Here is a 70,935-nt window from a genome sequence, read left to right on the forward strand (position 1 = left end):
TCAATGCTGGGGAAGGCAACCCCACACGGGCCAGAAAACCCTATTTGCAAATAAAACCTCTGGATTCTGTCCCCTCCTGCTGTCCACGCCTCTCCTCTGTTCCTGCCACATCCTGGCGGGGTCCCTGGGCAGCAGCTGAGGCCTGCAGGACATTTCCCATGGATGAGGAGCCCGCTGCCTCCTTCCAGAGCGCTTCTGGGGTTCAGAACGTCACTCCTGGTGCTTGTGCAGAGCAGAGCCCATGGGGCAGCACCTCTGACAGCTTTTGCAGCAGCAGCAGCCATCGCTGAGTGCATTGCAAGCGATTAATTTTCTAAAAAAAATAAAAATAAACCTAGTGAGTGCAATGTGCTAACAAGTTAAAAATAATAATAGGTGTCTGTGAGCATGCTGCTCCTGTCGGAATCCTTCACGGGGATTCAGCTGCTAAGAACAACTTACACAGTTTGCCATGTTCCCATGTGTTAAACAACAACCAAATCACTACAGGCAAAGTCTCAGCTGTCAAGCATGAAGAGTGTAGGGGCTGCTTGGGGGAGTATTTCTCTCCTATGTTATATCTGCATATTGGATAATTTAAAAGATAAATTAAATGAGGCAAGGGGAGAGTGGGAAGCATGTTACAGACTCTTCAAAACACCATCCCCAAAAGTTTACAGGGAAAATTCCATTTGACTGGTCCTTCTGTGCTTTATATAGAGCTCTGACAGAAGAACTTTTCCAAGGGGAATGCACTTGCAGCTCTTTCAGAAAGGCTGAACTTTGCTCACCTACCCAGACAGAATTTCTCTCTGGGCAGGTCTCAGACACAAAGGGAGGAACTGGAAGTGTTGGAAGCAGCATCCATGACTGCTGACTCTTCCACACAAACAGCATTTGAGTGTTTTCCATGAGAGCTTTTCCTTTCAAACTGCCTCTAATCAATCTTGACTCACAGGAACGAGGCAAGCGATGCCATCTTTCTTTCTTCACACAAAAATAAAGACTGGAAAAGTTACTTAGGTTTTTAGCAGAAGTAAGTTGATTTGTTTGACTTTGCTTTATTTCCAAGAACTCAGTATTCAGCCCTAAGTCTTAGCCCTGTGTTTAAAAAAAAAAAAAAAAAAAAAAAAGAGCTCAGTGTTTCATTTTTAGCAAGCAGTTTTGCAAGCAAAGGGTGCTGAGAACAAGACAGTCGTGACAATTAGGAGAGGAGGAGAGGGCACCTTACCTGCATTTCTCCAAATGCAGACTTTTCCCAAGGGAAGGTAATACTGTTTTGCCATTTTGAAAGTTTGTCTCTGTGTATGGAGTGCACAAACAATAAATACAAAACACAAAGGATTACTTCTAAGATTTCAAGTAGACAATAGGCACAATTTCAAGTAGATACACAGGCAATAGTGTAAGCAGTGCTGTGCTGTGCCCTGTGATTTAGGCAGGCTTTTGGGTGTGGTGGAGGTTTTACTGTCTCTGAAGATATTGATTCATGAACTGAATATTCTCTTTGTGGACCTTAGTGCAACACTCTTAAAGCTCATGAAGCATCACAGAACTCTGTCAAATCAATATTTCATGTTTTATTAATCCCCTACTTAGCCAGTTCCCTGATTGGTTAAATGTAGTGTCTGGAAACCTCCTAATCGTATTTTACCTGAAAAGGCTCAAAATGCTAATTTAGTCTGATGGATAAACACATGCTTAGAAAATTATTGGGGGAAAATGTAAATACTGGGGGAAAAAAGTAAAAAAATTATAAGGGATGAGCAGAACCAAAACACTGTGGGGAAAAGCTGTACAAGTACACGTCCGTGCTGCTAACTAGTTATGATATTTTGTGCAAAGGATGGTATTCATGTCATAATTAATTCTCTCAGAATGTGCCTAGCTCTGCATATCTACAGCAATGGAACCTTCTGTTACTCTATTAATGGACATTAATTAATGATTGTTAATGGACATTAATTGCTGATGGTCACACGATACAGCTTCAGTCTCTTCCCCAGCTCACCAAAATGAGTGTTACATAGGGAGTAAACTGTGTCAGAACTGAAATCAGTGAGCGTCTAAAATATCCCACCCTGTGCTTCTAGCACATGCTCTGCTTCTAGGAGGTGATTGTAGACAGTCTGATTTATTCTTATTTTTACAGGACCTTTCTGTATGTACATAAAATGTGTAAATAGTAATAATGTATTATTGACATTGATGCAACACAGAAGCTAAGAAACCAAGTACACAAAAATCTGCAAAATCCAACTGTTGCAGAAGTATTACATAATACACTACAGCACAAAAGGGGTTTAATTTCACTTTCAGTGTGGCATCACCCATAGAGTTCCATCTGGAATTTCTCACAGAGGAAACAAAACACATCAGTGGTAGATGTGGTCGGCCCAATGAACTGTGCTGGAGATGAGGCAGGTTCCAGAAAGCTCCTCTGGGCCCATATAAAGGTGTCAGCTTCCCTGGATCAGCTGCTCTGCAGACAGAGCTCCCCCAGGCAGGGCTGCAGGGCATCTCCGGGGGCATTCCCACAGGAACCAGCTCCAGCTCCAGGCACTGAGCTCCCCCTGCCTCTGCCCCACTGAAACCCTCTTCAGGGCTCCTACAAGCACAGATCAGGATACTTCTTCTCCTTGTCTTAAATTAGCTCCTGAAGTTGAGGCATTTTAAGAACTCAGCTGCCAGAAACTCTCAACTTTCTTTGGGTTTGTTTTGAGGATTTTTTTAATCCCTGTGCAAATTTTCAGCATTTGTGGAATTTTGCATTAAATTTTAACAAAGTAAAGGCATAGAAGACAAATCATAAGATCAGTAAATCTTCCCTTTACTTATTTCTGAGTTGAAGATTTAGACCTTAATACATTTTCCAGCAATTTTAAAAATAATATTCCTATTTAAAAAAAAAAAAAGGCGAGGAAGGGAAGGACTTCAAGTTTTTTTACCTTTGGTCACTTCAGTTATTGTCTCTGTAGAACCATCTGTACATTATCTTGTCTGATTAAAGCCACAACATAAAACTTAGATTAAATTAATTTGCTTTTAGTACTTACATTAAGTTCCAATAAAGTTTGACTGCACATTCTCCATTCTAACATGTTCTGAATGTGCTTATCTGCACAACTGAAATCCATGTTTTTCTCCACAACTATGTATAAAATAGATTTACAACAAAAACTGACATGTTTCAGAGGAATTGCAAAATCATTTTCAGGGCAGGATTGATACTAATTATGATTTATTTTGATTTAGTTTACATTTGCTAAACTTGCTCTTAAACCAAAACAAAAAAAAAAAAAAAGGTGAGGAAGGGAAGGACTTCAAGTTTTTTTACCTTTGGTCACTTCAGTTATTGTCTCTGTAGAACCATCTGTACATTATCTTGTCTGATTAAAGCCACAACATAAAACTTAGATTAAATTAATTTGCTTTTAGTACTTACATTAAGTTCCAATAAAGTTTGACTGCACATTCTCCATTCTAACATGTTCTGAATGTGCTTATCTGCACAACTGAAATCCATGGTTTTCTCCACAACTATGTATAAAATAGATTTACAATAAAAACTGACATGTTTCAGAGGAATTGCAAAATCATTTTCAGGGCAGGATTGATACTAATTATGATTTATTTTGATTTAGTTTACATTTGCTAAACTTGCTCTTAAACCAAAACAAAAAAAAAAAAAAAAAAAAAAGAAAGTGCAGTTGGTATAAGTACAGTTATTGGTATATGGCAGCTATATTGAAAATCAAACTAAGCCAAAATATTTTGAACAGGACTATTCTCTTTCCTGCCCTATCTACCATTTGTTTCACATTCAAGACTTCCATAAGCTTTAAGTGGGAGTTCTGGATGGGTCAGCTCTGTAAGACTCAAATTCATAGGGAAAAGTGACACGTAGAAAGGAGCTAAAAACCAATTCACCTTGAAAACTTTAACAGTGTTGTACAATTTGCCAAGGTGTTCAATGTATTTCAAAGGTATCCCATAATAGCCAGCAGTTCTCTACAAAGGTCACTGTAAAATCATATCCTGTATTACTCCATATTTCTGAAATAGTTCCTTGTCTGCCAGCTGTTCAAGTGAACTTTGCCAATGCAAGCAAAGTTTCCAGGGTTATCACTCTGCCCCTTCAACTGCATTATCTACAGAGCCATAAACCTGAGTGGAAAAAAAAGATCTGGGAAGGTTTATAAAAGATTCCCTGAGCAGAGCTTGTGTCCAGCCTCTCCTCCTGACGGAAGCTGGGTTCAGGCTCCCGCCACCATGCCTGACTACAATGGGACCTGGGAAATGGTGACCAATGACAACTTTGAAGGCTACATGGTTGCTTTAGGTAAATGACAAAATATTAATTATATCAAGAGAAAAGGGTTCAATTCTAAGCCAAATCGTCCTAAAAATTAATGTACATTGTGGCATAAGGTTTTCTGCCAATCACGTTACAAATCAAGTCATTGTTTTCAAAATTGCAATGATCACAATATAAAAGCAAATGAAGACGTGTAGCCAAAGATGTTATTCTTTATTTAGATGAATGAAATAACAGATACAGGTGAGGGGGAAAAGCCTCAAGCCAACAGGTTTTCAGATCTAAAAGATCTTTTTTACTCCTGGTATATTCTTACTGTAGTGCAGCCACAAGTTGGTTAAAGAGCAATAAGATGTTCTATAGCAGTAAATTAACAATAATGCCATTATTTAATTAGTGCTTTGAACTAATCATGGTACAGAGATGAAAAATTTGATGCTTTAACTGATTTTCTACTAGTTTTACCAAAGAATCTTAATCCTAATTGATTGGTCTGTTCAGATTGAATTAGAAGAAATACATAAATGCATAAAAATAAACTCTCATCATTCTTCATCAACAATTGAAAGCAGTTGCAATTTTCTCAAAGCTTTAACTCTCTTAAGAGAGAAAGGCAAGTTTCACTATTCATGGTTTTTAGCTTTTGCATTTGTGGAAAAAAAAACTCAATGACTTCAGGGACATCTGTAAGTAATATGCATATACACTTGTGAGGGACAAAACGAGAGAGTGCTTGAAAATGAGAATGATTAGGACAATGTCTTGAATTTCAGGAGAAAGATACACATTAATTGAAGTGATTTTTGTGCATATGTGCATATATAAACTATAACTTATATCTACACAATCAGCTTTAGTAATTTTAAATTGCCAGTGGATAAGCAAAAACAACCCAACACCAAAACCACTGCAAAGATGCATATGCTGTAGGTGATTCTCAGAAATAAATGGTAGGGAAAGGGTTAAAAGATATTCTTCGTCTCTTTTTCTCTCCATTTTACATTTTGTTGCTATTTTAAGTATTAATGTGCTCAGATTCAAAGCACATAGGTTTTGATGGGTGGTTTTAATTCATCTGTCCTTTTAATTAATACATACACATTTCTATACTTTAATTAAAGATTATGTTTGCCCTCTAAGTTAGAAAGTTTGATTTTATCATAAACATGTTAAAAAGTATTTAAATATACTATAATAGAACTACATATCATTTTTATTGCTTGTATTGTTCAAAATGCAGTTATGAAAACCATGCTTTAATAAAACCTCCCTGATTTTTCTCCAGGAGCTACAAGACCAATGTATTAGTCAGAAATAGCATTTCTTTAGAGGTCTAGACATTTTTCCCCTCAGAGAGAACTAAATTTTATGTTGCCTGGCTATAAATCAGCCCCGGAATAGCTTTAATCCACCACAGCAGATAAAATATACCCAAGAAGACTTGAATATAAATACTGAACAAGACCATTATCCCCATGTTTAAAAGTCACATTTTTTTCAAGCCTATCCTCTTACTCAACTCGATTAGTACTTCCCAAGTAGGATAATGAATCCAGCAGAAGGAAAGGGCCCCGTTAGTGAGTGGCAGTGCTGGGCTGGCAGTGATTAACACCCGCGTGAAGCCGCCAGAGGAGGGCCAGCAAACCAAACCCATCTTTCGGTCTCTTGCAGAAGCATGGGAGGCGATCTCATTCGCATACAGCACCACAATAAGATCCCCTGGCAGCTGGTCAGAAATGTTTAGTGCAGACAGGGATGCTGCTGGCACTGGGGCAGCCTGCGATGGTGTCAGGGATGTTCTTCCTGTGGTGACAGCAGCGCTTCCAGAGCCAAGCAGCTGTGTGCACCTCCTTGTGAACAAATAAGGGTGTCAAGGACATCAGCACTGCAGCAAATGTTGACAGAATATGCAACAGAAACTGTCAAATGCTCTGCACAAATGCCCTTCTTTGACTTTTCACTTTGAATGTGAATTTCTCCTTTTGAACTGCAATTTATTTGCGTGCCTGCTATCGAACAATAATGGATTTCGCTTTTTATTTCATTGCTTCTTTTTTCATTAATATAAGTTTCATTCTTTTAAGCTAATTAATTAGCCTCTTGTATACTCCCAGACTATAGGTTCATCATAAAAGTAATATGCCCAGGTCCTCTCGATTACATACCCAGTCTAACATGTTAAATCTCTGATAAGGAATGTTATTCTAAGATCCTTCTTTAGTGAGGCAAAAAAGACACTGTCAGGCTTAATAGCCCCTCTTGTTTCACATTCTCAAAAAAATTCAGGTGATTAAACACACCAGCATCTATTCACTCCTGGTTGTATGTTGTATGCTCACAACATTCCCACGGATATCCCGTTAATAAATAAATGTATTATCGGTGGAAGAGCCTCAAGTTGAAAGTGTACTTGTAAACACAAGATGATTTTTCTTTGAAATGATCTTTTTCTCTGAAAAATGTTGCACGTAAAAACACCATTTGTGGAACTATGTTTGACTCTATTTTTTAATGTGTAAATATAAATGTCGTGGGGCTTTATTTTCGTTAGCAAATACTGGAATTTTCACTCTCTTTTCTGGTTTTTGACAGGTATTGATTTTGCAACTCGTAAGATTGCAAAACACTTGAAACAAACAAAGGAGATTGTTCAAAATGGAGACAATTTTAAAACCAAAACACTCAGTACTTTCAGAAACTATGATTTGGATTACACTGTGGGGGTGGAGTTTGAGGAGCACACCAAAGGACTGGATAACCGATCAGTAAAGGTAAAACCTGGGGCTGGTGTTCATACCACAGGCAGCACCAGGAGCCTGCAGCTCCCAAAATCAGCTGAATACATTAAGTAAAACCCCAATATTTTACAGACATCAGAGGATTTTTATGAAGCAGAAGTAATTTGCATCCCGAGACAGTTTTCTTTCCTGCTACAGGCATTTATTAGAAATGCAAATCAGGATGGCTACTGAGATGCACGAGGACAATTGTTAATTAGGTTTTTCTAGTAGGGGATTTTTCCAGCTTTTCTGATACACTTTATGTATCTAGAAAGTAGCAAAATTGTATTTTTACCTATGCATCTTCCTTAAGGAAACAGGGGGTTGACCCCTGTGAATTTAGGACTGCATCAATAGAACTTTTCACTTTGGGATGGCTGGGTTTGCACTGATCAGTCTCAGCTGGGCAGTTTAACAGTTGGGCATTGTCAAAAACAAACCTGCACTCAGCTTTTACTCTTAGGGGAGGTTTGGGAAGGGGCAAGGAAAAGGTGTGAGCCAAAGGCTGGAGCATGGCAGGGCAGGAGGGCAGGGAGGCAGCAATGTGTGCTTTACTGCCCTGGGGTAATTGGAGGAGGCTGAGCTCAGAACTGCCCCAGGAAGCCGTGCCCATTTGTTCAGACACCTCTCAGGGGATTTGTGGGCAGCACCTGTGTTAAGGCCATGTTGTAGCCCCTGCCCTACCCTCCTGAGGCAGTCTCAGTTCCTGGGGGATTCAAACAAGGCTCTCTCAGAGAAGTCAGGGAAGAAACCAATACACACGAGCACCGATTCACTCCCTGAATTCAGCTTCATGTTTCTGTATCAATGCTGCCTCTGTTTTACTTTCTTCTCACCCTAAAAGCTTAAGCAACACTTTCAGATGTAGAAAGGCCAGTAGATCTTACATTTCCATTGGCTGTCCCTGTCGGAGCCTTGCTAATCCAGCATCCCCTCCTCCCTTGGTCATCATTCACTGAATCTCCATTACCAGCTCTGCTGATTTCCACACCTCTATCTCCACACCTCTCTTCTGTCACTCAGCTCCCAGCTGCCAAACTCTGAGAAGCTGAGATCAAAACTCTCTGTCAACAAGACCTGTTTGTTTTGGCAATTGCCATAGGAAAAGTGGCAGCATAAAGGACGTATTTACATTTGAACTCACATCATCCTTTACTGGAGGGGCACAAATTTAGCAGAAGACATGGTTTGTTCACCATGGATCACTTTTGATTCTCAAACTAACTTTGTGCAGTGTAACTCCTACGATTTCTTCCAAATTATTTCTCATTCACAGCCCTGCAAGCTGTCAAAGAGTAAGACCCATTTTTTTCACCATCCTGAACATCCCTATATCGAAATTTTCTTTCTGTCTCCTTCTCCAGTGGGCACTGAGTGGAACTAATTCCTGTAACAAAGTCTATGCTTAAAAACACTGCTCCCACATCTCTTCAGATCAGTTGAAGGCATTGCTAAGGATCTAAGGATTCCTTAGTTTCATCACTCCTTAAATCCATCAATTAGTGCTCCTCTAGTGCTCATCACCACTACAAAAGCCTTGCTCTGCAAAGAGGGAGGGAGGGAGGGAGGGAGGAAGGAAGGAAGGAAGGAAGGAAGGAAGGAAGGAATTGTTTATTTATAACCCTACCTGATTTAATTACTTTTGCCTAATATTAATTTCTAAACAAATCATGTTATTTGTTTCTAGAGGGGATAAGGAAAAAGAACACATGTCATGCCATTACTTTCTGAATTGCTCTAAAAGTATTTTCTGGTCATTTTATTAACAAAACAATGCCTCAAATACATTAAAGTTAGATGAAGGTAATAAAACTGGTAGGCAACATTTAAATGTAAAGAGGGCATGGATAATTGAAAGAGCATGTAGCTTGAAAATTCCGTAAATAAGAAAGAAATTAACTGAAATGGAATGAGTTTTGTCTCATTATTAATGGAAGGCTCCCTCATAAGAGAAATAAATCATCCAGTGCTGGACTAGAAAATGAATTAAGCTCCCAATACACTTGGAGCTTTATAATAACTGAGCTTTCATGGACTGTAACTGGCGCCTAATAAAGAGTTGTGTGATACATGGTTAAATATGCCCCTAAAGAACAGTGGTTCAAATGCAGAACAACTCCAGCAGAGTTGCTTTGAATGTGCCCTGGCACATCTGTATACAGATAATTCAGCCTGTAAAGAGAACTTTTCCTTGCTGAGGGTTATCCTGCCCCTGGACAAGAATGAGCATACCCAGGACCTTTTCTGCTGCTGCTAGACTGAATTATGCCAGAGCAGGAGATGGTTGAGCATGGAAGGGATCTCCTGAGAGCACCAGGTCCAACCTGTCTGCTCAGGCAGGGCCAGCCACTTTGTCCACCTTATGATCACATCTCTTTAAATTTCCTACTAATTGTTTTAATACTGCAGGAACTGACTTGTGAAGAGTGTGCCATCAGACGTTTCAGAAAGTACATTAAAATATACAAACAAATTTTTTTGTATGAGATGATAGTAATGTACTGTTCCTCTTGTTACTTTATTCAGAGCTGGAAAAGGTGTCAGCACTGCACTTTGCAGTACAAGCCTTCAAGTCTTCACTCATGAAACCCTATAACTTTTTTCATTAATGGCTCTAAACAGCGAGGAAAAAATGCACTTTGCATATATTGCACCAGTAGCTGTAAATCCACTCAACAGTTCACCAGTTAGTGTGAACACTTGTTACTCGTGTATGTGAAGAAACACATGGAAATAACAACAAAGCACTGCAAAAGCTTCCCTCTGTCACACTGTTGTCATCCTGAATGCATTTGGGTTTTGTTTAAATGCTTTGGGGTTTTTTGGTTTTTTTTATGAGGAAGTTGGAGAATGATAGGAAGAAACTGTAATTCTGTATTCACATTGTTTGAACTTATTTTTATATGTTCATAAACTTCTGGTTAATGTAACTGAGTTAATTGTCTGCTTCATGCAGTCCCTGGTGACCTGGGATGGTGACAAACTGGTCTGTGTTCAGAAAGGTGAGAAGAACAACAGGGGCTGGAAGCACTGGATTGAAGGAGACATCCTGCATCTGGTAAGGGCTGCTCCACAGATCCGCAGCACATCACTGAGGCTGCAGCACAGGCTCAGGTTTTCCATTTCAAAGGATTTGGGGTTTTTTCTAGTTAGAAAGGTCTTTAGACAGTTCTGATCTCTGAACTCAAAGGAAATTTCTCCTCTGTTTCAACTCAGGAATGCTCAATTTTTGTCCACCTGCTACCAATTAAGTCATAACCCTGCAGTGGTTTTTTTGCTCCAGTCCATTTCCCTCCAGCTCTCAACCCTTCCTGTTACCTTGCACCTCTAACATAAATATTCTTGTTCTTATACAATCACTGGTAAGAAAAAAAAAAAAAAAAAAAAAAAAAAAAAAAAAAAAAAAAAAAAAAAAAAAAAAAAAAACCACCAAAAACAAAAACCCCAATCAGATTACAAGATAGATGTTATTGGTTTTTTTCTGAACAAAGCAATACGAAATTTTAGCACATTGTGCCGTAATACAGATCAGAAACTCCTGGATATTTAAGAGGATCCCACAAAAAAAACCTATACTGCAGTTATTTTTTCTTAGTTCAATAATAAATTCAAACACCTAAAGTAGCAAGCTGTAGCCTGAAGACAGATGTGGTGAATCCAAGAGAGGCCAGAAAAGCCTGAGCAGGAAATCAGCAATCAGTGATGTGCAGAAAGATTTCAAACTAACAGTATTGTAGAATCACAGAATCATTAATGTTGGAACAGACTTCCAAGATCACAAAGTCCCAACTTTGACTGAACAACACCATGTCCATTAACCCACATCACAAAGTGCCACATCTACTCATTTTTGGAACATTTCCCATCATGATAATGATTGCAGAGTTTCCTGGGAAAGCAATCAGAAAATGGGCATGATAATTCTGGGTGGCACAGTAGGTGGATGGAGAGAGATTCTTAAGAAAAGCCCACTGTTCTCTCCTAAGCTTTGCTGAGAGCTATCTGCTCCTTCACAGGTTTGCTTTACTGGTGTGGGCAGTCACAGTGGGGCACATCTTCTGCCTGAAAGGGCAAAGACAGGAATTCAAAACCAAAAAGGGCCACCCAACTAAAATCACCTGTCCAGTGCACCTCTCCAGCTGTCTGAACACACATCCAAAAGCTGACCTAAAATGTTCTACGTGCTGGCACCAAGATTTGCACTGAGGCTGGTGGAAATAAAGCCAAGCAGATCCTTACAGCAGTCTTCAGAAAGCATCCTGCAGAACTGGCCCTTTGCTGGCCACCTTTTTCAGTCCCTTCAAAGCCCTGTGTGGCACAGGAATGCTGGCTGATGGCACCAGCCAAACTGGCTGCACTGCAATGTGCCAGCCTTTAAGGGGCCATTGCAGCCCTGGGCAGCAATGCTGCATTGTTCTGGCCCCTAAGAAGCAGCTGGGCACACCTCTGAAGCAAATCAGCTTTTGAAAGCATTCCTCTTTTTTTGTTTATTTCCTTGTTTCAGTGCATCTCATGAATTCTGAGGCAACATGAATTATAAACTATTACAGTATACTGTTTTAATAACAGAACATGAAAAAGTCTTGAATTAAAGCAAAATTTTAATGCACTGTTCATGTTTATTCTTCTTAGAATTCAATTCATGTTTCAAAAACTAATTACTGCAACATGAATTAGTTTGGTTACATATAATGCACTTTTCTTACTGTTCTCTATTTCATAAGAATAAGTTTTTAATGCAGTGGCTCAGCTGTAGCAATTTCTGGTGGGATCTGATATATATGTGAAAAAAACTTCTACCACTATATACTTACTAATTGTTTTAATACTGCAGGAACTGACATGTGAAGACCAGGTGTGCCATCAGACATTTAAGAAGAAGAACTAAAATGGAGCAGAAAGCCTCCCAGATTTTCATCAAAATGTTATGCTGTTATGTTTTGTCTAAAAAGAAGAATGAAGCCAGATTTTCATTCCTTTGACACTTCTATGTGAAGATATTATGTGCCTGTTTATGGAAACAAACACATTTTACAGAAATAACATCAAACAGTTATAAACTTCATAAATTCCTTTGCCTTTCGGTCTAGAGTTAAATAAAAGTAATTGTCTTTCAAATTATGTTTCCCTCCATCTTTATAATGATTTCCAGAGGAATGTCCATTAGCAACAAGGCTGAAAATTAACAGTCACAATTATTTCAGTCACAGTCTATGTCTCCACAGTGCTGGATTATCATAATGTCTCTGGGTGACTGAGTAACACTGGATATTCACTGGACTGTTTCTATTTAATTTAGTGCTGGATCACTAAGTGCACAGTTTCAGGCAACAGAATGCCTCACTGAGCACAATACATGTCCTTCCACATCAGGACTGTTCCCTTGGATTTGGCCCAGGTCTAAAGCTGCTGCTGGTTATCACCGGATCAATATCTCACGGCCTTTGTGAAGTGCTGCAGCTCCTCAGTACAATCCTAACATGGATCAATGACAATGCTGTAACTTCCAGTTAGAACTGGCAGCCTAATAACCATCCCAGTGGAGAAATCTGCTGTTTGAAGCAAACCCTGCATTGAAGAGTTGCTCCATGGTGTGAAAACTAAGGCACACTTAGGACTGTGAGAGGGAAACTGCAGTGTATACACAGTCTGCATGTACCCTGTGCAGAAAGAGTGCCCAGCATGCTGCAATCTTCACCTTGTACCACCTTTCAGAGACTGTAAAAAGAAAAATCTTTTCCATGCAATTCTTCTCAGTTTTATTCAGGGTTTTTCAAAAGAATTCATGTTCTTTGCTAAAGGCAAGTTTAAGTTAACCGTGGATGATGAACACTACTTCAGCAGATAGAAACTTTTATTATTCAACAAAATGTGTGCACATCTTCCCCAGAAGAGCTTGTATGCCCAAAAGCTCATCTGCTTTTTCCAATGACATGAATTATTCTAATAAAATACACTGTCTTTCCTACAACCTTGCCTTTCAGATATAAAAACTTTCACATCAGCTTTAGCACTGTTAAGTTCTCTCTTGTCCAGAAGCCCCCATCCTCTGTATAGTATGGGAGGAGTGAAAATCCACTGAACAGATCAGTGGATCAGTAGAAGTACAGAAAATATGTGAAAAAGCTTTGGCAGAAATGGAGGAGCATATGCTTTCTCCTCATCTCCACCTGCTCCTCAGCCCACTCACTGTCAATAGCTCAGGATAGGGAAGGAGGGAGTCCTTCAGCTGACAACTAGGTTACATCTGCAAAAATCTGATTAATGTACCACCAATACTTCTATGCCATGGCCATTATCCTGGTTCCAGCTGGGTTTGAGCTAATTTTCATTTTAGTAGCTAGTACAGAGCTGTGTTTTGGATTTAGCAAGAGAATAATGCTGACATCACACTGATGGTTTAGTTGTTGCTAACTAGTGCTTCCTCTAAATCAAGGACTCCAGTTTCCCTGTTTTGCCTGTGAGGAGGTGCCCAACAGGCTGGGAGGGAGCAGAACCAGGACAGCTGACCCAAACTGGCCAGAGGGATATTCCACACCTTAGAATATCATGCTGAGCATATAAAGCTGCAAGAAGGAAGGGAGAAACTGCTGTGTTTGGGATGGCATTGCCCAGTAATTCCTTGGTCTTCCCAAGGAGCTGTTACACAAGATGGACCCCACTGTCCTGGACACGGCTGAACACCCACCTGGGAAGTGGAGAATGAACTCCTTGTTCTGCTTTGCTTGTGCAGGCAGCTTTTTCTTCACCCATTAAACTGTCATTAGCCAGCCCTGGAGTTTTTTCAGGGATTGCACTATGCTGCTTAGTTGCTGGCTGGAAATAAATCACAACAGGCATAGAAGTGCATATGTCAGGATATTTTTATGAATTGGACTTTGCTTCTCCTGATAAAAGTTGACTTGGTATCAAACTTCCTCTGTACATTGCCTGGGCAATGCTTTCGTGTTAGCTTGCACAGAAGAAACTGCACTTGGAGTTAGTAAACTCCTTATTTTTTTCTGATTCAGCCCTGACCTGGACATTTCAGTAGAAATTTATTTAATTCACCGTTCTAAGTCCCTGCTAGTTACAAGGATAAAAAATTACCACAGCTCATTAAGCTTTCAAAATATTATCAGAATGTAATCACTAGGAAACAAAATGTGCATGTTTTAATCAGTGACATTTCTCCTGGTTTGTTCTTGCCAGGAGTAACCCTGTTTGTAAATTCACACCAAATCATAAATCCAAAGAAAACCTTTCATATATCACAAGGAACTACCATCAATTCACTAATGATGAGTCTGAAGAGGGAAAACAAACATTCTTCAACTGGTTTCTTATTATGCTCACTAATTCTGTCTAATGGTTATGGTTCAGAAGTAAAGGAAGCAGGCAATTGAGCACAAGTAGACTTTGATTAGGAGGAAACTGGATCTGACCCTATTTTTTTTGCCTAGCTCGAAAATGAAAATTTCAGAATTTTTAACAAGAAGTGAGGAAATATGCAAGATTTCTACTATCCAAAACAAGATTTTATTTTTGCACAGACTGATACACAAGAACTTACAACTGCACGCACAGCACTGGAGACAGAGGAGATACTCTTTCTGTTGCATTATAATTCCTTTCAAAGTTATCCTTGTTTGTATCATATTTGTGATGTTGGGCTGGTCTCTAAGCTGTTCAGAGTCCCTTATCTCCTTGTCAGCAGATTAAATACTTGTGCTGGAGGAACAGACCTTGCTGGTAAATCAAAGAATGTTCATTCACATTTTTTCAGCCCTGTGGCACACAGTGCTGTCTCAGATGTTTTGAAGGATTACCATTTGCATGGATTCTTTTCCTCACAGAGAATATTGCTCAAATACAGCCCCAGGAAGGGAATTTATCAGCAACCTCCTGATCCAATGTAGTGGGTTGACCCTGGATGGATTCTTGGAACCCACCAGAGCCTCTCTCACTCCCCTCTGCAGCTGCACAGGGGAGAGAAAAAACAACAAAGGGTTCATGGGCTGAGATAAAGACTGGGAGAGAGATCCCTCACCAGACACCATCATGGGCAAAACAGGCTCTAATTAGAGATATTAATTGACTTTATTGCTAACAAAACAGAGCAGGACAATGATAAGCAAAACTTCTTCAAGATCTTCAAAACACCTTCCTCCCACCCCTCCCTGCTCTACCTGCTGCCCCCAATGGTGCAAGGAGACAGAGATGAGCTGCAGGTGGATCTCTATGGGCTGTGGGTGGATCTCCATGAGCTGCAGGTGGATCCCTGCCTTCCTCATGCCCTCCATGGGCTGCAGGTGGATCTCCATGGGCTATGGGTGGATCCCTGCCTCTCCCATGCCTCCATGGGCTGCAGGTGGATCCCTGCCTCTCCCATGCTTTAATGGGCTGCGGGTGGATCTCCACGGGCTGTGGGTGGATCTCCATGGGCTGTGGGTGGATCTCCATGGGCTGCAGGTGGATCTCCATGGGCTGTGGGTGGATCTCTGAGAGCTGCAGGTGGATCCCTGCCTCTCCCATGCTTTCATGGGCTGCAGGTGGATCTCCACGGGCTGCAGGTGGATCTCCATGGGCTGTGGGTGGATCCAGCAGCTGCTCACAGAAGCCACCCCTGGAGCTCCACCCTGCTAAAGCTTGGCCATGCAAACCCAATAAATCCAGAATAGAAAAGTCTGAGCAATTCAAAATCACTTCCTCATAAGTGCAGTACTGGGGAAAGAATCAGTACCATTACCTGTCACTGGGCTTTTCAAATGACAATGACAAAGCTGTGTGGAAAAAATGTTTATGGTGGAATTTCTAAAAAACCTCTGCATTGAGCCAACTGGCTCTGCATTGAGCCAATTTCTCTTCCAGAAAGTTAAGCGTTTTATTGCCAACTGCTAAAAGAAGAGAGCAACACTGCAGGCAGAGGCTGTAGAATAATGTTGTCAATGTTCCTGGCAGTTGTATTCTGTGGCAAAGCCCTACAGTGCTGCCTTCCTCTGCAGCTCCGGACGGTCACAGACATGCACAGAATGCCTTCTGAATTTGCCATAGATATCCTGGATGCTCTGCTGCTGTGCTGCTTGTGAAAGATATTCCACTGCCATCTGGCAAGAAGTCTTAAGTTTTTAAATCAGCATTTACTTCAAGATCTGATGGAGACAAAATTAAACAAAAAAATGTTGCTTAGTAAGATTTATTTGTATTCTTTTAAGCAAGGGTATATATTTTTCTTTAGTGGGGAGAGATTGATAGAAATTATTTCTTTAGCAAGTTTTTATTCCACTAGAAGACATTATTTTCTTTAATTTGTGACTGATTTAAAGGTCAGAGGTTGCAGATACTTTAATTTCAGCTTGCTGATTACTTTCTGTGCAGATTGTGAGGATTAGAGGAAATCATTTTATGAAAATGAGATTTAAAATAATACTAATGAGACAAGCTTTTCAATAGCTGCAAAAATTTTGTCAGTTATTCTCTAAATAGCACATTTGCTTTAATTATATCTCACACTGCACTGCTTCAGTCACCATTAAATAGAAATGGGAATGCAATAGATGACAGTAGATATTCCAGAGTTCTTCAGGGTGGAGGAATCCTTGGAAAGATGAGGAGCTTTGTCTTATGTGAGAGCAAACATGGCTTCACTTGGAGAAAGACTATAAACATGGAAGGAATAGGGGCACACTCTCCTCCAGGCTCCAGGAGAGGAAAAGATCGACAGGACAAGAAGGAGCAGTGTTGTGTTGTGCTTTTCACGCTCTTAGTTATGCTAAGTTGTATATTGTAAGTTGGTTTGTTCCATTCGCCCCTGTGGTTGTGTAATGGTTCTACCCAGGTTGTCTCCTCCCCAGCAATCCTTGTCAGTCTCCCTGTCCCCTCCCCTGTCAGCCCAGTTGACATTGTATCCTTTGTTTTGTCCCACCCGGTGCCCTGTCCCTCACTCGCTACCCATCCTCTCCATCCAGAAGCTTCTCTCCTGGGCATCAAGTGATTGGTTTAGGGGCTGGGGCCCCTCCCCATGTCACTCCCCATTGGTCCCACAGCAGTGTCCTTCTTTCCTTTTCCACTCCCTCTGCTCCTCCATTGGTTGGAGGGCAGGCTCCACCCCTATTGCCCCCCCGCCTTTATAAGTCACTCTAAATCCTTGCCCACTGTCTTTGGCGTTTGGATCCCCTGGACTTTTTGTCTCCCTGCTCCTCCCAATAAACCCTGTTTCACCAGAATTCGGAGTCTACTTTCTTCACTCCCGTCGCAGAGTCCTTCAAGGCATTCGTGCCTAAGGCTCTGTCCTTGCAAGCCCCGGTGAGGAGAGTGCTCCCTCCCCTCGCTGTGGCTCTCGTGCCAAAGAGCTAGCCTGGGGCAGCCCTCAGGGAGGGCTTTTGAATGCACATGGCTGCAGAGCAGTCTGGAACTGCGGCATGGAAACTGCAGCTGGCCATCAGAACAGTGCTCTGCTCTCCAAAGAGCTGAAGGGCTGGAAGAGACCAGCAGGTGAGCCTGGAGAGTCTCTGTGGTCCCACCACAGAATCCACTTTCTTCCATCAGCAAACCTATCAGTGTGCCTGCAGCAACATTTGGCAAAAAGACTGGCAAGAAGATCCCACAGATACTACAATTCTGACTGCTTTTATGGGGGAAAAGGGTCAAATAGAGTCCCTGCAGCAAGACAAAAGCTACCTACTGTATGGCAAGACCCAGAAACAGGAACACTGGAAGTTCTCTTTACCTGTTTTCATGCTACTGTACTTCAGATTTCTGCTGGGTTTCGTTTAGGTTAATCTTTCAAAGAAAGGCTTCCTGAATATCTGATAAACCCTTCACAAAGGCTTTTCCTCTAAACTTAGTTATGACTTCAGAATTAAATCATGTCATGGAAGTTAAATGGGATGGCTCCCTGCGAAAGCTGCAACAGGCATACTTTGAGCTGCTCTTTAATGTGCAGTGCCCTTGCTGCTTTTGTCACTGCACCCAAAGTTAATTGTTTCCCTGTAAGTTCTTAATTGTGACTCCTGTTTCCTCTGTTTCATTCACTTTTGGATATACACATGTCCTGTATTCATGGAGATATATATGTAATATGCATACATACATACAATTACATATATATGTAATTATGCATCTTTACACACACATGTCTTTATATCCAGGGATATTCATGGAGATATATATATGTAATATGCATACATATATACAATTACATATATATGTAATTATGCATCTTTACACACACATGTCTTTATATCCAGGGGTAGAAGGGTTCATAGGTGCCCACGATATTTGTTTGCCTCCACCCCCACATCATTTGAACCAGTTGCGCAAGGTAGACTGGTCAAATCTGACTGTAAAATATAAAGTCTCTAAATGTAATATTTCTATAATATTATGTCAAAATTAATAGCCTGATAGAATGCTTCCAGTAAAAGAAAGGGTACAGGGCCTCATGTTTATCAAGTCTCAGAAAATAATTTAGGATAAATGCCTGTATCCATGGAAAACCTTCAGCTGGATGCCAATTAACTCAACCATGAGATAAAATCCCCTAGAAACTGAGCTTTGGTGGTTCTGCTGCTCACAACAGTACTTGTTTCATTGTCTACTTTACAATATTTAATATTTTTTCTACTTACAAAATGGTATGATTTGTCTTTTTCTGGCTGTCTTTCTAGGACCTGACTTGTTTTCTCAAAATTTGCTCATCTTTCCCTACACACATGTAGGGAAAAAGAACTTTAATAACGAAAGTTTTCTGTTGAAGTGCCATAAAGCCAAAGATTGCTTAAATTTCCCAATGATCAGACTAAAGCAGTGCTCTTCCAACAGGGCAGCAGTCCTAAAGGCCAACTGAAGAGTTTAGTGTGCCTTTTCTGCACACTGCCTGAACATCCTCCCACTCCATGGTCGTGCTTTCCAGCTTGAGCAGAGAAAAGTTATTGAGCTTTGGCACAAAAGTGAGTCACAGTTGTAATAAAAATCACTTGGTGTAACAAGTGAGACAACAGTAGGTTCTTAAAATATATAATTTTATCTTTTCTTGATATGGTTTTAGTTAATTTTCGGCTTTTGAAATAATTATAAGGGTGTCAAACTAGATATTGGAGCTTGTTTTGCAAGTAGTTCTACTTAAGTCACAGCACTTGCAGGGAGTCATTTATTCAGTTCAGCCAGATCAGATCCTGACCAGGCCTCTACTGAAAGCAGACTGTAGACTCTGAAGCTGCAGAATTTAAGGCATTCAAAGTATCAGGGTCAGAAAAATGTTTATTGCTATTCACTGCTGTTGATACAATAAATTAATGCAGTGAAGTTCCTGAATGTTTAGAGACAGGGTTTTAAGTTAAAATATTTTTCTTTTGTTTAGATATTGAAGGAAGCAGCTAAAAATAAAGGCATGTGACATATGGCATTTTTTTCTGTCATTTAAAAAAAAAGTGAGAATTTACATTTATTTGCATACAGCATATGTATCATATTTCTTTAATAACAATGTACAATTTAATTTAAATTAGACTTTCATTTTCTAAACACTTTTGAGAAGCCAAAAGCAGTCAAATAGTCAGGAAAAACACCTGGAGGATGAGTTTTGCTGGTTAGAGGATTAAGGCAGAGTTGAATTGCTCCCTTTGTGAAATAACAGCCTTGGCTCTCCGAAAACACAGATTGCTGTTTGCTGCTAATGGGTGCCTTGTGTAGCATTACAGCAAATTGCTTTCCTTGATGGCATAAACTGAATATACAGCAAACACGAGCACTTAGTTAAAATGTTAGCACAGCCAGAGTCGCTGAATGAAAATAACTGTTTTCCACAGCAAGGCCCTGGATGATCAGAACGGAAGGATTTCTGGTTTAGGGGACGTGTGACATCCAAAACAATAAGCAGCTCCAGGTTTTCTGTGGCCCCACTGATTGCACAGGGGTTCTGCAGCAGAGCAAAGGACAGAGGCTGGGACTAAGGGACAGTGGCAGGAGGAGCTGAACCCTTGGCCACATCAGTGTGGTTCCAGTGGAAGCCCAGGCAGCTCCAGCCTTTGCCTGAGCTTGGCTTTCTAGGTTTTTATAACTGCCTCCTTCACAAGGATAAATCTCTAGGTGCTGTTAATACAGTTTTTGTCATCTGTTTCAAATAAGAAAGTCAATCCTTCATGAAGTCACCCAAAAAAAAAAACCCCAAACCTGTTTTGCTTACTGTGTATCTCAATATAAACAAATATTGGCAAGGTCATGCATGAAAACACCATAACAGCTTCTCAGATCTTAGGTTTTATTTATAAAGTATGTGACAGAACTCTGTTCCTGTCCTACTGCAAATAATTTAAATAAAAAGAGACCCAGAACATATTTGGAATCTTCCAGTGAAAAATTGAACACATTTTGGCACCTTGGAATGGGTTGAATAAGTCCCAAATAGCTCACCTCATGCTGCAAATTTGTTCCCTAATGGAATTGACACGGATTAAAATTCTTTTCTAGAATAAATCAGATTTATGTCATATTCTGGGCTTGCAATTTATTCCAAATATTTGCAGTCCTCTGCCTTAATGGCCAGCAATAGAACAACCAAGAGTTCTCAGTCCATCACTCCGGATAGAATTCTGCAGCCAAGTGTGTTCCCAGTCTCACACCCAGCAGCCAGTTTCCCCTTAAATAAGTAGTTTTCTTAAATATTAGGTCAATGCTAGAGCATTTGAGGGACATGTTTATTTTTCTGGATTCCACTTGGACTTAAGGACCAAAATATGAAAATATTTCTATCAATTGATCTCACTTTGTTAAAAGGTTATAATTCATTCTTCTTCCCTGACCACTTCATAGGTTTTGGAAATGAAACCATTAAACCATTACTATCCTATCCTTCCCTGCCAGCTGCCTCAGCAGTAATTAATCTCCACTGACTGAGGAACATAAAGGTGCTTTTATCACCATTTTCCTCCTGCATTATAATGATTATATAGCAAAAAAAAAAAAAAAAAAACAGGGGCTGGGGGGGGGGGGGGGGAGGGGGATGGAAAGCACCAGATAATATCTTTTGGTAGGAGAAAATTTCATGTGAGAACTTCTATATCCAGTTCAATGTCAGGTCTTCTTATCTGGCAGTATTTAGAGAGCAAAAGAAATAAATCTTGGTTTCTGTAGTTCCCTATAAAGTGGAGATTGTAACTTTTAGAAGTTACTTGGAGCCACAGAAGAATTTGCAGCATCTACTCTGGAGATAAATGCTTTAACTTAGTGATATTTGGTTTTTTAAGAGCACTTGTATGAGTAGTACAATAAGCACTCTTTTCTGTACTGTTACCTTCAGCATAGAAAAATTTCCTCAAATTTCTGGTCTACACTGCAGAGGGTTATTGCCAGAAAACTCCTTTATTCAAAAACTCCTTTTGTCACAAATCTATAAACACAAACATGATGACAGCCAACAAAGCCCAGTTTTTGTCTTGTGCAAATCAAATCTACTTGCCCAAACAGCAGAATTCTCTCAGCCAACACACAATCACTAAAGATCCTGCTGGCAGAATGACATAGCCTCCAGTGTTATTTTATAAACATTTCCAGCATCTATTTGCATCCAGAGTCAATCTTCTGAATCCCATCTCAGAGGAGCCCTCAAACAACTCCGGCACTGATTTCTTCTACATTGAATGCAACAATAGTCATCATTTGTCATGGAATAGTTCACATCAAAAATCAGACAGCATTTTCATTCAAGTAATTTTGTAACTAATTTTGAAAAGTTTCAAAGAGTGGATGGCACCTCTTCCCGTTACAAACCCATCCAACAAGCCTTGATTTTGTCAGCAAAACAGACAAGTGTGCACAGGACAGAGCAAAATCTAAAATCTGTTATATTTGGGGTTTTTGTGATAGGTGCAGTGCAGCCCCTGGACACAGGAGAAGGTATCACAAAGGAAAAAAGCCTTGTCGGCTGATTTGATGCCAGGAACTGTTCCCATGCCATTGTCTGCCCACATGTATTTACACTGAAGAACTGCTGAACCAAAACTGAGGGAATTCACCTTTTTTCACTGGAAGACTGGAGTTAAAAGGAATCAGTGAAAATTTAAATAATTTTCACTACTTCAGCAAAAGACAGTAAAAACTATCTTTTAGAAATACGTGATACATATTTTTTTCCCAGACAGATTTTCTACAAAACCAGTTTTGGGATTTTGTGTCAAGACATCAGAGAAGAAAAAGAAATGGAGATGAACAGAATCAAGGCGCCATCGAGTGGTGAATCTTGCACTCACACTGCCCTCTCCCCTCAAACCAAAAATAGTCATTTTTGTCATACCTCTGTGGAAAATTGAATAACATCCTTGTCGTTTATTCTCAAGAACAGAACTGTTAAGATAATTTTTGTACTCATAACCCGTCACAACTTTCCAAGTACTTTTACTTTGAAGAGATGAAATTCCAACAACATACTGGCTACATGTTGTTAAAACTCCTCAGTTTTAATTTGGAAAGCCATATAAGAAATAATCCATCTCTATTTTTGATGGAAGAATTGCTAAAGGATATAAAAGTATGTGTGGGTGATGGTTATTATCACTGCTTGGAGGGAGGGGGAAGCTGACTGTATTACAGAATGGCAAGAACAGCAGCACAAGTGTTGAACCAGAAACCTCTAGCATTAAAAGCCTTTTTAGTCTAAACCTTTTTAGTCTAAACCGAGATTCTTTGCTGATCCTCACTCATCAACAGATTTTATACTTCATCTTTGGGAATTAATTTGTCCAGAAGATCTGAATGCTGCAAATCCTATGTCAGGTTCCATTTATGTATTATACTGAGCAAAAATTGAAAAAGAGGTATTCAAAGATAAAAAAATTCATTGCTATAGTCTGAGTTTAGAAATTCAAACAATGGACAGAGATTGTTGAGATAACTTGCAGTCTTCAGACTACACAAAGAAGGTACACACCAGACACTAATGTTGTTGGATTTTTTATATATGACTGTATCTCTGAAAAAATTAATGATTCAGGTTCTACTAGAAATGGGAAAACAAAGAAACAGTGCTTGTACATATAAATATATTGTTTTATTTGCCTCTGGCAGTATGTTATTTATGTATGATTATTGTAAAAAGAGCAAGGATAAAATTTAATATAGCTTTCATCACGGCCTGCTCTCCTACATAAACAACTTGTTACTGGGTTATTGTGAAGAAAAATCTTCCAATACAAAGACACGCATTCAGTGCTGCAGAAATGCCACAGAACCCTGTGTGCTGCTGGTTTTCTGAACACAATGCAAACTCGTACAACATGTAACTATGCAGCTCCAATCATAAATGTAGAGGGCTTTGACCTTTCCTAGAAAAACACCTACATATTACACTGCTGTAAATTAATTTTAAAATAATAATAGGTTTGGGTTTTTTTTTTAATTCCAAACCTGTTGACAAAGCCACCTTCCATTTGACAGGCATATCTTGAGAGAATAGTGTTGGAATATGGGCACATGTGGGGTTTCTAGAAGGTTCTTCTGACACCCTGTGTAAATTACCAAGACATAGCAGCAGGGTTTGGTGTTCTGTGCCTAGCACACCACAAGGCAGAGCTGCCTTTGAGCCCTTGGGGAAACGACTGCTATCAAATGATAAAGACAAAGGACTTTGTGCCTTGGGATCTTAGTGACAACAGTGACATCTGTGCTTGAAACCCTATCCTCTTTTCTTTGTTTGCTGATGAAATGCACATGTGGAAAGTATTGTCTGATATCACTGCACTGCCACAAAAGCAGTTTTACCATCGTTGTTGCTCCTTTGAGGCAGACACCATGTAGGCTGTTGGACAGGATATCGAGATCCTCGGATTCTGGATTGTTCTGGACATTGCACAGACACTGCAGTAGGAGCTGAAGCCTCACTTCTGCATCTGGAAAATGCAAAACTGCCAGATCAAGAGAAAACAACCGACTTTCTTCCATAACAAGCTACAGTCAATTATCAAAGTCTGGCCACGAACCTTTCACGTTGACTCAGTGTCCATAGTGCTGCTGTTAAATTTCCTTTTATTACCACTTTTTATCTGGATAAAAAAAAATATCTCTATGTCAATTTTGTCTAACTTCAATAGAAAACAAACACAGTGTTCTCAGTTTTCCAGGGTGCTGGCAACCCATGCTATTCAATAAACAATTTCTGCCAGCTTATGGAAAACCTGATGCTGAATCCTTTCCCAAGAATGCTCCAACTCTGCAGTCAGCAGCGATAAGTTAAAAATATATAAAGCAAATAAAAATGGAAATCACAGAATCTCTTTGTCCTGAAATCAATGTCATTACAGAAATTTTTAAGTAGCTACTGGACTGATACTCCCCAGACAAGAGGAAGTCATTTTAGGATTTCTAGTTCATGTTATCTCAAGACTATATTCAGGGCAAACTAAACTGCTCACTGAATCAGATCTTAGGAACAGTTTGGCAGATTTGAAGATGAGCATCGAAAATGGAATAAGTTTATCTGAAGCCTCAAAACTCAGTAAAAGAACATTAGCACCAACATTCAACTACAGCGGAAGGCATTGTAAATCTGATAAAGAAAGAAATTACAAGCTCCAACCTTGGAATACCTGGGAGGATATAAACTGCTGCCTTCTGAAGCACTTCTGTGGTTTAAGGCCTGCCCTATTGCCACCAATCTTAATGGAAATGGAATCATGCCAGAATTGGAACTGTGGCCTCCAGGAAATAAAACAAGAAGCAAGTGTTAATAAATCAGGAGTGCTAACAGGTCAATCAGGATGGTTCTTGCTAAGTGATTACATGAATGACATAAAGATAGCACTTATCTAATGAATCAAATGGGCCCAAAGAAGCTGTAGCACAAGAGGTCAAGAACTGGAGTCTTTACATTATGTACAACACTTCAGTCTCTCTCACTGACAACCTTTTTTTTTCTCAGAGACGACTGTTTAAAGACATCTCTCCTTGTTATTAGCATGTGGGTATCACATACTACAGTGCTACCACAATTACTACTTTTGATTTTCTCTTTAAATTAAATCCATATCAGATGCTGCTGAAAGTATGCTGATTATCCTGTTGCTGATTTTAAAGAAGGTGGTATTTGTGTTCACTTAAAACCCCTTAAAAACAGTAAACCTTTCTACTGAAATTTGAAGACAGTCTGAAATAGGTTATCTTGTTGAGACAAAGACTCCCAGTACAAAAAATCCAAACCCATGTGGCTGAGGTTTGGCAGAATTGTGAGTTGAAAAGGCAGGTCTGTAATGAAAGTGTCAGGCAATACTATTTAGATGACACAAAATACAAAACTTCCAGTCTCTCCTTTACTGACTGCAGTAGCTCATTCCTCTGCATGCAGCACATACCTGATTGCATTTGAAGGAACAGCCATTTTTGGAAACAATCATTTTATGCATCATCAGGCTGCTACAGGCAGGTTGCAGGTTTTGGAGGGATTATATTTGTTCTAATCTGAACTCTAGCCTTTTGGCAGTTTTTATTTCTTTACTGGCATTTAAATTCCTCATTATTCTAGTCAGGTTAATGTTTGGGGCGTGGGTCAGGATTGTATCCAAGGCTGGGATGTTTCCTAGAGAGCAAGAGACAGGCTGGGCAGCTCACACTAAAGGAGACAAAGTGCATTCCCCACCACAGCTGTCCCTGAGCCACCAGAGAGTGAAATGCTGTCCTAACAAGGGAGGCTTTAATGCAGATTTACAGCAGGGTTTGTCTCACAGCTCTGCCACCTCCACGTTAATAACACCTTTCCTTTAAACCCACCACGTTCCATCAATCTTCACTGGCTGCCAAGTTAAGGCTGCAACGAGTTTGCTTCAGTTCACTGCACTGCAGGTATTAACTCCTGGCAATCAGATGCACAGCACATTAATTCCACACGAAATAAACACTTCACAGTCCTGTAGAGCTGACCTGAAGGGGTGAGTGCCTCTGTTTCTCCTAAAAGCAAGGACCTTATGAGAACAGTACAGCACTTCAGGTTACAGGGTAGCTCACTTAGGGAGTTGGTAAACCATCAACAACAGCTCAGCCAAGCCCTGAGACCTTGGGGAGCTGAGCCCCAGGTGAAATTCAGAGATCCCAGGAGGGGCCACAGAACCCTGTGAGGAGAACCAGCAGTGCCTGGAGAAAGAACTTGTGTCCTGGGTACATGAATCAGGGCAACGAAACCCTGGACCCCAGGACTGAGCTGCCTACTGCAGCAAGCAGCAGCACACACATTTATTGCATATAAATATTACATGTAATACATATGCATTACATTATATTTATTATATCTAATATTAATAATAAATTACATTTATTATTTCTTTTTAGATATGGCTCTACCTGACAGCACTCCAGAGCTGAATAGGAATTTTCACACATACGGGATGTGCCACATAGATTTGACTCTTGTTTCCAGATCTCTAGTCTTTACTTGAGAGAAAAAGAAAGTGGACTGGTAATTTATTGTTAAAACAGCAGTTAGAATTCATTTGGTACAGTAAAAATAAACAATCAGTGCTTGTGATTGGTATCCCAAACTGTTTTCATCTCTCTGAAATAATGATACTGTACCTTTTTTTAAACCTTAAAATGCTATCTCCTACTTCCAAAATAATTTTTTATTGCCGAATAAATTCAAAACCTGCCAGTAATTTTATAGCCAAAATAATTAAGCTGAGATCTCAGACAAGTAAGGTTGAGTGGATTGGCTCTCCTGAGAGACAATTATTTGGCTAATAACAAAGGTCCTTTTTAATGCTTTGCTTTTTAATGCTTTTTAAGAGATTTTAAAGTAGCTTTGCACCTATAGGAAATGTGTCCTGCAACACCCTATTAGCAGTTCCTCTGTTACACACTTGTGGACACACCTATATCCACACTTACAGAAATGCTGGCTGTGCTCCTAACAAAAAGGCACTTGTGGAATGGCCCTTCCCACTGCACTGAAAATGTTCTGTACAGCTTTATTCTGGTTTTTGAAGGAAGCCAGGCCTGTGGCTGCACAGGCCTGTGGCTTCTCATCTGCAGTCATCTCATCATTTCCCTGCATCATCCTCTCCCCTTTCCCTGTCTGTGGTCTATAGGATATCTGGTAGCTACAGTAGACAGGCAAACTCAGGTTTGTGCCCTTCCTCCAGAGTAAGGAAAATGTCAGATTTCTTCCAAGCCTGGGAGGAAAGAGCCAAATACCCAGCCCAGGTGTGCTGCTCCAGGTAAGCTGCAGCAGGTGCTACTGCAGAGCCAGGCAGGCAGAGGTGAGAAAGGGGCACTGGGGAACTTCAGGGCAATGCCCACAAGGAACAGAGTTACCTCTCTGTCACTGCTCTGCAGTAAAACATTGTTGGGGTTTTTTACCTGAAAAATATCTTTCAGTAAACAAGCATAGGAATAGCTGTTGAGTTACACAAAAACCCTGAAGCAGAGAGTGTGTTCTCATGTAATCCCTGTACTGAAAGGTTTCTCAGGGACACACCACAGGTCCAGCTGGTTTGTATGCAGCCCCTGATGAAACAGTGGTCAGTGCAGGATACACAGAAAACCACAGAAAAAGCACACCAATACATAGTATATTCCCTCTGTATACCCATTTAATTTCCACAACCGATCATGGTTTGGACTCAGAACTCATACCCAGCTGGTAAACTTGCCTCTTACAGATTGTGAGGGATATTTCTTATTTGGAATTTAATTGTTTTTTTTCATTTCTTCTTTCCTCCTGTAAGGTCAGTCTTGGCTTATACCCTGTGCTTTTTCTCTCTCCCTTAGCTTTTCTATGAATACAACTTCCCAGGAGAAGCTAACAGCAGAATAATTTCTTCCTTTCTCTGCTGCTATTTTCTTGATTAACAAGCTCTACTCCTTCATCTTTCCCTTACCTTGCTGACCATCTCTGATTGCCCTGTAATAATCTCATCTCTCTCCGGACAGGACTTCATTGAGTTTTTCAAGGAAAAACACACACTGTGTGCTGTATATCCCCCATCACCTACATTCTCTATTATGGTCACTTTCCTCTACATCTCTTCTTTCAGTGTTCCACCTCAGCCATCTAAAAATCCTGAACTACACTCAAAATTTTACTCAAATTGTTCCTTTTAGGCGGGGTTATCCAGATTCTGCGTCCTCAGATTCTGTACTTTTAAGTGTTATTCATTACACTGTAGAATCATCACTGTAATAAATTCAAAGTGGAAAGCAAGACTTAAAGGAAGCTGAAAGTCTAAACTCATCCATAGCAGTTGACAATATTGTGCCCCTTTTCTTGCTTCAGGCATTTCTCTTCTCAGACTTGTGGGGTTTTTTTAAGGTTTAATTATCTGTCATTTCTCCCTCGGAGTGAAAATGACAAGAATTGCAGTAACTGTTCTGCTCTCTCTGGCTTTTGTTTGTTTATGTCCTTCAGACTGTAAACACTCCAGGCCGGTGTAATCCTTCTTGCAGTGTTGTGGGATAGAGGACACAGGGCTCCTAATCCCCAGCTGAACACTAGTACCCAAAGGAGAATTTTCCTTAACTGGATCCCAATTAATGTAAGATCCTCTGTGTTATTCCTCTCCTTTATACAACAAAATGTGGGGGATGCAATTTTTAGAGATGGAACTTCAGTCTGGGAGTAGGGGTAGGAGAAATTCCCTCAAGAGTGGTTCCTCGTGGTCTGGTGCTTCCCAAACCCTCACATTCCCCACGTTTCTGTTACATGCTGTTTGGAGTTGCAGCAATTTTAGCTGGCAAAATGATAGAGAAAAGTGTCACACTGGCCGTGTCGGGTCGGCAGCACTGACCAGGCTCGGTGTTTGCCTCTGAGGGACACGGGCACGCTGTGCTCCCCGGCAGGTCGCCCCGCAGCGCGGTCACCGTGCTCCGGTCCCCCGGCAGTGTCAGCACACCGAGACTGCCCTGAGGGGACAGGAGCGGGCACAGCCCGCACTCCTGGAGATCCTCACCGCGCCTCCTCACTGAGGGGACCCTGAGGAGACACCGTTTGGGGCATCACAGCACAGAAAACACATTCAGCTATTCGGGAGTGTCCAGAGGAGGCCACGAGCAGGCGAGGCGGGGGTGCCGTGTGGGTGGTTTGGGACACTTGCTCTGTTCAGCCTGCAGGAAACCCGGGGAGAGCTCACAGCAACCTCCAGCATGCTCATGAGGGGAAGCGAGGGGCCAGTGGCGATCTCTGCTCTGTGGTGTCAGCGACAGGACCTGAAGGAACGGCAGAGAGCTGGGTCAGGAGAGGCTGAGGCTGGAGATCAGGAAACAGCTGTTCTCACGGAGGTTGGGCACTGAACAGGCTCCGCAGGGCGGTGGGCACAGCACCGAGCCTGACAGGGCTCAGAAGGTGTTCGATAAACGCTGTCAGACACACGGAGTGCCGCTCGGGCTGCGGTGCGAGGACCCGCGCTGGGTCCCGTCCCGCCCGTGGATCGCCGGCCCCGCGCCTGAGCCAGCGCGCGCCGACTACAACTCCCACCCTGCCCCGCGCCGCGTGCCCCGGCGCCGCCGACTACACGTCCCGGCATCCCACGGGAGAGCCTCGATCTCGCGAGACTGAGGGGAGCCCTGGCGGCGCTGTCGCGAGAGCGGCGGGTCCGGAAGCTCCACGTCGGAGATCGGAGCGAGCCCGGGCGGCGGCGCCGGAGCGGGGCCGGGGCACACCGGGGCACACCGGGCGGCACCTCGGCACAGCGGGGCCATGGTGAGCGACAGGCAGGGTCCCGGGGGCGCCTCGTCCCCGCTACGGGAGGGTGACCATCCCAGCCGGCCCCGGCAAGGCAGCGCAGCCCCGCGATCGGCGGACCGAGCGCATGAGGGGCCGGGGCCGCAGCGCGGTGCTGCCCGTGGTGTTCTCAGCCCCAGCGAGCGGCTGTCCCGGGGCTCTCAGCCCTCGGAGGGGCCCTTCCCGGCCCTCGGGAGCTGCGGTCCCAGCGGCTCCCGGGATAGGCGCGGAGCCAAGCGGAGCTGTGCTTGCCTTCGTGGTGTTTGCAGCAGAAGTGAGCCCAAACTCCTCTCCACACCCCATGTCATAGCTTGGTTCAGGTACTAGCTGATAACCAGGTGGTTCTTTTCCTTGCGGTGTCTAACGTAGGGAACTGTAGTTTATTAGTACATGCACTGTTCTTTGGTCAGCCATTATCCACTGGGTTCTCTGAGATAACAGCAGTGTTAAATGATCGCCAGTGAGTGTCTAAAGGAATCCACAATGCCTCGAATTTATTAGAAATCTTGCAGTGTCTAACGTAGGGAACTGCAGGTTTTATTAGTACATGCACTGTTCTTTGGTCAGCCATTATCCACTGGGTTCTCTGAGATAACAGCAGTGTTAAATGATCGCCAGTGAGTGTCTAAAGGAATCCACAATGCCTCGAATGTATTAGAAAATCACTTTGTAGACTTCATGCCCTTTCAATACTCTAGTTTTACACTGCCAGTGATTAAAGTGGAAGGTCAGAGCCTTTTTTGTAAGGGAAAGACTTAAACTTTTCCCTGCTCTCAGTTTCTACAAGACAGTGTTCCATTCTAAAACGTAATTGTGGAATTGTGAATGGAAGTAGATTTATAATGGGCAAATGTTGTGCTCTGTTGTAGCTGACTTTTCTTGCTGGTTTGTCAGGTGAAGTAGCAGGAAGTTGTATTTTCTAACATTTGTATTAGGAGTAAATTCTCTTTGCTTTCATAGTTCAGGGACACCAGGAGGATATGCACTGTATTTTTTTTTTTTTTTGACTCTGCTGGAGATACTTTTACAGTATGAAGAAATTCTGAATTTCACAGAATTCAATTAAGCAGAGCCACTGCCATTGGTGGGGATGTGATGTCTTCCTACAAAAACAGATACGCAGCTAGATAGAAAGGAGTAGTAACCTTCTGTCTGCCTGGACAGCAGGATTGGATCCTTTTATCCTAAGAGTGATCTGCAGCATTCCTTTTCCTTTTGCTGAGCCAGTTTGCTGTTAAATCCCCCGTGCTCCCCATTGTTTCCCCAGCCTCTGCGACTGGACATCAAGCGGAAGCTGACCGCCCGCTCTGACCGCGTCAAGAGCGTGGACCTGCATCCCACGGAGCCATGGATGCTGGCCAGCCTCTACAACGGCAGTGTCTGTGTTTGGAACCACGAGACACAGGTGAGGCCTTTAGCTGTGCCTTGCTGTGAAATGGGCAGAACTGGCACCTGTGTATCTGGTGCTGGAGAATGGAATTGTACAGAATCCTCGGTCACTGCTGCTGACTGACTGCTCTTCTCTGGCTGAGCACAAGAGTCGCTGTATCAGCAGGCAAGGAATTGACGTATTGCAGGCTGTTAAGAAAATAGAAGAGCTCCTTTCAAAGTCAGTATTTCTCCAGTGCTGTAAACTGAACTGTTTTTATTTTCAGACTCTGGTGAAGAATTTTGAAGTGTGTGATCTGCCAGTGAGAGCTGCCAAGTTCGTGGCGAGGAAGAACTGGGTTGTTACTGGAGCTGTAAGCTGTTTCCTCTTGTGATTTCCTGTTCAGCTGCACTTTCTCTGATCAAATTTCATGCCATTACTTTCTGCATCATGTAATAATCTGATCTGATCTGAATTTGTAGAGGAGAAGGGAATACTTCACTACAGCTTCCCAGAAGTTTTCTCCTTTAAGGTAAGCTTACATTTTCATTTCAAAGAGAGCAACCTGCTAAGGTGACTGACTCTGCAGGTAATGCCAGGTGGATAGATTTCAGCTTCTACTGCCAGCTGGAACATACTCAGCACAGAGTTCTGACTCAGTCTCGTAGGTGCTACTTTAAGTAAGATGAAACTATTGACAATCCTAGATAAGATGAATTTGAAATTGCTTTCTGTTTTTTTTCTTGGTTCTATTAAAAACAATTTTTTAGTTTAGCTCACCACTAGAAAAAAATGTCTGCTTTTATTTGGTGAATGTACCTTGAGAGGAATAGTTGTATTTTGATCTTGGTAACACATTTTTTCTTTATGGAGAGAATATTTTTTTGGCTAGATTAAGGTAATGCCTAAATATTTTTGTCTCAACTTTCATTTCCTAGTCTTCTGCCCTGTACCCGGAGTAAAGTAATTTCATTGCAATATGCTGCCATAACTCAGTTACTTGTAAAAATGAAAATTTGATTGAAGTTTTTTCCATTTCATAAATGACTTGAAACAGCAGTAATTTATAGTCTTCTGAATCCCAAGTGTAATTTGTATCCTTAGGAAGAAAAATTCCTTAAAGATTTTGTTCTCTTCAAGGGTGGAATGTTTTTCCCTAGCTCCCTTGATTGCATAGAAGGTGCACTGCACAAGAGATTCTTTTCATGTGGCTTTTCCTCCCTTTCCCAGGATGACATGCAGATCAGAGTCTTTAATTACAACACCCTGGAAAGAGTTCACATGTTTGAGGCCCATTCTGACTACATCCGGTGCATCGCAGTGCACCCCACGCAGCCCTTCATCCTCACAAGCAGTGGTGAGAGTCTTTGGGATCTTTGCATGGTCAGCTCTTCTCAGGCTCCTCTTTCCCGTGGGGTGAGGGCTTGCAGGTCTTCTTGGGAAGACTCAGGAGTCCTTGAGCAAGAAGCCAACATGACAGTTGTCATTTTGTTGTTTCTTGGTAGATGTTCATGTTTTTTAATGGAATATCATTTGCACTTAAAATTTGAAATATAATGCCTTGTGCTCTTGTCAGAGAAGAGCAAAGAGCCTTCTTTCTTAATATCTGCCAGAGGAAACGTTAGTGTATCTGCTAATTAGTGTGGCAGACTCTCAAGTAAGAGCTCGGGTTGTGTTTTTAAAAAATTTCACCGTGGTTTGGAGTAAGTTTTTAGCTGGGAATCTGACTTGAAAGCAACAGACAGCTTTCATCTCCCTTTGGTCCTTCTGAAGGACTGGTAATCCTATAGATGCAAATAGATTATGATCAGTGCCTCCTTTCCAGCCTGTACCATGAAGTTCTGGAGGATTATGCCCTTTAAGGAGGTTGTTATCACCCACTGAAGCTTGGTTGTTTGTTGTTTGTGGTTTTTTCCAGATGACATGCTGATCAAACTCTGGGACTGGGATAAGAAATGGTCTTGTTCTCAGGTGTTTGAAGGACACACCCATTACGTCATGCAGATTGTCATAAACCCAAAAGACAATAACCAGTTTGCCAGTGCCTCTTTGGATAGGACAATTAAGGTAGAGGAATTATATTTGGGTTTTTTTAGTCATTAAGTGGTCATCAGTGTACACAAGCCAATAATCCTGTATGGATGATGGGTCAGAAATTCTTAAAATCAGGTGCAATAATAGAATTTTGACTGAACAGAGACCTGGACATTGGACCAGGCACCTGCTGAGTAATTCAGTAAATTTACCAGATTACCTGTTGTCTCTTAACAATTGGAAAGTAGTTCTTTAAACTCTTCTGAGTGCTGTATCTCCATTTGGACTGCACAGAAATATGGGAGAGGAGTAATGCTTTTACTGTCAATGAGTGATTTGGGAGCATTGAAACCACGTAGCAGATAGACTTTAACTGTGCACTAAAAAGAAAAAACAACCCTGGTTAAGGTGTCTCTCCCCTTGCTTGCGTGTCCTTGGCTGTCTGTGTATGGAATTGTTTCTAGAGATGCCTTCAGCCTTCTCATGGTCTCATCTGCTGTGCAGCTGTTACTAAATATCTGTGACTAGAGATTTGCAGCCACTGAGCGGTGACACCTCCTCACATTTTCTGTACATTATTAGTATATTGGCTGTAAAAAGCCAGCACTGATTTCATATGGCCACAGATGTTGAGATCAGGTGCACGTAAATGTTGATTTAATGTGATAAACATTGTGAGAAAACACTAGTGTATCTACACTTGACTTGCTTCATTTTGTATCCTCATTTAATGTGAGATTTTATATTCTTTAGCTGGAAAAATTAAAATTCAGGGCACAGTTGGAGGAAACTCATGTATAATAACAATTAGTTGCTAGTTAATTTTATAATCACATAATACTTCTTTAAAACAGTGCTTTATATGGTTTCATGTCCTTAAAAAAAGTTCAAAGCAACCAATTTCAATGTTTGCAGGTATGAGCAGAGCATGGGCAATTCAGCGTGTTATTTGTGTTTATTGGGGGAAGGACTGCTGAGCAGTTGTTGAGGTTTTTCACCCAAGAAAACAACAGTGTCTTTGGAATTCTGTGTTATTTCTCTTTGGACTTGTGAATTACTTGTGGACACAACACCAAGGTGTGTGCCTAGGGTGACCAGGACACAGCAGGCTGCTGGGTACAGGTGGTTGTGTTTTACTGGTCAGGTGTGGCAGCTTGGATCATCCTCTCCCAACTTCACCCTGGAAGGCCACGAGAAAGGAGTGAACTGCATTGACTATTACAGCGGTGGGGACAAGCCATACCTCATTTCTGGGGCAGATGACCGCCTGGTGAAGATCTGGGACTACCAGGTGTGTGCTCAGCTCTTCAGAAGCCTTTGTGCAGCCTGCCTCATTTGGTATAAAGTTTCTGTTGTTAGATGTTTTTCCTGTGACAAATTGATTCCCTGCCTTTTAGGCCTCATGTTTGTGGATTAAGCTGTTCCTCTTCTATGTTCAAGTGTAAATATTGCTCATGTATCAACTCTCTCCATTCTTCCACGTCTTTTTATTTTTTTTTTCCATTCTTTAGCTTCCCCTCCCCTCCTGTTTCATGCTGTGCACGTTGGCACAGTCCCATGTGTTGCACGCACACCCATGCAGTGGTTCTACCCCCAAACAGGGCAGGAGTGATGAGGTGCCCTGCTTGAATGGTCCTCAGGAAAGAGAGATCTAATCCAGGGATTCACTTCTGTTGCTGGAGCCTAGAGCTCCTGAGTTCTTCCTGTCTACAGGTGTCTGAATGGCCAGCAGGGCGAGACAGAAGTTGTTAGTTGGTACTTTCTGGTCACTAAAACTTATTGCTGCGGAGTAAATCCAAGCCCAGAAGTTGAAGCTGGCACTGTTAATTTAAGCATTCAGTGCAGTCACAAATATTACACAACAGAGCTTGAGATTTTGCCACCACGTGTGGCTGGAGACACTATAGATGCTCAAATCTACCTCAAGCAGAGCAGCCTGTCTTTCACAACTGTGTGAATGAAGATTCTTACCAAAGACCTAAATTAGATACGTTTTCACCTGTAATGCAATGTTTGGTTGTGATTTTTTTTCACAGTGAACTCAGCTTTCTATCATGCTTTAATGTGTTGTGCTATGCAGCTCTGAGAAAGCATATTTTCTAACCATAAACACATCTGAAAATAGAGGAAAACATTTCTGTCAAGGGAAGTATTTTCTTCTGGGCAGGAAGCTCAAGACAATCAGCTTTTAATAGCTTAGTGCTGTTGTTTGAATGCCTTGCAAATGTTAAGGAATCTAGAGAATTTTCAGATCTATTTTTGATTTGGGGGAGGTTTTTTTTTTTAAGAAACAAGTGTTAAAATGCGGCATTGTGTTCTCTCCTTCTTTCAGAATAAAACTTGTGTCCAGACACTGGAAGGCCACGCTCAGAACGTGTCATGCGTCAGCTTCCATCCGGAGCTGCCCATCATCATCACCGGCTCTGAGGATGGTAACTTTGGGTTTTCTGGTGTGGGAAGGACAGGAAAAGCACTGAGGGGAGAGCTCTTGTGGTGGTGTGGCTGCAGCCCTGCTGCCCTCACACTGAGATGAACGCATCCATGGCTGTGTTTTTCCCCAGGCACGGTGCGGATCTGGCACTCCAGCACTTACCGCCTGGAGAGCACCCTGAACTACGGCATGGAGAGGGTGTGGTGCGTGGCCAGCCTCAGGGGCTCCAACAACGTGGCTTTGGGGTATGATGAGGGCAGCATCATTGTTAAGGTACAGTTAATGGTTGGAAGTGAGAAACTGTGATTCATCCTGTCCTGTGTGCGCAACAACTGGTTCTGATTCTGGGATAATACATAAAATACTGATATTTTGGCATTTTAATTGGCATTTTGATAGAGATTAGCTATTTCACTTGGTATTTTCAGCTGAAAAGAAAATTAACAATGTATTTATTTCCATAGCCTAACTTCTTTCTTTCTTTCTTTCTTAATACTTTCTAGCTCGGTCGTGAAGAACCTGCCATGTCCATGGATGCAAATGGAAAAATTATTTGGGCTAAACATTCCGAAGTCCAGCAGGCTAACTTGAAAGCAATGGGAGATGCTGAAATCAAAGATGGAGAGAGGTTGCCACTGGCTGTGAAGGATATGGGCAGCTGTGAAATCTATCCTCAGACAATCCAGCACAACCCTAATGGACGGTAACACGTTGCTTCATCACTTCCCTTGAACTGGTTGGGGTTTTTTTGTTAACAGGCTCAAATAAAAGGGATCCAAAGTCCAAGAGGTGCTCAGTGGAGACCAGAAGGAGCATGACTCAGGAAGGAAATGGAGTTCCTTGACATTTTAGGCATATATAAAGCTCATGCTCTGTGTTTCAGTGATTACCTTGGGCATGGGAGCCTTTACCTTTACAGATTATCTGCCTTCTTGCTGCTGCCTGTTGACCTGGACACATACCTGACAAGTGCCTCTCTCTCCTGCCCCAGGTTCGTGGTGGTGTGTGGTGATGGTGAATACATCATCTACACAGCCATGGCTCTGAGGAACAAGAGCTTTGGTTCTGCACAGGAGTTTGTGTGGGCACATGACTCCTCAGAGTAAGTCTTGCAAGTTTTTTCCTTTGTGTTACATTTGCAGCTGCTACTTTAATTTTCAGGCCATGAAAACATGCATGTAAAATGAACTTTCAGTAGTTGTCCTGCTTGAAAAATTTGTATTTTTAGCACTCTGCAGGTTTTAGACGATAACTCAAATGCAGTTGTTTTTAGCAGCTTATAGTTTAGTAATTTACTACTTTGGAAATGAAATAATTGTTTACAATTTAATCTCTATTTAGGTATGCAATCAGGGAGAGCAACAGTGTTGTAAAGATATTTAAAAATTTCAAAGAGAAGAAGTCATTCAAGCCTGATTTTGGAGCAGAAGGTAAATACTTTAAAAATAGATATGCTGGTGTGGTTTTTGTACAATGTGGATTTCTTCCACCTTTATTTTCTTGCAGGCATCTATGGTGGCTTTCTGTTGGGAGTCAGATCTGTTAATGGCCTGGCATTCTATGACTGGGAGAACACAGAGCTGATTCGCAGGATTGAAATCCAGCCCAAACATGTGAGTTTCTGCATGGGACTGAAGATATTTACCTGTCTGATTTACTCATTTATATTTTTTTTTACTAAACTGGTTTTCTTGCATGAAGCAAACCTGTCAATAATAAAGTAATAATTTAAGTTTATCTCAGTCATGTAGCAGAAGGGGCAGAAAAATTCCTGTATGTGTTGACTTCTCAGTACTAAAGCTTCTAGAGTTGGTGTGTTTTACCTTTAATTCCCACATCATCCTTCTTAGCCTGGGGTGTATAACACTGCCACTGTTGGTTGATTCTGCTGTCACAGATATTCTGGTCTGACTCGGGTGAGCTCGTGTGCATTGCTACAGAAGAGTCATTCTTCATTCTCAAGTACCTGTCAGAAAAAGTGGCAGCAGCCCAAGAAACACATGAAGGTGTCACTGAAGATGGAATTGAAGATGCCTTTGAGGTACCTTCTATTTAAAAAATTGAATGAGATTAGAGATGTAGAAGCAAGAGAGTGCAGCAAACTTAATCCTTAACATAGTCCAATTTAAAAGTTAGTTTCCAGACCATTTTTAGTATCATACTTTGTGCACCTGCCTGAGGAACACTTAATCTTTTTTTTTTTGCATTCCTGAGGAGTGTATCCCCATCTGAATCCCAGCATAGCAGACGATTCAGCATGAGAAATGCTTGATCTGTTCACTATTTTCAGAGAGTTGTAGAGATATTTTTTAAAACTTTTGGGTCATTGCTTAATTTTTTTTCTACAATTTTCAAGTTTTGAAATGTTACTCAAGTTTGAGAAGTGAAAAAACCTCATCTGGTGAATCAAAATTTCAGAAGGAAAGTTGCCTTTGATTGCCTTGCTTAATGCTTAGTTTGGTGCTGGTTTCCTAGATTGATACTTGGCTTCGTTAAGAATTAGGGTAGCAGGCATGTAGAATGAAATTATCATTTATGTACTTCTAATCTATATCTAAACTTACATTTGCAACTTGCCCAACGATTAAAATATAGAATATGGAATTATATTTTAAATTGCAGTAGTCTTTCTGCTAACTAGAAGTACCTTTTTATGTGTCTAATTACCCAAAATTTGCTTTGCAGGTTCTTGGTGAGATCCAGGAGATTGTGAAAACAGGTCTGTGGGTCGGTGACTGCTTTATTTACACCAGTTCTGTGAACAGACTCAACTACTACGTTGGAGGAGAGATTGTCACCATTGCCCACCTGGACAGGTGAGCTGCTGCTTCAGTTCAAGTGTTCAAGGCTCTGTCAGTGAAGGGAGTTCAAGGTGCACGCTGGCAGCTGCTGCTGTGCCCTTCTTTAGCACCAGGGGTGGGAATGAGAGGGGTGTTGTGAGGCAGCAGTGCAGTTTGAGGGATGGACAGCTTCATGTTTGAAAGAGTACATCCAGGAAAAGCAAAATGTTTGATGGGAGTATTCTTGCTACCATAAGAGCTACTGGAATGGTTTTCTACAGACTGTGAGTGCTCTTTGTTTTGTTTCAGAACAATGTATCTCCTGGGGTATATCCCCAAGGACAACAGGCTGTATTTGGGCGATAAAGAGCTAAACATTGTTAGTTACTCTCTGCTGGTCTCAGTGCTCGAATATCAAACTGCAGTGATGAGGAGAGATTTCGGCATGGCTGACAAAGTTCTTCCCACAATCCCAAAAGAACAGAGAACCAGGGTCGCACATTTTCTTGAAAAACAGGCAAGAAAACTACTTCTTAGTTATCCAACTAAATAAATCAGTTTATTCACATTCATAATTGAGTCTGCTAAGCAAAACCCAGTGATATTAACTGTGAGCATTAACTCTTGTTAATTATCCTGTTTGTTTGAGATCTCTGTAACCTTCTGTTCAGACTGCTTTTGTTAAAGTATTTAGGATTATGTTTGACCTGACAGGTCCCAGCTTCACTGTCAGCTTTTTATTTTAGGGCTTCAAACAACAAGCTCTTGCAGTATCTACAGATCCAGAGCATCGTTTTGAACTTGCTCTTCAACTTGGAGAATTAAAAATAGCCTATCAGCTCGCAGTAGAAGCAGAGGTAATTATATAAATTTGTGTGATTCATCCTTTGAGTATTAGTGGGAGTCTGAGAGGGCCTGTAAGAAACGGCAGTGGTACGTGGGGATGCAATACAATTCCCTAAACACAACTGAAATGCCTCCAACTCCTGTGATTAAGTCCTTCTGCCTGTAATTCCAAGGATTCTGAGCTGTGGGATGGGGACAAAGAATGGTGTCTGCTCAGAAAGCTACGGGAACTCCTGGAGAACACAAAACTTGAGCTCAGAACCAAGCCTTAATCACCAAACAGTGAGAGGAGGAAAGACAGGGCTGAAGCCTTCAGAGCTTTGTTCCAGCCTTGGCAAACTTAGACTGCTGCACTAAAAAACTGATTTGTCCCATCATTATTCTGCAGAGAGTCAATCTCATTGTTCCTGCTGTAAAATAATTGAACTATTTAGAAGGAGTTACAGACACAAATGCCTTTCAGCATTCTGAGGGTTAACTTGGGAGCTTTAAGAGATTGTTATAGTTAAATTTCCAGAGTTATGCCTGCCTCCCATGTTTACTGAGAAGCTGTTTATTTTATGTAATGTTACAGCTGGGTAGGGATCTTTTAACATTCACTGTGTCATGCTGGGAAGCTGCAGTAATCACAGTACCTCAATGAGAAGACAAGTGTAGTCATGGGATACAGCACCTTCACAAGTCAACTTACATTTTCATACTGAGTGCTCTCAAAACCTTTAAATGCTGTTCAGAAATGTGAGTGGTTTGGTTTTTTACTTTCCCTCCCTCTCCCCTTTTGTACAATCAGTCAGAGCAGAAGTGGAAGCAGCTTGCAGAGCTTGCCATCAGTAAATGCCAGTTTGGCTTAGCCCAGGAGTGTCTCCACCATGCCCAGGACTACGGAGGGCTGCTGCTCCTGGCCACAGCTTCAGGGAATGCCAGCATGGTGAACAAGTTGGCTGAAGGTGCAGAAAAGGATGGCAAGAATAATGTGGCATTTATGAGCTACTTCCTACAGGGAAAGTAAGTAGCAAATGAGCTTCTGATTGTTCAGTTCTGCTGTCTCAGTGTGGAGACCCTCAGGTTCTTCAGGTGGTTAATTTCAGTTAACTGAAAACTTCATGGAGAAACATGGGCATAGGTCCTTCTTAGAAAAGCTCATTCTATGATGGCTACTGGATTTAAAGTGAAATGAAAGCACTTTAAATTAATAGAATAGAATAAACAGCTGTTCTAATACAAAAATTTGTCTTTATTAAGTTTACTGGTTAAAATCACATCTTGAAATCTTTTTAGGCTTGACTCATGTTTGGAACTCCTGATCAAAACGGGCCGTCTCCCTGAAGCTGCTTTCCTGGCACGGACGTATTTGCCAAGCCAAGTTTCAAGGTAATTTCTAAGCACATGCAGAGTGTGAGCTGTGTTGTCTGAATGAGCTGTCTGTACCAAATCTGGTTTGCATCTCCAGGGTTGTTAAACTCTGGCGGGAGAACCTCTCTAAAGTCAATCAGAAGGCTGCTGAGTCCCTTGCTGATCCCACAGAATACGAAAATCTTTTCCCTGGATTAAAGGAAGCTTTTGTTGCTGAAGAGTATGTTAAGCAAAGTCTTGCTGACTTGAGGCCAGCCAGGGAATATCCCCTTGTCACTGTAAGTAGAAGGTTTTACTGTCTCTAGAAGAGTAAGATTGGGTGCTGTGTAAAATCAGCTCTAAGGAACTCAGTGCAACACTTAAATGTGTCTGGGGTTTTTTTTTTTTTTTTACTTTTAGCCAAATGAAGAAAGAAACTTACTTGAAGAGGCAAAAGGATTTGAGCCCTCTGGAATAATAACATCTCAGGTCAGTGAGTGATGAATCTAAGGGAGAACTTTGCTATCTTACAGTGACTTCTACCCTGGAGAATATTTCACCAATAATGGACAAATTGTTGCTTTTATTACCTTAACTGTAAGTGCTGCAGTTGGCTTCATGTTCTTTTGCCTCAGATTCTTTTTAATCTACATCTGTACCTACTAACAGCTTCTTGATCGTGACATTTTTTGTGTGCTTCCTTACCTTGGGTCACCCTGTGTAGTGTGAGTAGTTCTAGAGTCTTTCCATTGAATTCATCCAACAGAAAAGTAACTCCAGTTGCATTTACAAACACTGCCTCGACTGCAGCTGGTTTTCTGAAAGCTCAGTAGCTGGAGATTGAAACTCTTGCCCATTACAGCAATGACAAATGCTGTGTTCTTTGCTGGTGTGCTCCATGGTTGTGGAATAACATGGCTCCATAACTAACTGACCAGGAATCCTACTCGGGTACTTGAACATATAACAATGTCTGAAGTAACAAACTCATTTTTTACCACCTCAGTTGTCCAATTCTTATGCAGAAAATAGGACAACTATAAAGTATAAGCATAGAGACTGAAACAAACTTAAAGCTTTTCAGAGCCTTAGAAGATGACGACTTCTAATTTTGCTCAAGTCAAATACACTTTACATTTGTATGTGAAAATCATAATCTGAGGGTTTCTTAAAGGCAGTGATAATGGTACAACTCTTGGAGGGAGAAGATGACAACTTCTAATTTTGCTCAAGTCAAATACACTTTACATTTGTATGTGAAAATCATAATCTGAGGGTTTCTTAAAGGCAGTGATAATGGTACAACTCTTGGAGGCTATAAACATCTATAATCAAAACTGCACTGGAAACTGAAGGAGAAACAGAAAAGCTACAGCTCTCCATTGTCTGTGTGTTTTTCCTCATAGGAGGTGCACTACAAAATACAGTTTTGGACATCCCTGACAGAGCAGAGAGTTTAGGTTACTTTCAAGCCTCTGTAGTGACTCTTTACCTCTTGTGCATCAAAGGAAATACTATTAAAGCAAAATCAAACTTGTCTGCACATTTATTAAAGATGATAAACAACACTGTCTGGGCTACCTATGGGAAACAAATGGAAAGAACTGAGAACTAGCTTGCCATAGAGGCTGACAAGAAGACCTCAGTGTATCTTTGCATTCAGCTCATGTTCTCATAGAAGCCCTAAACCCCAATTGTCTCTTACAGCTGAGGCTGAATATGGGACATTTTGTAAGAGATAGATTAATTATATAATTAAATACAGTTAATTGAATAGTACCATTGCTTCAATAATAATACTGACTGATGAATTATCTTAGTGTCAAATTTGTGCAGCAGTGAAGCAAGAAGAAAGTGTTAAACCATTATAGGATTTGGAACACTAAGCCCAGCAACTACTAAAATTTGCTGTCAGTCTCAACTAAGTCTCTCCTGATGAGGATGTTGAAAATCACTAACAGCACTTCGGTGTTTAAAATGAACTGATAATTTCTCAAGGTTCTCATTTTAGTTAGTTCCATCATCAACTCCTTCAAATATACTAGGGAGGGAAATAGTCTCCAGTGGGGTGAGGACTAGAATCTTTTCTGACAGTGAAGATCTGGCTCAAGAGTAACTGAAGGAAGCTGAAAGAGAACCACTGGGCAAGGGGCATTAGAGGTCTGCTTGTTTACCTGCTTTTGTTGAAAGAATTAAACTGAAAAAAGTCTAAAGGAATTTCTTTGCCATTAGAAGAAGGCTGAAGAACCAGTTCCCTCTCCTAAACAAGAAGTGATGAAGACAGTTGTGCAGAATTCTGATAACCTTCCAGCAAGAGATCAAAAGGTACCCAAACAGTTTATGAGGGGAAGTACAAGCACTCAGTTCATTTTACATTAGACTTCAGCGAGTGTGGTTTAACCAAGCTACTGCACACACGACTCTGGCAGTGCCAGAGCAGGGTTCAGAGCCCTGCACACAGTAACAGAGCAGGTCAGCAGGTGGGGGGGCAGGGGGAGTTCAATCCCAGCTGCTCACATGGTAAAAAGCTGCACTGCTGGAAGAGGCTTCCTCACCAAGCAGGCAGCTGCTGTCCAGCTCCTTCAGCACTTGTGTTCCTCATGAGGCCTTGGCTGGGGTTTGCAGAGTGCAGATCCATCCCACAAGCTGCATCACATGTAACCATAGTGGTATCCTCCTCATCCAGTCTTTTCTCTCCCTAGACACTGCTGGACTTGGAAGATGACTTAGATAACTTGGATCTGGAGGATATTGATACCACAGATATCAATCTGGATGAAGAGATCTTAGATGAGTGAACATCCTTTTTTAGATGACCAAATCAGGAAATAATTTGGTCAAAACCCAGAGGAATGAAGTTCTGTGGACTATGTGCTCCAAGTTATTTTGATTTTTATATCACAAGTGGACCATGTACATGTCGAAGGAAGTATACAGCTAAAAATATTCAGCTTCCAGTATGTTGAAATTCAAGGTGTAAGCCTGCTCCAGAACACACTAAAAAGTGTTTTCATTTATCAAGCGATTCAATAAATCCTTTTAAACATTCTGCTCCTCAGTTCTCCATTTACTAGTAGTATTTACTAAAAAGTTCTTAGGAATAACCCAGTTCCACAGTGTATATTCCAAATCTGTGAAACAGGAGCACAGCAGCTGAAAAATAGTATTTTACCCTGACTTTTCTCAGCACCTGCACTGAGGTATGTGGTTATGTTTTCACTGTGCTGCCATCTAGCACTGGTAACCATCAGTATCAGCTCAGTTTCTCTTTCAGACACCACTTAAGGATTAGAAGTGGTGTTACACCCTTTCCTAAATGAAGCTGTCCAGACCCTGCACTTACCTCAAAAACTAAAATGAGTTGTGGGCAATTCCTTAGATTCAAGATGCTGCAACAATAAAAGAATTGAACTCAGGGCACAGTGTCAGTGAAAACAAGTCATGAGGGCTGCTCTAAGTTCACTTACAGAACTTTTCAAAATAAACTGCTGTAGTGATTCACATGTATTTCAATAAAGAAAAATACATTCTATAGCAGTCATTTTCAAGTATTTATTGTGGAATCCTGTACAGAAAATGTTTACAAACAGACTTAAAACTTCTGATGAGCTGAGGTTTACTTCATGAAGCTGAAGAAGTAGCCATTGCTTCTTCATAAGCTTGCAGGGCCAGCTGGATGTAACCTTCTCTCTGGGATTCAGTTTTCACAAATACCTGCAGCCATGGCAGGAGAGAGGTTAATGTAACAGCAGAGTCATCATGCCAGTGGCAGATGAGCCAGCCACAACTGCAATCCTGGTGCAGCTGTACGTATAGAGTTCAACAAAAACCCCAGCATGGCACGTACAACAGTTCTGGTTAAGTATCTGCTCCCTAAGGTAAGGAGAAATTTAACTACTCAATGGGGTTCTGCTGGTTAAAAGATCTTCTGCAGGTTACATAGAAGCAGAAAAGCTTACCTTGATCAGATCAACTCCTTGAAGTTTCTGTTCTTTAGCTTCCTTTGCTGACTGACATTCAGGGTGAAGCATATGATACAGTGTAATTAAACTTGTAGCATCATCCAGCCTAAACAAATAAAGGCTCATTTTAGCAACCTCTCTCAAGAGTATTTACAGAGAGTGTATTTTGTGATGTACTTTGCACAGCACAGGCTGTCAAAGTGCTGGTTCCACTGAGTATCCAGTCCCTGGAATACACAGGCAAGGACCTACATCTATCCCTCCTGCAGCTGAAGCCTGCTGGCCCACTCAGCAGTAATACAGCTGACATCCCTCTGAAAATACAATTAATTACCAATAATGACTGTTTAGTGGAACTTTCTAACACAGACTGCAATGACCAGTATGTTTTACAGTAGTAGCATTAGAAATCCTGTGACACAGAGCTCTCAGCTGAGTCTAAAACTAGTGAAGTGTATGGCAGGAAAAGACATTCCGAACTCTGTTTAAATTGGCCAGATACATGAATTTTCCTTTTACCAATCCAATTCTACACCAGGAACCTTCCTGATTTCTATATGCCCAAGTTAAAAAGCAAGATCTGACCACCTGTTCCAAATGTCTAACTGAAACAGCAGAAATTAAATGCCACTATCACTGCAACCTGGAGTTCTGATTGTACAAATTTCTCCCAGCTCCAGTGGCATTTTGAACTACTGAATATTGTTCACTTCAGGAAACTTTGAATAAATTTAGCACCATGTTTTATAGAAATTCATCCATTTAAAATGAAACCTTTTCTACATGTTCCTAAGCTACTTGGGAATTGCTCTAAAACCCAGAGTGTATCAACCTTATAAGCCAAAACTGAACTCAGTATGGAAATGCCAGGCTTTAAGATCAGAAGTGCTCAGAGCTGGAAGTGTTCTGACAATTACATGGGAAACAAAAACCCAAAAACCACAGAAGGCTAATTTCTGCAGAAACCTATATATACCCTACCACTTCATGGACTGCTACTGGTGCTCCTGTACAGCTAACAGTACCTACACAGCGCTGGCCTAAAACATCAGGTAAATGAGAACTTTCCTACATCTGACAGAAACACTGTTTTTATTGTCAAACAGCAGTAGTTGTTCTAAGGCGAGGCAGGATTACTGAGTGCCAGGCTGTACTTACAGGTCTCTGTGGATCATGTCTATGAGTAAGCCATCTGTCTTCTTCCTGCTGAGCAGGTACCACACCATGCCCCCGAAGTGCCTGGTAGAGCGCAGCAGGTCGTACTTGCCGTGCTTCTCAATGTCCTCGTAGGTGCGGTGGTGAACCTGCACACACACGGGCTTGTTTCATGGCAGAACTGCAGCCTGCTGACAGCTTTCCCCCTGTACCTCTCAGAGGTTTTAATCCTTTTCATTTCATTTAATCCTTTTCATTCACCCCTAAGGTGCAGGGGTAAGCCACATGCTGAACCACATGCCTGTTATAATTCAGGGTAACATGGGCGAGCCCAGTCCTTGGTACTTAGGCATAGACATCCTTATGGTAAAAGGAAGCTAAATCCTGTCTCTCCTGAATTTTTGGGGGGACAGGGACATAAGCTCTGGACCTTCTCTGCATCTATTCTTTCAGGAAAAAAATGCTGGAGCAAAAAGCTGTGAAACTCAGGAAAAAAAGTTACTTGAAAAATCACCTACTACAAGTTACTATTTCTCAAATCACTGAGAAAATTATAGTTTAAAGAGAAGTACACATTTTAAAAGCAAGTGTAGACTAACATTTACCAGCAGCTATAGCTACTAATCTTATTCTGCTAGAACTACATTTTTGTAGCTGGTCTTTGTCAAAAATAATACTTTGTGCATAGTGCTGTCTCTCAAAATGCACTTTGTCAGCTCCCTAGCTGGTCCTGCCAGCTCCTAAGCCAGCAGTCAGTGTGACTTCAGCAGCAGTGTTACCTGACAAGTGTTACCATCAATTCTGCTTTGATACCAAGAGTACCTGAATAAAGACTATTTATGTGTGTGCAGTACCTTTCTAGGCTGGTGAAAATTACTTGTGCAAAATCCTCTTTTACTAGTCTGCATTAAAAAACCCCAAAACTCATCACAAGGATAATCTATATGGGAAAATTGGAGCACATATGACCAACACCTTTGCTCCCTAGATATATATTTTTGTTTAGAAAATAAACCCTACAATTCTGCACTAGGATTTTTTTTGCTAGAAAAAATGGAAAGTGAACTCACTCTGATATAGTCAGGAGAATCTGGCTCAAACTGAGCGATGCACATGTTCAGGACATCTTCGTGACGGTCTTGCTGAAATACAGTCTGAAACAACAGTTTAGATTCATGGGTAGATTATGCAATCCCACCATCCCAACTTTCCAAAATCAGAACAGCAGAACAACTCTGTTCTGGATAACACAATGAGTAACCCCTTCACCAAAACACAATATGGACAGAAGCAAAGCAAGTGCCTTGATGACATTAATATAATGTTTCTTGATTTTTGATTCTGAAACACCAATTCACATTTCCAGATTAAATGTACAATTGTTTCTAGTATGACACAGGATTCACCGGGCCTAACCCGGAACTTTGTTTCAAGTATTTTAACCAGGTTACAACGAAAGGCAATTGTTCAAAACAGAATTCAAGCAGCTAAACACACCCATGCAGAATGGTTATTCTGAGTTACTCTGCACAGAGAGCAGAGTTTCACTATCAGACTGCAGTGAAGTAGAAGTGCTCAGTTTCAAAGCCAAGCAGAGCTTACCCCAAGGTTCTCATCCTTGAATAACGTTGGGGGAATCACCCTGCGCCCTTCCTTTGGGAAGAATATCTGGATCATCCTGTCTCGTTCCTCCCAGGTGGCTTTGCGTAACACCCCGTTTGGTTCTCTAACTACAATGAAACGTTCCTGCAAATGAGGTAAAAACCAAACATTGTCCAAAGCCTTCTCTCTTCATAGCCAGAACCATCCTAAAAAAGCCCTCATTTGTCAAAGTCCTTCTATTCCTAAAGTCATCCTAATAACACCAGTTTCTAACTGACTGTTGCCATATGCCAGATTCATCATTTCTGCCTTACTACCTGCTGAGTAAGTGCTGCTTTTGCACCTCGGTTTTACTGTCTGACAACTGTGCATGTGCCAATACTGAAAGCCATGGCTCTGGGAAGCTTAGAGATAACATGACTCACACCCAGACAGCGAGTTAGCCTGATTTTATCATTTAATAACCCATACAAAATTAGGAATGCAAGTGTTGTGCACTTCTGTACCTTTTTTCCAGAGGTAGGCTAGAATCAAGTAAGAGCAAGTGCAAGGCAAAAAATACAACAAATTAAACAATATACTCAGATCTGGTCACAAGCATAACTGCCTTAGGGTGGCAAATGGGAAAGTTTGTTGGACAGAAAAGTTTTCAGTATGGTTATTGGGGGTTGGGTTTTTCTTTCCTTGTTACTTGTGGAACTTTTGATGCCTGGGTGCTTGAGACAGCGGGAGGGGGAACTCTGGTTTCTGGGAGTTTTCTTTCGGCAGGACAGATACTGTGACAATAGAGGCAGGTAAAAGACAGGGCTGGGGAGGACGGCCAGGCTGTCCCTTACTGCAGGGACAATCAATTCACCGGGTTTTTGTTCGCCGTGTTATACACACTAGTAAAAAACTGTTATTCCCATATCTTTGCCTGAGTTCCCCTTAATTTTAAAATTATAATAACTCAGAGGGAGGGGTTTTACATTCTGCATTCCAGTGGAGGCTCCTGTCTTCCCTAGGAGACACCTGTCTTTCAAACCAAGACAATGGTGCAGCAGGAGAATAAACAGCAGTTTCCCGCAGGAAGCTCTCAGACAGAGTAACAGATGGAAGACTGGGCAGTACATTTCACAGGATCACCACTATATGCACGTTTGAACCATGAAGGGTTCTTGGAATCAGAACTTGGTTAAGAATTTTTCTAGCCTCTTATTACTGGTACTTAAAGACAACTGAGATGTTTCATTACACAAAGGAAACTTTACCCTTACACTCCCCAATTCCATTAGACTTTCTTTACAGCTTTCCTGGGAACTCATTCATCATTTCCACAGCTTTCCACCAGACCTTTGCAAGCGTGGAGTAGTTCCATCTTACAAAGGAATCCAATCCTACAAAAAGCTTCTAGGAGCATGGAAGAACTCAGCACTCCTAGCATATCACAACCACCTGCTTATAAAATAATTAACTACCTAGCACACAGCTTTCCCATGCTCGCTTTTGAGTAGCAGAATGTAATTTATGATTACCAGTTAGAAGCAGGTATTTGGAAACACATTTTTCTCTACTGCCTTGTACCAGACTGACTCCTCAGCCCTTTTGCAAACTGATCCATCTACATTTGCATTAAAGCTTATTTTGAGAACAAATTAATAATGTTGATCACGTTACTTACACGATGTGGAATGGAGTAACTTAAATCTGTAAACACATATTTTGCAGTTTCGGTTCCTTCAAGGACTTTGTCTTCTGCTAAGACATCATCAATTGGCTCTCGTTCATTCAAAACAGGAGGCATGATTAGTTTTGTTTTAGCTTCCTCAATGGCTTTTCTTGTGGCCTTGTAGAGGGGGAAAAAAAAGTAGTTTAATTTCACAATTAAAAATATCACCCTATTGGAAAGATAATATACAATTTGGGGACAAATATTTTCATTTAGAGAAGCTTGATTTTTTTAATTCTGCAGTTGAGAAAAAATGAGACATCAATTCCACCTCTGGGTAGGTGAACTTCATGTAAACAATTTACCACCACTAAAACCTGGACAAAATGCTGGAGCAAGTTACGAAACTACAAAGAACAAACTATTGCAAACACCAAGTTTATTTCAGGTGTTTTTCCATGGCAAATTTCCTCCAAAGCACAAACTCCAACAGTTTGTATATAGCTTTAATTGTGGCTACAGCAGAACTGGCTTAAGTCAAGCCCTTTGTAAGCCTGAATGAAGTCAGACCAAGAGAGAGGGGGGAAAAAGCAGTCAAAGGATTCCCAGGGCTATAACTTAAATATCAGATGAAGGTATTTGACAGAGTTAGGAAGCATAACAGGCTAATAAACTGTCACTCAAGGAAAAAAAAAAATCAGATTTCCTTCCATCTTCCATCAAAATTGCACAAAACTGGACAAATCAAGCTAATACAAGTGAACAAACACTGATTTACACTGCTTTAGGGAATAATCTGAAACAAAGAGAAGAAACCATAATGTTTTCAAACGCAGCAGTAAGGAAGGCAGAAATATGGGCTATTAGAGGCATTTTGCTAAAATCAACACTTATTTCCGAAGGAAGCAGAGCAGCCTACCTCTTCCAGCTGAGCTTCGGTCATCAGCTTGTAGTGGGGCGGCTTGAGGCCCTTTTTCACAGGCCGGAACACCTTGTGCAGGTCGAGTCCCGTCATTTTGTACAACAGCGTCTGAACCGCTTCGTCCGTGAAGGCGGGCTTGGGCTGGGCGGCCCTTCCCTCTGCGGGAGAGGACACACGCTGTTACCGGAGGGTGAGGGGACCGCCAGGGTCACCGAGGGGACACCCCCTGCCCTCACGTCTCCGTCTGCCCCACACCCGCCCCGACCCGCATCCCTCCCCAGGGGGACCGCGGCCGCCCAGCAACACGCGGGGCGGCTGGACCCCGAGGCCGGGGCAGCCGGGAGCGCTTCGGGGGTGCCCCCGGGTCCCCTCGCGTACCGCCCGCCTCCGCCGCCAGCGCCCGCCGCGCGGGGAGCGCCCAGAGCGCCCGCAGCCGCGCGGGCACCAACGCCGGCCCCCGAGCCCCCAGCGCCGCCATCTTCGCTCCCGCCCCTTCCCGCCCCGCGGCGCGCCGGGAAATGGAGTCACGGAGCGGCGGAGCAGCCCGAGCGGGCAGGGACTCACCGGGACCAGGGAGCCCGACTCCTCGTGGCCCTCCACAGGAGAGACACCCTGTGCCAAGAGTCACATCGTGTGCCCGGAGTCGCACCCTGTGCCTGAAAGCTTTGTCCAAATGCTTCTTGAACTCAGACAAGCTTGATACTGTGACCACTGCCCTGCAGAGCCTGTTCCAGTGCCCAGCCACTCTGGGTGCAAAACCTTTTCGTGATATCCAACCCAAAACCTCCCCTGACACAGCTTCAGGCCGTTCTCTCGGGTCCTGTCAGTGGTCGCCAGAGAGCAGAGATCAGTGCCTGCCCCTCATGAGGAAGCTGTAGAGTGCTGTGAGGTGTCCCCTGAGTCTGCTCCCGGCGCCGGGAAGACACGCGGTCCCCTAGCACTGTCCCCGCGGCAAAGGCAAGAACCTTGCTGCTCCAAGCGCTCCCAGCGCTTTAATTTGTGCCATTAAAGCGCTGCCGAGGGCCTGACGAGGGCGGGGAGCTCATTCTGCGGCTGTGGCACGAGCCCGGGGTGCCCGGCTCCCTCAGCCGCCCCGGGCGCGGAGCAGGGCTGCGGGCTCCCTTCCTTAGCGGGGATACTCCGTAGTAGGAAAAACGGTGGAATTGAGGCCACCGTGCGGGATTAAAGCGCTGTTGACCCGCGGGAGCGGAGGGCTGCGAGCGGCAGCGGGCGCGTTGCCCGCTGTGAGGGGCAGCTCCCGGCCCCGCGGCCGGGCAGGCTGCCCCAGAGGGAGGAACACGCTGGGAATTCGCCCATTGCACCCACCGGGCTCTGTCTGTGCCACTCCGGCCCTGCGTGGTGCCCTGAGGCGCCCGTACTGTGCGGGGCACGGGCCTCGTCAGCCCGGCCCCGGCTTCGCTGCCGCGGGTAGTGAGGAATTGCTGCCCTCATGTTCAGGGAGCTTTAACGCTTTTGTGAAGGAAGGAAAATACATAACTGCTCTTAACCATAAAACAAAAATTAGCTTTATACTCAATAATTGTGACATATCGGCTCTAATGTCTGTGAAGAGGGAATATTGACTTATTATAACTGGGCTCCTTTCAGGAGGTTGCAAGTTTATTATGACTTGAAGTTTATTTATTCTAGTTGGTCTGTATATCTTCTATTGTGAATTCCAGTCTTACAGACTGTGCTTAGGGAGGTGTGAAACAGAATTTGATCTTAAAAGTCTCTTCCAGTCTTGATTATTCTGTGATTCTCTTATTAGCAGGCAAGTCTCTGTCCAAGAGTCCTGAACACCTCAAGTTCCAGAATATCAAAGCCACCCATCGGCCCAAGCTGGCTCCTGCCTTCCCATTGAAACAGGAAAGACTTATCTCCGGGAGGGGCAACACAAGCAAGGTGCTTATGTTCTGTAGATCTCCAAATGTTTTAAACTTTGGAGGATTGTTCATTGCCTTGCCAGAATAAAGTCCAAGTTATGCTACTTTTGAAAATGATGATTGAAGTCTGGGAGAAAATGGAGGCTTTTTAACATATATTGGTTTTAGTTAAAATAAAGTTAGTTATCAGCTTTAAAAAGTGTATTATTTCTTATAATTGATTTTTTTTTATTGGGGAGTATTCCTGTTTTTCTCAGCCTTATATCCAAACACGTGCTCTGGGTTGAATTTATTATTCAGGCTTTTCAATATCCTGGCTTTGTCGGGAAGGTTGCAGGAGGATATGTTCTTCTCATATTTGCTTTGCTACAACTAAGTTGAAATTACTGGGTATTGCAGAGGGCAAATTAAACCCTTAATATTATTTTAATGTAATTTTGTGCAGAATGTATTTAAATAATGCTAAGAAAATGAAAAATAATTCTGATGAAATGGAGAAGGTGTTGTTTCTCAATTCTTGCATGGAAGATCTCTGGAGTGAGAGCTATACCCTATAAGGGAATTGGGAAGTTATTTGGCGACGTGCCTAAAAGCCACTTCAGACCTGTTCATGAGTTTGGATGGCAAGCCAACGTCCATTTTAATTCACAGAAGTGCTTAGAAAAACAACAGAATTTATTGGGCAATATCCAGGAGAGGTTAAATTCACATTCAGTCTGTGCTGGAGTAGTAACAGCTGCTGTGAGGATTAACCTTTTTGGCTGGTGGGATGAAAGGAAATATTAACTAACTATACTGTAGATGGAAGTATAGCAGGTTAACATAATTATAAAGTAGGATCATTTATAATGGGTAGGTTGGTTATATTGTATTGTGGATTAAATTTGTACTGAAGTAACAGCTTTAAGTAGGATATTTTATTTTGATGTAGTTAAAAATGTAACACCAGCTTGAAGAATCAGTGGTGTAAAAATTAATAATGAAATAAAGAATCTTTCCTTTTTGAGCTTTTGTTGTTATTTTCAGTGTATCCCAGGACAGTTGGCTGTTGGAAAGTTGCAACCATCTGATGATGGGTGAATGTCCCTGTTGAAACCCATTGGTGGTCCAAGTCTGGATTCTACTGGGAAAGTGTCTTTACAAAATCACCTGCACAGTTGGCATTAATTTCCTTTTCACTGACAGTTTCAGGAGAGCAAAAGGATCAGATGGCTGCTGAGAGTGCACCAGTTGGTTGACATCTCAGGGAAAGAGGAGGCAAATGAGGAGCTTAGGAGCTTGTGTTGTTGCTTTGCCTATTTAATTGATAAAATAAGGGGCTGTAGTTTACTAGTCTTCCTGAGCCATAAATATGCCAAATTAGTAGTGAGAAGTTGTTTGGAATGAAGAATTCTTTCTTGGAAAAAATACAGAGAAAAATACAAAAAGTCAGGTTTGGTAACTGTGCATCTAATTGTTATATGAAGAACACAGAGTGAACCCAGTCAGGCTGTGCATGTGTTCACAGTTGATGCTGTGACCTTTTTAGAGTTAATAGCTGGTTCTCTTGATCCTGATAAGAAAAAGCCTGGCAATGCTGTGGAACATTTTTTTGAAGGACACAATGGACCAGGTTGGAAGCTCTTTTTACTAAACCTACATGGATTAGTCTGAAGATAAACTATTTTTTCCAGAGACGGTGTAGAGTGCTGACATAGGAGAGATGACACAAACCTTGTTATATCTTCCAAGTAGTTTTTAGATGAACTAAATACTACACGTTTTGGTTTCACCACGTATATTGAGGGAGTTGTATTTTTTGCTAAAATTGTTGGAGTTGTCATTTTCAGTAGGATTGCCTGTTTTCAGAGCTGCCCACAGGTGCTGGAGCTCAGCTGCAGCATTCCCACCCTGTGTGCCAGCTGCCTTGTGCTGCTGCAGACATCCCCAGGGAGAGGGCCTGAGGAAACGTGATGCGAGCGGCTCCCAAAGCTGCACCTTCGGTGCTGTCACTTTTCGCAGGTGCTCCTAGTCAGCAGAGGTTGGAGACCAAATGCCCCTCAAGGTTTTATTTGTGCCGGTACTATTTGACATCTGTGTTCCCAATTCGAAGGGGAAATGACAAAGCAGGAAGGATTATCCTTGCTTTTTATTTTCCGTTTTCAGCCTTGTTTCAGCCACGCTTGCCCTGCACTCTGTGCTGTGTTCCTGTGGGCCACGGCGGGGCAGGAGCGAGGGCTTAGAGCAAGGGGAGTGCCTGAGGAGCTGCAGCGGGTAATGTAAATAAACTGTTTTCATTAATGACCCACATTTGCCTCTGTCTCACATAAAGCTGCCATAATCTCACTTTAATAATGATGAATTAGATACACACAAAGACTGTCTCCAGTAGTTGAGATTACATACATTATTTATAGTAGGGATATAAATCCCACTTCAGTTTATATTGTTTTCTTTGCTACACTATAAGGGCTTGAGCCAAAGCCCATTAAAGTCTTTTCCTAACATCAGCGGGCTCTGAATTAGGAGTCCCAATTTTTCAAATTAATTTTATTATTCCTTTCTCCTCTTGTAATACTTATCTTTTAAAAATAGTTATCAAGGAAAGAAATAATAGTATGTGTTCAGTATTATTGAAAGTAAGATATGGTTTCAGTAATTGAATCTCAATACTCAATAGTTTTTAACCTCCCTCTACATTCCATCACTATTTCAAGTCCTGTTCTTCTGAATCCAAGCACTTGCCAGGGCACTGTGAACTAAATCTGGTGTGCAGCACAAACTGTTATATATGGGCAGGTGGGATGTGTCTGATCCCTTTGTTTTCATAGGAGAAGGAAGAGCAATAATCCTGGCAGATTTGTTCATTTGTTTTGTTCTTTGGGCACAGGAAAATTAGGAGAGGATAGCACCTATGGTTAATTACCATATTTTCCTTCCCTCCTGTTGCTAGCACAAGTAGTCAAACCTTGTTCTCATAATTGTACTTTTGTATGGTTTTCACTGAAACATGACACCTGGGGAAATCTTCTGCAACCAAAACTGCCCAAATTTAACCTAGACGTGCATTGTGTGTATTGCCTGGCCTGTTGTTAAAAATTTCATAAAAATCTAAATCCCATGTGTCTGCTAGTTACACCTTGTCATGTTTTGTCATCCTTACAAAGAAGCCTGGAGGTCTGGTTTTCCTGCTTTTTTTAACCCAAGTTTCATCTGGGCTATTGTCTCATTTTATGGTTTTTAATTTAATTATTTTATCAATTAATTTACCTGGCAAAAGAGCACATCCTCCTAGTTATAAACTGTTTTAATACCACTCAATAGTAACTGCCAAGTTTTGTTTCTTCTAGCCTGTTCTTGATTTTATTAATGGGCAACCACTTCACTCTCAATTGCCTCAGAAGGTGAATATATTTTTCTGCTTGTGACTTGTAACAGTTAACTACATTAATTTTTTACTCCAAAACTGGTTTGATTTCTATTTTTTTAAATTTTTTTTCCAGTTTAAAGAGCAGTTACTTCACACCAACCATCTTGTTGCTTAGTGATGCCAAGAAACTACTCTTGTCTGCATGCCATTCCCTTTTCAAGTTCTTTTTCCCTCTCAGACTCATCTGTCTGGGATTCTTTTACAATTTCACTTCTCCTTTTATGCAATTATTTTTCTTTAAGTCTCTTAATTGTTCTTCATAGTACCCCTAAGCCTTCCTCTCTTCATATTACTTTTAATTCATCTGGATTTATTAGGAGTTGTTTTGTCACCTTGATTCTTCTTTTGTCTTTTCCCAATTGAATTTTTTGTGGAAATAGCTCCTGTAATTTGCTATTTAACAGTCTGCACTTTTTAATTTACTTGGTTGCTCTTGATAAGGGCAATGTGTACCTTTGGCTTGCTATCATATATATAAATAGCATGCATGATAGGGCCAACATTTTTAACTATATCATACCAATGTCACACTATTTAAAACAGAATCACCTCTCTTCTAAAGGTGGCATTGGAAATCTCTTTGTGTGTTTGGTTTTTTCCTTCTGTTTTTTTCTTATTCTTTCCTTTGGATCCAGACTGTAATACAAATTAAATTTGCTTAGGCAAACCCACTGTGCATTTTAAAAAGTCATTTTAAAGACAGAATCCTGGGGGTCTGACAGAAAAGCTAAACCAGCTGTGCTCTCCAGGACAAACAACACATAAATCTACACTATCTTTTCTTCAGGATCAAATAAGTGAAAGAAAAGCCTCAGAAAGTAAAAGATATTTTTATCTCACAGAAGCAGAGCTAAAAGAATTTTGTGTCAGTTAAAATCTTAGCCATTCCTGTTAGACTCCTAAAGTCCAACATTTTTTTCATTTTCATTTTAAGCAGAAGCATTTTCATTTGCTAATAAAACAGTTCTATTTACCTGTTTGATATGAAGGTTGTCTTTAGGTCCAGGAAAAAATGGTTATTCAGCTCTTTAGTGAAGAGCCAGTCTCACAAGAACACTTTCCAGTTGTGTTTGTTTTAGCTGATTTGCTTAAGTAGAAAGGAAGCAAGAAAATTCTAGAAACCGAAACAGAAATATAATTAATTTGGTCAAATAGTTACCATATAGTAAATATAGTTACCATATAGTAAATTCTAGAAACCAGAACAGAAATATAATTAATTTGGTCAAATAGTTACCAGTATTTTCCACATTTATTTCCAAGTCAACCTCTTGACATTTATTAGGTTCCTCACTGGAGCTAATAGGAAGGCTCCCATCCATTTTTGGACAAACTGTCTGATTGGACAACAAGATGTCGCCAGATGATTTCCAGAAAAGCCATGACAAAAAGTGATTCAGCTGGTGCTATCCCTGCTGTATTTGGGACAAAATACATATGTATGCTCTTCACAAATTGTTTTAAACCTGTGCACTGCGGAAGCAATTGTATTTATGCTTCTGGGAGTTTTCAGAGAGTGTTTCTGGGTAGAGCCTGCATTTCCACAGGGCTTTCTCCTGCATGGCCTGCATGCTGCCCATGGCATCCTGCAGAAATGGAATGGGCACTAACAGATGTCAGGGTTTGTAAACTGGGGTAGAACAAGTGCTGGCATTTTGTGAAGGCACATATTTCATATCTTAATAAATTATGTAGCTGAGCATTTGGAGGCATCTAGTAGTGGTTTTGTTAAATGCTTTAAGGGAAATAAAAAGCCAGCAGACAGCCAAGCATGGCAGTTGAAATATTAGTGACAGAAACATAAAACACAGGCCTGACTCTGCCCTGTGCACAGTGCAGTGTCCCCATTGTCAGAGAGATGGATAACTGTGGGATGCACAGAGCAGGGAATTCTTTCATTGTTGGAGAAGGGGATAAAAAACAACCCTCCAGCAAGCAAGTAGACTGAAAATTAAAGAGTGAAAAGTGCTAGAAGTCCAAGTGTTTTTGTCTGGTTAGATATTTTTATTTATTTAATTTTTTTACAAGTGCACAGGAAAAGGTAATGTCTTGGTCTTCCCTTTTATTTACCCATTCCTGGGCAGGCTGTCTGTGATTCCTCCCTTTATACCCACTCCAAATACACATATTATATCTTTTAGTAAACACCTTCAGTATATTATCCAAGTGAAAACAATTAATCAATTTTCTTTTTGATTATTGAGCTGAGTCGAATCACAGAGGGACCCACTGAGTTCCAGACCCTCTGAAGGAAAAAATGGAAGCAGAATCTTCCCACTTTGTCAGCAGCAAACCTCCTCCATATTGTCACAGATTTCATGTAATTGCAGCCTCAAGATGCAATTTTTTATCTGCCCAAAACTGATCTCAGACTTTCCTGTCCCTTCTGTTCAAACCCACCCTAAAACATTTTGTTCTTCGTAACAGTCACTAAACAGAGTCAATAATTTTCTTGTGAATTTTGATTAAAAGCACAGTAGTTTGTGACACAGAAATTCAGGATATGACTCTAAAAGGGAGCTTAAATGGAAAAGCAAACTGGATTCCATCCCTTTTGAGTCTCTGCAGCAGCATGGACCTCTCCTAAACCTAACAAGGTATTTTACTGAGATGCAGCCAAACCAAGGGTACTTCACAGGAGAGTTTGGCAGCACTGAGACAATTTCACTTCTGTAGGGAGGCAGGGGAGTTTTCAATTGATACGTACAAATTAAGAGAGTGTTGCTTGGAGGGTTTTGTGTACCAGTCCAAAGTTAACTGTACAATTTTATGCACATTTCTGCCTGAAGGACTGAATATTTACCCTTAAAGCAGAGCATAATTTGAATTAGTTGTTCACTCTTTCCCCTCCTCTTTTCCTCTCTCTTTTTTTTCATTGTAGACCAAATAAAACTTCTTCTAAATGCTGATACAATACGTGCAATTTACTATAGTCTCTAAATATTATTCTATTTCCTACTAGTGATAGTTCCACATTGCTTATAGTCAGACATTCTTTTGCTTTCTCTTCGTAATTTCCTCAGTCCTACTCAAACCCCCCCTCCGCCACAACTAACAAAAAAAATCTTCCTTGTCGTCTGTTAGAAGCGACTGCCTTATCATATAGTACTGCAGCTGTGAAAAACAAAACTGATCCGTGTTTGTTATTGTGAACTAATTTGGAATATCCTTTCCAAGTTCTTGCTGTCGCTGCGGGTGTGGCCTCGGGCGCTAGATGGCAATGTGGCTGTGCGACATCCCGGGAACGGCAGCAGCGAAAGTCTCAACACGTGAGAGAATCCTCATGTTTCAAAAATATTTGTAATATTGCCTTCTTATTATGAAAACAATTATAATGTGTAAATGCTCCTTTTTTGCAGTCTAAAGGCTTTACAAACTTTCTGTTTCCTGCATTATGACTACAGGGGGAACATTTCTTAATGAGTTAGACTGGTGAGTACAACATTTACCCATTTTTTGGTCTACTGTAAAGCTGTCCGATTGATTATCTATCAAAAGGCAGAATTTTCAGTTCCTGGTATCATCAGCGTGTTCCTTACCATGAAAGAGGAAGGAGGAATGACAGGATGTTGCCCTCCCCTCTCTCCTCAAATGACCTTTTACTTGGTGTCAGTGCAATGATGAGAATGAACATTTTAAAACTCAGGTAAAAGCAAAAGGTGCTAAGTGGCAATAGCAACCTTATACTCCTATTCTGAGCTACAGAGTCATCCTGAAGGCAACCAGTGCAGCAGCTGTTACTCTGTCAGTGTTTGAATGCTTTTGGATGACTTCAAAAGACATGGCTTCAAAGCCACTGATCTTACACAACTGACAATTGTTGAAGGGCCCGATCCTGCACAGTCTCTCTAGAAAATACTGTTTGTGTTTTGAAGAATGAAGCTGATGGGAATTATGCTGAACCCTTGCAGTGTGTTGCTACTTTTCCGTGTCATAACCTACCTCTGTTGCACTGCTTTAGGTCTCCCTCCTGACCAGCCTGTGTGGGTCACTTTTTATCAAGTTTAGCTGGTGCCCTGTGTTTGTCAGGCTCAATGATCTCACTTTGCAGACAGGCAGGCAGAAATAATTTGTTGAGGAATTTTTCATGGAGTGTATTATTCCTGTTCAGACAAGGGGGAAACCTGGAATGGTGAGGGCCCACCATGGCTGTCAGAGGTGGGCATTCTGCCTAAGGCACCCCGGAATGGTTGATTGCCCCTGCACTGGAGTGCTCTTCATGGGGCAGGAAGGGTTTGTGTCTGCAGGTATGCCTGCCTCTGCATCCAGGAGGGTGAAAAGGCTGTTTCAGCTGTGCTCTGATGGAATTGAATGGACATCCATGGCCTGTGGTTCCTGTTGGAATGTAGGATGAAGAGAGCACTGTCTCATTCTTTCTCTTCTCAGAGGCAATGCTGCTTCCCATGCCCAAAAGGAGAGGCAGAGCCCAGAGCAAACATTTGATTTCCAGTTTCTCCTTGTTGCCTTCCCCATCCTAGTGCAGCATCTTGTGATAAACATCAGTAGTCATTCCATTGTGAAAGGAAGCTTGGATGGGAAAACTAAGATATTTATGGTCTTTATTAATGACCCTTCCCTGCCCCCAGTCCCTTCTTTGCTGTTGGTTTCTCTGCTCCATGTTCCCCACTGGTGCTTTATTTTGACATTTTTGACCCCTCGTGCACTTCCTTGTTTTCCACCCATTGTCTCTTTCTCTCCTCCTCTTCTTTTCCTGGTAATAGGGCATATCTCTGTGGCATTTGGTTTTGTTTGGTTGGGACTGACACCAGTCCCCACGGAAAACATTTTGGTTTGGGTACTCATAACTACTAGGTAAGTGTAAACTTCTCATGGCTACAATTTTTATTTCTCAATGAGGAACAAAAACAAGGAAAGCCCTTGTTTAGTGGAAATGAGATTTGGGACTTCCTGCAGACTGATCAACTGTAAAATTAAAGCTGAACATTTTGGAGAGGTGCACTAAAGTAAAACAAAATACACCCAATGAATCATGAAAGAATTTTCCTGAGGTTTGAAAATTTGGGATTTTCTTTCGATGATTCAAAATAAAATCGGTCGCAGAGCTGTCCCCATCCTCTTGCAAAGCAGTCAGTCTCAGAGCAAGCAGATGAGACATGCTAACTCCAAACTGCATCCCCAGTGCTTTAAAAGCCAAGGGTCTCTGTGCCTTCCCTCTGCCAGGGAGGCCACCTGTGCTGAGGGGCTGGGGCAGGGCAGAAGCTGCAACCCAGCCCACTCCAGGAGCCCCCAGAGCCTGGCTGGGCCCTGCTGTGGTCTGCCTTGAAAGACAAGCAGAGCACAGATATTGCTTGGGAACAAAGCTGTCCTTTGAGGTTATCTCAACGACCAGATGATATCCCCTCCCTAGAGAAGGAATTTTTCCTCCCATCCTTCCCACTGATGGCACCAGTGCAGAGGACACAAAACTGAGTGTGCTGTGTCTGGGGAGGTGTCGGTGCCTCAGGGTTCTCAGCTGGTGGAGGAAAACTCTTCACAACAGCCTTTCCAAATCAGTTTGTTTTAATAGCAGATTAAATGTCCTCATGTCTCCTACTTGTGTTTTCAGTGAGAAAATGGCCAAGCAATAGCTGAAGCCCCTTGGAGAAACAGGACATCCTGAGCTGTGGCAGATGGACTTCCTTTACACAGTTTTAATGAAATTTTTCAACAATAGCTCTGTGCATGTTCTTAGGGGGGTTAGCAAGTGCACATATTTATGTATACACACACACTGTGCAATGCTTCACAAGCTTTTTAAAATAACATACAAAATACTCGGTATATTTTGCTCGAAGAAATTTGGGTTGTAAATACAACACTATATATATATACATACATACATATATATATATATATATATATATATATATATATATATATATATACACTGTGTTATGACATAAGGCAGGATTATGTAGAGAGAAAATTTCAGGATGTGAGTAGCCACAGTTGAAGGTCTTACAGGGAGTGTTGAGTAAAATATCCTTGGAACAGTAAATTAAAATAAATTAAGAATAAGCTTAACCAAAGAATCAGTGGACATAAACAAATCTTCATGCTAAACAAATAATCCAAGGAAGATGATGTGCAATAATTAGAAAGGGATAATTATGCTTCCTCTGCTTCCTGGAAGATCTATGTAAGATTTTCAGTAATTTTCTAAATGCATAGTGTAAGATACTGGCGAAAAATTACAAACTGTTAAAGTTTATGATATACAATAATCTACTCTGGCTGAGGGTCTGTTTCATGGCAATAAAGACATAGTAAATGAAAAACAAAATTAAAATATTCTAAAGGTACTGTCTGCTATAACACAAAACTATCTGGAAATATAATGTCTAAGAGAACAAAACAGTTACAGTACTGTAATTTAGACAGGACTATGGTAACATATTATCCACTCATTGACTGTGTTGTCTTTAGCTCACAAGTTTTCCTCTTTTGAAGGAGAGTTTTTTTAATCTTTGTGGTTGATAATTTCAGTTCATTTCTGAGGTACCAGTTTTCTAGGAGGAAAAACAGATGGGTACTGCTCTGATGTCAATTATCTGGAACTGTTTTGTGGAACTCAGTTTAGATTTTGAAGGAACGCTCTGAGGAAATAAACTATTCTTATGATATTTTAACAAAATTACATTGTTGTCAAAATGCAGTAACAGCATGAAAAAGTATTTATTAAAAACTCTCTGCATTTTTTCTTATATAATAAACAGTCTGGTCTGCCCATCCCTTCTGGATGAACTGAACCCCATACCCATGCTTAGACCCAACCATAATTGCAGCATCACCTTTGGCCTCTCTTTTGTGTTTTTATTGTCTTGTGTTGTCAGAATGGTGTCAGCATTAGAGGCCCACAAGCACAGTGAAAAAGACATGCCCCAAATTTGATACAGTCAGAACTGGGACACTTTTCTGTTGTTCCTGTTGGCATAGTGTGGAGAAGCCCTCCCAAGGTGCTTTAGACAGACCAAGGCTATGAAAGAGCAGCACTCAGTGATTTGTTTCAAAAGTTTGAGTCATTCTTAGAACTACAATAAATAAATACTTTTTGTTTTTCTAATCTCAAATGAAGACGTGAAAAGTCTCTCTCATTTTGTGTTTCCAAACCGGAGCCTGGTTTTGGTGTTCCTGGGAAGTAGTGGACTGTGGGTAGGGAGTGTTTGCTCTGAAGGAGGAGCACCGTGGTGTCCCCATCATCTGGAATAGCTGAGCCCTGACAGTGTGTGGCTGTGGGATCTCCCCTTGTAAGCCAACAAGAGCAGCCCCAGATAATTTATAGCTGCATTTAACACGCACTCAAGAATAGGGACAAGGAGCAAAACTCATGCTAGAAAACGTGGATGCAGGTGAGCAGGGTTTGTTTAGATAGATGGATGTGAATTCTGGAAAAGAGAATATAAAAACTTACACAAAATATATTTCATGCAGAAGAAATATTTCATCATCTTTAATTTTTCTATAGATTTGACAGTCTTGTGTTGTATTGTGTTTGTTATGTTATCTGCTGATTTGGTTTGCTCCTTACACCCCTTTCAGTTGTAATGGTTCTGCCCTGGTTCTCTCGCTCCTTGATCCCCCTGTCCGTCACCTCTCCCCTCCCTGTTACCCCTAGCAACCATTGTATCCATTCCCTCAGTCCCTCCCTGGTTCCCTGTCTGTCACTCGGTGCCCCAGCCCGTCTGTCTAGAATCTTCCATCCTGGGCATCGAGTGATTGGATCAGGGGCCAGGACTCCTCCCCTGCTCTTCCCCCATTGGTTTTCCCTATATGCCTGTTATCCTCCCACCACTCCCACCTTTACTGTGATTCGCTGGAGACCACCTTTCTTCTCTGTATCCGCCCCGCTTTAAAAACCCAGGTCGGAGCCCAGTTGGCTTGTCTCCAGCTGGTAGCTCCCCTGGACATTAAACCCAGGCTGCACTACCGCTGGAGTCCGTCTCTTCATTTGCCTCCTGTGGGTTAGCAGCCCTCTACCTCTCTCTCAGCCGCGGATCCTCGTCCCTCAAGGCGAAAGCCTTAGGCGCTCCCCTGACCAAGCCCTGGATCGGGAGAGTGCCCCCGTGCTGCCGGCGGTGCTGGCCGCAGCTAGCCGGGACACACCTTAAGGTCAGCCGCCGCCGCTGCAGTCTTGCATCTTAAACTCCACCATGGAAAAGATTTTTACCATAAACTTAAATTTTGAACTTTCTGAGAAGATTCTTAAAGATTCTGATACAGCATCAGAGGAAAAAAATGATTGGAACAATAAGTGGCAATCAGATGCATTTCACTAGGACAGACATTTGCAGACACGTGCTGTGTCCAAGAGTCATAGAACTTAAACCCGTAGACTTTAGGAAGATGTTAGTTTTATACCTCAGGCCAAAAATCTTCACTGAAAATGTCTTTAGAATCACTGTGGATTTAAACATAAAAATTATGTCCAGAGTATTTTTGTTCTAGGGTCCTTAGAGCCCTTAGGAAGGGGAAAACCCATTGCCAGCTATTTTGGTGTGGTCTAACACTGCACCTCTTTAGGATCTGTGGAATGCTTAATGCTTGTGATGGGTGATTAGACCTGTTACTGGGAATATTCCTGTAGGTCTCTGTAGGAGCTAGTGAAGAGGAAGAGAGCTGATAAGTGGCCCTAAATCAGGAGGTTTGTGTGTTTGGATGATGATGGAGTTTGCTCAGGGACTCTGCTTCCTGCACACTTGGAAGGTGAAGCTGCACATGGGGCTGAGGAGGAAGAGGATGAGTGTGAGCAGACAGACACAACCATTTCAATGCAGGGCAAGAGCTTGTAGGGATGGGATTTGCCTCCACACCAGGAGAAGACTTACAGTGGACAAAAGCAAGCTGTGGCCCTTTATCTGGAACTTTCTGTTCTAAAGCTTTGATTTTAAGGTATGCATTTCCATCTCTAATCAAATCTGAATTCAAAGCTGAGCCTGAAGCTCAGGACAGAAGCTGTTACCCTGCTTCCTGTTTTATTTCTAGAGTTGTGCTGCTTGTGGGATTGAATAGGATCACTTGTGGGACCAAATAGGATCACTAGTCACTTGTTTCCAGTTAGGATTTCATTGACTGGTTTCTTACAATTGCCCAGCAGATCCAGTTGAGCTGGATATCTTTGAGAAACCAGATGCCTAGTTTTCAGTGGTTAAATGTGGTTTCAGGTTTCCTAGAAATTTAATCCCACAACTGTGTACAAAAACAATTTGTACCAAAAGCTGTGATTTAGGGTTACGTGGATGCAGCTCTATGTTGCCACATCTTTCTTCTTGAGGATGATTTAAGATATTGGGATGCAATATTATTTTATGACCCAGGTGTCCAATTCCAGTCTTATCTTTCTCTGAAAATGAAAGTTCAAACAAGTCATTCTTCAGCTGAAGATTTGATGCACATACTGAAATAAATCACAACAGAAGTTTGATAAATTCTTCACACAGATAAAAAGCCAAAATAAGGCTTTTCTAGACTTCATTTTCCATAAATAACCAAAAGCTGCAAATGCATTACAAACTCGGTTAACATCCAGTCATCTATTAACATGAAACAAGTAGAAACACCTGCTGTGATTCAGTAACCCTGTTGGCTAGAGGGTAGGAAATTGAATTGGGTAATGCCTGGTTCCAGATCATTGTTAACTGAACATGAGGCAAAAGCTCTCTTCTAGAGGTTTTACTTCCTTTGCAGGTAGCAGCACTGAGTAGGATCAAAATAGCTCAGAGCACAAGGGATAAAAAGGGATCATCTGGGAGCACCAGGCAAGTGACCTAAAACAACATGAAGTGGTTTATTGTGGATTAGTTATCTTAATTTAGGGTAGTCCTCAGAGAATGAGTGGAACCATCTCTCCAGCCAGAACGCAAAAGGGTATCAGCTCCCAACAGGAACACATGGGATTTATTCTGTTTTGCTCAAATCTCATGCATTAAGCCACTCAGGCCTGAGAAATAAAGCTGACCTGTTGAAATTATCATACTGCTTTCTGTAACTGAAAACTCTAGGCTAACTCAGCTGAGCATGTGAAGGTGTCTTTTAGAGGAATGAGTGTCTTGGTTTCTCACAGCGGGATTACATGAGAATGTACTCTGTGTGACAACTGAAAAGGTGTCATTCAAGAAATTACAAACCCTCTATGTCCCCCTTTAGTTTTTAGGCTGGGAAGAAAGTAGGGAAATGAAGTCTTGGCTTCCAGTGGAGATAAATTTCTGTTTCCTGATTCCAGCCAGTGTCACAGCTATGCTCTCACTGGCTGGAGTGCACATCCTTTTTACTTCCTCCCTGCCAGCTCCTGGGGAGGGGGGTGTTGCCCCCCTCGGTGTTTGGAATATTATTGCCTAGGCTGCTTGTGATCATACAGTTTCACCTGCATTAGACCTGGCTCTGCTGTTTCTTCTGTACAAAACTGCACCAATAACACCTCCCTTAGCGTGCGTTAGCTCACACTGTAGAGGAGGGTTGAGATACGGGTATGAGCTGCTCTCACAGGAACAAGAGCCCATGGCTGAAGTTAACCCCACAGGACTTTCTTAAAGCCATGCAGGAAATATGTGACAGATCCCAGAATAAATCCCAGATTTCCTGTCTCCTTCACTCGTGCTGTAACTGCAAGGCCCAGAATTTCTTAGCTGAGGAAAGTGCTGTCCAGTATTATCTTTTTCTGGTTTACTGTTGCTGCATTTCACTGCACAAGTTGCTGCCATATGTTAGGCTGTGACTGTTCACCCCATGACTCTTTTTTTGTTGTATTTTATGGAACATGCATGAGTGCTGTACAGTGGGCAGTGGTAACGCTGAGTACCACTACGCTAGCATTTAAACAAGTAAAACTCAATAAAAGTGAGTATTTGCAGATTAAGGTAATTTATTGTCTGAGAACCTCTTCAAACTAAACTGCTCATACTTCTAATCTAAATAGCATTCACAGAAGCAGGTTTGGTACATATCTAATAATAACTGCCTGTGCTAAGATAATACATACTGATAGAGTTAAATTATTTGAATAAGTAATTTTCCTTTGTGCGTATGCCACTTTGTACTTTGTAAAATTGGCATGTTCTGTTGTTCTCAAACGTTGGTCCTCTTCAATGAATTATAAATTAACAGATGCAGCATTAGCAAGGAAAAGTAACTAGTGGATCTATAATTGAATGAGATGCTCTGAGCATACTATGACTTTTACTAGGATGACTCTTTTTTTGTTGTATTTTATGGAACATGCATGAGTGCTGTACAGTGGGCAGTGGTAACGCTGAGTACCACTACGCTAGCATTTAAACAAGTAAAACTCAATAAAAGTGAGTATTTGCAGATTAAGGTAATTTATTGTCTGAGAACCTCTTCAAACTAAACTGCTCATACTTCTAATCTAAATAGCATTCACAGAAGCAGGTTTGGTACATATCTAATAATAACTGCCTGTGCTAAGATAATACATACTGATAGAGTTAAATTATTTGAATAAGTAATCTTCCTTTGTGCATATGCCACTTTGTAAAATTGGCATGTTCTGTTGTTCTCAAACGTTGGTCCTCTTCAATGAATTATAAATTAACAGATGCAGCATTAGCAAGGGAAAGTAACTAGTGGATCTATAATTGAATGAGATGCTCTGAGCATACTATGACTTTTACTAGGCCTTGATAAAGAGAAGTTGGAGGAATTTGGTTTGCTCTTTGGGTATCTTAGATGTTCACATGGATTGCTGAATGTCTCTTTTTTTTTTTTTTAAATTAATTTGCTGCTAGGTTAAACTTTAATGTTTTTCATTCTGTGCTTCTCAATTTGCTGTCATATGGTTCTTCTTTAGATAACATTACTTGTACAAATTCCAACCGAAGCAGAATCAGTAATCTTCAGCCAGTCTTGACAGCATTTCTAATGCAGTACAGCTATGGAATTTCATTCTATCTTCTTGTTGCTAAATAACTGAACAGAAACATGGGAACAAATGAGCTTTGTGTGTGAACACCCTCTTTTTAATTTATAAGATGACATTTAGGTCGCTTATTAAAGGTGCAATTATTTTGAATGCAATACCTTTGTAGACTTCAGTGGGCAATTTCATAAGCAGGATGCTGAAGGTTTGTGCTTTTCAGATGTTTAAAAACAAAGGCTAAATTCCAGCACAGAAACTGATGCACCAGTCTGCAGGGAGCTGCTCTGAGTGGAACCCAACATTTTTTAATTACTTTGCCACTAGGTTAAACTTCAATAGTTTTCATTCTGTGCTTCTCAATTTGCTGTCATATGGTTCTTCTTTAGATAACATTACTTGTACAAATTCCAACCGAAGCAGAATCAGTAATCTTCAGCCAGTCTTGACAGCATTTCTAATGCAGTACAGCTATGGAATTTCATTCTATCTTCTTGTGCTAAATAACTGAACAGAAACATGGGAACAAATGAGCTTTGTGTGTGAACACCCTCTTTTTAATTTATAAGATGACATTTAGGTCGCTTATTAAAGGTGCAATTATTTTGAATGCAATACCTTTGTAGACTTCAGTGGGCAATTTCATAAGCAGGATGCTGAAGGTTTGTGCTTTACAGATGTTTAAAAACAAAGCCTAACTTCCAGCACAGAAACTGATGCACCAGTCTGCAGGGAGCTGCTCTGAGTGGAACCCAACCAGTGCTGACATGAGGGACACCCAAGGAGACCTGCCTGGTACACTCTCCCCAAAATTCTGGGCCCAAGAAGCTTTTCCCATGGAACAGATGTGTGTCCACAGGAAGGCAGGTGCTTTTCCATAGTACTTGGTTCCTTCTACAGCCAAGAGCAGTGAGCACTGATGCCCAAGAAGCTTTTTCCATGGAACACAGGAAGGCAGGTGCTTTTCCACAGTACTTGGTTCCTTCTACAGCCAAGAGCAGTGAGCACTGATGTGCAGAAATCCTCGCAGGATGAGTTCCCTCCCACTCACCATTATCCTGGTAGGCCTTGTCTGGTCCCACACAGCTCTCTGTGCACCATGCAGACTGATAATCAATTCAGCCATGGTGCTCCCTTTACTGTCCTGGCTCCCACTTCAGCCATGGCTTTCCCTTTACTGTCCTGATTGCCATTTCAGCCATGGCTTTCCCTTTACTGTCCTCATTCCCATTTCAGCCATGGCTTTCCCTTTACTGTACTGATTGCTATTTCAGCCATGGCTTTCCCTTTACTGTCCTGATTGCCATTTCAGCCATGGCTTTCCCTTTACTGTCCTGGCTCCCATTTCAGTGGATAATGGACAGCCGGATGGATTACAATTGTTTTCATGTAAGATTGATTACTTTTTGTTGCTGGAAGGGTTACTCTTTGGTGTGAGTGCTACCACTGTAACATCTGTACTGATTCTGAGCACACTGCCCTGCAAAATAAAACAGAAAATATCAAATTGAGGAATAGTACCATTCACTTGAGCCCATTACAAGGCAGAAGGATAGTGAAGAAGAAGATTTGGAGGTTGATGGTAAGGGGAATGACATCTCCCTCACAGAGCTTTAATGAGCACAAAAGCAGCATGGCACAGATCCAGATACTGAACTCCAGCTTAAAACAGTGTGAAGGGGAAGGGTCTTAACCCAGGTGGTTATCAAAATCTTAGACGATAACAAAGCATTAAGAGAGCACTCAAAAGGTAACACTTCAGTCTGGATATGCTTTTGAGAAAGAGTATGCTGTGGTTCTTAATTAGCACAGAGCTGAACTGCTCCATGTTCATTTGATAGTTGTCTTTAGCCTCCCTTTTATCTTTGCAGTTTAGAAATACTTACATGTCTTTGTAGCTGTAGCACTGTTCTTAATTCTGTAATGCCTTATGAATCCAAAGTGATGTGATTAGCAAATTATGTCACTATTTTGATTGTGATTAGGACAAGTTAAAGAGAATACAAACCAGCTTCAGTAAGAATATTCTATCTTTTTCATAATTTACCTTTATTTAATCTGGCTTGCAATGGTTCTGCCTGGTTGATGAGGCTACATGCAGTAGTGGTGTTAGCAGAAACCATCAGGTCTCTTCATGCTGCTGTTTTTAGTAAGTCTGATTTTTTTTGTGAAAAACAGCTGTTTTGTACTTGGACTATCCGAGTTCAAAGACATAATCAACAAACCTTGTAGTTCTGAAGTCAGAAAGCTATTTAGTTCTATGAGACTAAGGATTGATTGCAGGATTAGAATATCCCTAATAACAGCTGGCTGCATCTGGAGAGTTCTGCAGCCATAGTTTCTTTCTTCATCTCATGACAGTCATTGGTTTCTATTGTTTCTTTCTACATTGATCTGAGATGCAAATAAATTTTTAAAATTCAGTTAAATTTCCCAAATGAAACTTAACTGATGCTTTTTAGGATTGAAGATAAAAATACAACCATCATGTAGCTATATGCACTTTGCAAATATGAGAAAAACTCAAGTTTTTCTGCTTTGTATGGAGCATATGCATAAATCATTAATCATGCATATCATAAAATAGTACCAATTAAAGCAATAAAAATTTAATCAGTGATGTTTAGCACAGGCACAGGATTTCAATTTTGTATGAGTGGTGAAGAACATCCACCTTCAATTCTTACTGTAGTTGTCTGTGGAAGTTCCACAGCACCTGGTCACCATGAACAACCACTCTCCATTTGCTGCCTAAAATGGCTCTTTTTTCCCTGCTAATTCCTGTTTGTCCTTTGTGTGCATTCAGTGTCTATTTCAGGGATACTGACAGACCTATTTTAATACCTTCCTGATTTACAGATCCAGTTCTGCCAGGCAAGAAGGAGCTGGTTTATACGAGGTTTCCACAGGAAACACAGACCCATTCCTAAGCAGAATGAAGTGCTCACCCCGGGAGCTGTGTACCCAGAGGCACCCCCAGCAAGGGCACCCCACTTTGCCAGAGCAGCTTCCCCCACTGCAGAGCCCCTGGGGAAGAGCAGCAGTTCCAGGTGAGGCTCTGCTGCCTGCAGGTGGATGCAGTCTCTGAGCTGGTGGAGAAGGTGTGCTGGTGGCAGGAAGGGAGGCAGGAGCTGAGGCAATGCAGCTGCAGTGCTTTATCTGAAAGCTTGATATTCCACCTCTTGTTGAGTTACTTGTTTGCCAAGTTGCTCATATGTCAGCACTTGCAGTTTAAGATTCCTCACTCTTAATGGCATGGACAGGATGGACTTGCAGTGATATTTCCCCCTAGATAATCCAGGCTGTTCTGCACCTCTGCAAAGCAATCATCCAAAGCTGGTGGGCAGGATTGCTTTGCCTCAAATGAGTGGGTTTCACTCAGTTAAAAGCTAATATGTACTAACTTTGTTTAGTTGCTGATAATTTTTACTTATTTGTCTAATAATTATTTTTAAAGTTGAATTTTTAACCATTGCACTTACATGATTTTATAAAGATTTATTATCAAGCCACCTATATTCAGTGCTTTAATGCAGGCTGAAAATTAATTGTGCAGTATTCTCTGGAAATCACTCTCCTTCTAGAAACATCTGTTATTGTGCCGCTTTGAAAACAGTTTCATTATTTTCTCAGAAAGTGAGCAAAGATAAATGTAAAACTTGACAGTAAAAAATGGAGTAGAACTGCTTAGATTACCAGGTGTATCCCAAAATGCTTTAGACAGACAACAGAAGATGAATTTTCTTGCAGAATATTTTAGCCTAAGCTCTTTCTAATCTTCACGCATGTGGAGGCAGCAGTCCTTACACATAATTGATATAGGGAAGAAAAAAGCTTGTGGCTTTTTTTTCCCCTAATTTGCAGTTTTAAAACAAATGCTGTGGTGCTTGTCTTGATGCTTTGGAATCACAAAAAGCATTTTTACTTTCATTTCAGTG

General features: G+C 41.5%; 3 protein-coding genes across 4 annotated transcripts; 2 read left to right on the plus strand and 1 right to left on the minus strand.

Annotated features, from left to right (window-relative positions):
- Positions 1 to 4,236: 4,236 nt before the first annotated feature.
- On the plus strand, positions 4,237 to 11,965 carry RBP2 (retinol binding protein 2). Its single transcript, XM_041416340.1, has 4 exons — positions 4,237 to 4,321; positions 6,890 to 7,068; positions 10,034 to 10,135; positions 11,912 to 11,965. Exons 1-4 carry the CDS (start codon positions 4,252 to 4,254, stop codon positions 11,963 to 11,965), a joined length of 405 nt encoding a protein of 134 aa, XP_041272274.1. The 5' UTR covers positions 4,237 to 4,251.
- A 17,640-nt stretch (positions 11,966 to 29,605) lies between these two features.
- COPB2 (COPI coat complex subunit beta 2) lies at positions 29,606 to 43,592 on the plus strand. Of its 2 annotated transcripts, none has more exons than XM_041416239.1 (22): positions 29,606 to 29,731; positions 31,020 to 31,157; positions 31,408 to 31,494; positions 32,352 to 32,478; positions 33,040 to 33,188; positions 34,300 to 34,446; positions 35,488 to 35,587; positions 35,717 to 35,859; positions 36,090 to 36,289; positions 36,578 to 36,688; positions 36,928 to 37,016; positions 37,093 to 37,199; positions 37,484 to 37,627; positions 38,272 to 38,402; positions 38,676 to 38,883; positions 39,113 to 39,223; positions 40,003 to 40,217; positions 40,491 to 40,583; positions 40,663 to 40,843; positions 40,965 to 41,033; positions 42,777 to 42,869; positions 43,247 to 43,592. In XM_041416239.1, exons 1-22 carry the CDS (start codon positions 29,729 to 29,731, stop codon positions 43,340 to 43,342), a joined length of 2,742 nt encoding a protein of 913 aa, XP_041272173.1. In that variant the 5' UTR covers positions 29,606 to 29,728; the 3' UTR covers positions 43,343 to 43,592. The 2 variants fall into 2 exon arrangements, with proteins under 2 accessions (XP_041272173.1, XP_041272174.1); XM_041416240.1 differs by having other exon boundaries at positions 42,780 to 42,869.
- Positions 43,593 to 44,082: 490 nt separating this feature from the next.
- Positions 44,083 to 50,323, minus strand: MRPS22 (mitochondrial ribosomal protein S22). The gene is made up of 8 exons (XM_041416241.1): positions 50,212 to 50,323; positions 49,831 to 49,991; positions 48,924 to 49,088; positions 47,264 to 47,407; positions 46,732 to 46,815; positions 45,665 to 45,810; positions 44,504 to 44,612; positions 44,083 to 44,258 (listed from the first exon to the last, which is right to left on the minus strand). Exons 1-8 carry the CDS (start codon positions 50,309 to 50,311, stop codon positions 44,166 to 44,168), a joined length of 1,002 nt encoding a protein of 333 aa, XP_041272175.1. The 5' UTR covers positions 50,312 to 50,323; the 3' UTR covers positions 44,083 to 44,165.
- Positions 50,324 to 70,935: the final 20,612 nt, after the last annotated feature.

The sequence above is a fragment of the Onychostruthus taczanowskii genome, unplaced genomic scaffold (genome assembly GCF_017590055.1).
Source record: "Onychostruthus taczanowskii isolate IOZ18803 unplaced genomic scaffold, ASM1759005v1 scaffold51, whole genome shotgun sequence".
Lineage (NCBI taxonomy): Eukaryota > Metazoa > Chordata > Aves > Passeriformes > Passeridae > Onychostruthus > Onychostruthus taczanowskii.

What these genes read in the sequence shown, in the direction of transcription:
- MRPS22 (XM_041416241.1), bottom strand. Translation starts at nt 50,311, where the DNA reads ATGGCGGCGCTGGGGGCTCGGGGGCCGGCGTTGGTGCCCGCGCGGCTG. An exon ending in GTTACTCCATTCCACATCGT is followed by an intron (nt 47,408 to 48,923) that starts GTAAGTAACGTG and finishes CCTCATTTGCAG; the next exon opens with GAACGTTTCATTGTAGTTAG. An exon ending in TCAAGGATGAGAACCTTGGG is followed by an intron (nt 46,816 to 47,263) that starts GTAAGCTCTGCT and finishes CTGTTGTTTCAG; the next exon opens with ACTGTATTTCAGCAAGACCG.
- RBP2 (XM_041416340.1), top strand. Translation starts at nt 4,252, where the DNA reads ATGCCTGACTACAATGGGACCTGGGAAATGGTGACCAATGACAACTTT. An exon ending in TGGATAACCGATCAGTAAAG is followed by an intron (nt 7,069 to 10,033) that starts GTAAAACCTGGG and finishes TGCTTCATGCAG; the next exon opens with TCCCTGGTGACCTGGGATGG. An exon ending in AAGGAGACATCCTGCATCTG is followed by an intron (nt 10,136 to 11,911) that starts GTAAGGGCTGCT and finishes TTAATACTGCAG; the next exon opens with GAACTGACATGTGAAGACCA.
- COPB2 (XM_041416239.1), top strand. An exon ending in CTTTGGATAGGACAATTAAG is followed by an intron (nt 33,189 to 34,299) that starts GTAGAGGAATTA and finishes TTTACTGGTCAG; the next exon opens with GTGTGGCAGCTTGGATCATC. An exon ending in CACATTTTCTTGAAAAACAG is followed by an intron (nt 38,884 to 39,112) that starts GCAAGAAAACTA and finishes TTTTTATTTTAG; the next exon opens with GGCTTCAAACAACAAGCTCT.